The sequence below is a fragment of the Clytia hemisphaerica genome, unplaced genomic scaffold (genome assembly GCF_902728285.1).
Source record: "Clytia hemisphaerica strain Z4C2 unplaced genomic scaffold, Clytia hemisphaerica genome assembly, whole genome shotgun sequence".
Taxonomy (NCBI): Eukaryota; Metazoa; Cnidaria; class Hydrozoa; order Leptothecata; family Clytiidae; genus Clytia; species Clytia hemisphaerica.
Window position 1 is genome coordinate 180,582 of NW_027103646.1, and position 71,095 is coordinate 251,676.

Consider the following 71,095-nt stretch of genomic DNA (forward strand, 5'->3'; position numbering starts at 1 on the left):
TTGTTATAGCATGAAAAGTAACTCACCTTTCTGAGAATTTCAGATCCTTCTTGTGTTTTTTTTTTGCTGGTAATTTTGCTCAAATGGTCCTGAAAATTGAAAATATCTGCGTTGTGAAACCTATACAGTGGGTGGAGTCTCTATAATTCGAACCAGCACGGGGAACATTAATTTGTTCGAGTTGAAAACATTTCGAGTTGTAGAGACTCTACTGTATAAACAAATTCGAATGGTAAAAATATTCAAAATACTTTTTTATTGTTACACATCAACACACATCCAAACCATTTATTCTCAGTCTGCAATATAATTCTATGAATTGAATATCTAACGAAGCACTCTTCTGAAATGTCAAGATGTCACTTTCTCCATTTAATACTCTAATAGGCCATTTCACAGTCGCAAAGCGTAATGGGTAATCAGGACCACTGCGCGCTAATGACGACTTACTATTGGACCAGAGCTTTGAAATTTTTTGAAGATTATTGCGTCTAGCCAACAGAAAGCCGTAATGGAGGCGCAGTCAGTCCTGATTACCCATTATCCATTTCGACTGTGAAATAGCCTATTCTAACTTACACTGTACCTGTAGTTGATCAACGCCCAAGTTTGTGTTTACAAAATCATTCAAAGCTTTTGACATGTCAGTCACTTGGTCTTCTAAGGTTGAAGTGACTGTCCCTTCTGTTTCATGAATTGCCATAACAAACAAAATGTTAACCAGAAACAATGTAAACTCCATCTTGCTATAAATTATCACTTATTTTCTTTACAAGGAATATATATTTTAACTAATGTCTTGTAATGTTATAGTATCTCACTCACTCTAGCTTCTAATAAAATTTATGCTGTATAATGCATTTTTTTCTTTTTATGTTATTAAGTCTAAAAAAACTTTGCAGATTGCTTTTTCAGAGAACAGTTTAGAATGTAGAGATAATAAGTAAATTGTTTTGTGATCATGTAAACTTGTCATGAATTAAGGTCGATGACGTCATACAAATCCAATTAAATAGTATGCACATTCAAGTTGTGCCAGAGAGCTTTATAAATTCTTTTCTCAACTTTGCGATGTATATGTGATACAATTATCTGATACCCCCTTTCTTTTAAATGAGAAATGTTGCACCATGGATTTATCATAGAACTCTGGATAAACATCAAATAAAACGGTGGAGAGCGAACCATTGTCTTTCCCTTGTTATTAGAAAACAATTGAGGATCTAGCTTTGTCCGCAAAGGACAACTGTCATGGCGGCTCGAAGGTCTCTGATTTTGAAAAATGATTAATAATCCCATTTTTAAAAAGTCCTGTAACTTCTTGTTTCTGCATATTTACTGGATTAAATTTTGAAAATGAAAGCAAGAAAGCTTAACGAATACATTATGAAATCAAATGTGACAAAAACATCATCAAACAAGAAAAATAAAGTTAAAAGCCTAGAATGACGTTGGCAATAACTTTCCAATTTTTTCCTGGGAAGAGCTAGGATTGACATATGTTAGACTGGAGTATCTTGGCTTCATAGTGATATGAAAATCTTTTGGAGGCATGCAGTGGCACGGTGGTTTTGGCGAGTTGGAAGTTTGAAATTTTCTGGTGTCAACATTCAATTTCTTATACATAGCATGTTTGTCGCATCTTTCTCATAGCTTAAAACCGTCAAAACGACATATTATTAGCAATTAATTTGATGCATTTGACTCTCTTGAGAGAAGTCTCATTTGGGAATTGTATAGCTGTGTTTTGATGAAAAATGCAATAAAAAAATTTACGAAACAATGATTAGTGAATGGTGGAGGGTGAACAATAATGTCATTACTGCGGACAAGGCTAAAACATGAGAAATCGATGAAAAACCAGCTCGTTGTGTATCCAGAGTTCTATGATAAATCCATGGCTGCACCAACGATTAGAATTGTGTCGATCAACCATTTACCATTCGGGCTGTATTTGTCACAATAGCGAGTTTATGTATGTCTGTTTTTCTGGGACGGAGACGATAAGATTCTCACTTGTAAACATCCTGATTGGCCGAGGTCGACGGTAAATCAGACACTTTTACCGTCCTCGATTTTGCGGGTCAAACTGCGGGTTATTCAAAATCGCTACAGTCACTTTAACGCCCTCAAAAATGCAAATACATAATCTCGCTAATGCTTGAGGGAGAGTGCATCCTCGCATGGTCAAATCTTATAACTATTCGTCGTCATCACACCACACATTTACAAGGCTTTAATGGCAAAAATGTTAGAAATAATTTAATAAACAGGCTTTGGGGACTTTAAACTACCCAATTTCTTGGGAAAATGAATAAAAATGCTCAAAAATTGGTGAAAGTAAGAACATGTTAAGAACATTTTCAGGCTTACAACTAAAGATATTAGGAACGATGGAAGGCTTCAAAAATTTTGGATGTTCTTATAATAGAACGTGTATGATTGTACATCGATGGTAATGAAAATGACTCAAAAGTAAAGTATGTCTCAATATAATCTGCAGCGGAGACAAAAAAGGCTGTAACATTTGATATAACTCGAAGGAAATGCATATTAGTCCGGGGGGGGGGGTACTAGGGTTGGTGAATGAGGGGTATGTGCAGACGGGACCTCCGAAAACCGACCCTTAGAGAGACCAAATTTTAGTGAAAAAGTGACCCTTAGAGAGACTTTTTCGAAAAATTTTCTCTGATTTTCAAAAATTTCCTACCCTTAGTGAGACTTTTTTGTAATTTTTTCTCTCAAAATCAAAATTTTTTTCGGGATATTAGTAGAGGGCCAAACCTTAGGATCCGCGACAACTTTTTTAGGGCGCAACCACATGAATTCCATTCGAAAGTTGGATGTATTTGAAGACATTTTCGCGAGGGGGGTCCACTGCTAAGGCCTGGTAAATTTTTTTAGGGCCCAAATTGGGAAATTTGCCCCGTAAAAAATTGACGTTAAGGGCGATGAAAAAAACGGCTTATGATATATCATTGGAAAGGGAATCTTTCGCTGATCAAGAATCAATTCACAACTATGGCCTGAAAATGAACGTATCTCGAGCTATGACTCTATTTGTGAGGATAGGTAAATTATCTGCTTGAACAGAATTGACGTCAAAAAATACTCTAAGAACTTTTCTCATCTTTAAACCACCCAATTATATTTTCTTCAACTTCAAAGAAAAAATAACAAAACTCGTTAGCAATTTATAAATTGAACTTGTAAATTTTAATTTTCAGCATCAGAATGGTCATCGCCCGACTCAGATTCATTTTCTTCGTCAAAATAATCATCCTCTTCTTCATCACTACTTTCTTGTTCTTCTTTTTCTTCGACCACTTTGCTTTTTTCCTTATCAGGCACAGACATTCGCTTCGTTGGAAGAGCAGGCTCGTGACTTGTTTTTGGATGACATACGCCGTTTATTATAGTGTAGCCGTTATCCAGAGGGTTTCCCGTTTCTGAAGGGTTTGCAAATGATTCTAGGTTTTTTATTTGATACAAGACTCTTGTCGTTCGAAGGTCATTCGAGGATTTTTCAGGTCCGATTCTCGCAAGTGTTTTTTTGTTCTTAAGTTTTGTTTTCCACCAAATGTTCTTTCTCATTTCCTTTAAAGTGTTGCTTTTCTTGTCATTGTATATAAACTTGATGACAAATTTTTCAAGTGAATCAGGTGTTGCTTTTTGCAAGTGGTTTATTGCTTCGATACATCCATCGACTCTTTTCCAAACTGCTTTTTTCCCTACAAAAAATAAATTATTACAAAAATCGAAATTTCTATGCACTATTCAACCTATTACCTTTTACTCGCAATTTCGGCTTTGAAACTTATTTTAACCATGCCTATCATAATCGACAAAACATTCTATACCTACCTTTTCCGAAAAAGCTCGAAATTGAATCACAACCAGTCATCACATGAAATCGAATTATCACTTTTGATATTTCAGGAGTAGCTAAGCATTTTGCATCGAAGATTGCTTTCTTCCGTTTGATTCCAAGGGTACCTGGCAAGATGCTCGATACATAAGGTGGTTGCGTCCTAAAAAAATTGTCGCAGATCCTAAGGTTTAGCCCTCTACTAATGTTCAAGTGTTATCAGCAGGAATGATATTATATTTCACCCTATTTTCATTATTATTTCTCGTACAGTAGCACTTCAACCCAGGGCCAGGGGGATACTTGGGCAATATGGGTGCCGGATGTTCTTAAATTCCGTCAAACAGTTTAAACGAGCACAAAAATTCTCAAAATTCTTTTCTAAAGGAATTCCGAAACTGCAACCACAAATGGTTATTTGGCATAAAACACTTTTAATTTTTGAACTTCCAAAAACTGAAAATGGGTGAACCTCAGTTGTTGGATGCACCAGAGAGCTCTGAAAAGTAATTCATTACTGAACGAACTTTCTCATACATGGTCTTCTTGAAAAAAGTAGAAAGGGAAAACTCATTATGAACCATCAATCGAAAGTATAGGAAAAGTCTACAACTTTTTGTCTACATGTTTTTTCTTATAAGAACAACATATATAAAGACATGAGGCTTCGATGGCAAAAATGTTAGGAACAATTTAAGAACATTTAGGGCTTTGGGGACTGTAAATTAGCCAATTTCTTTGTAAAATGGACAAAAAAGCTCAAAAAATGGTGAAAACAAAACATGTTAATAACATTTTTAGGCTTAAAACTAAAAATATTAGGAACAATTGAAGGCTTCAAAAATTTCGGATGTTCTTATAAAAAAACGTGTACATCGATTGATGGTATGAAAATGACTCAAAAGTAAAGTATGTCTCAATATAATCTGCAGCGGAGACAAAAACGGCTGTAACTTTAGATATAATTCGAAGGAAATGCATATGGCAGTTTCGCGGTTGTCAAAAAGATGATAAAAAATGGGATATTTTTAAAATAGAAAAGATAGAGAAACTCCTTGCAGGATTCTCCAACAATTATTTTTTTCATACAGCATTAACAAATGTTCGATCTTAGGGTTATCACTGTGAAAAAAAATTCAAAAAATAATCATGCAGTCAAAAAATATAGGCTATATAATATAGTTTAAAACTACTGCCTGCTTCGCTAAACAATGGGCCGCTTTTTGATCATATTTTAAGTCAATCAGTTGGCGGCTATATCTTTTGATCGAATTTAATATTTTTGAGCATTTTTTTCACAAAGATGATATTTTAACTTTAAATAAAAATGTGAAGACGAAAAATATAAATTTTTTGACGTTTCGATGACATTTTCCACAAAGTTGAAACTAGCACAAATTTATGATACATCACAGCAATAATTATAGCTAATTAAATACTTCGAATAGAACAAAACAAAACAAAAAAAACTAGAAAAGTTCAAGGGGATTTGACGCAACTTTTTCATTCAAGTCAAGCCGTAAAATTTTAATTATTAACGATTCTTTAATCAAAAGTTCTTTGTCAAACTTTCCACTGAAGTAAATTTTCAAATCATCAGAGGCATCATGTCCAGTTAACAATAGATGCTCCACAACAGCTGACTGTTTACGAGGATCACGGTGTTCATTGAACCTCGTTTTAACGTATCTTTTGGTCTTTCCCACATAAAAAGAATAGCAATTTGTGCAGTGCACTTCGTACACCACATGAAATTTTAACCTTACGAAGGTATTTTATCTTTAAACATAAACTAATTTGCAATTCGAAAACTGGTGAAGAAGATGACTTTCCTTGAAGATAGCAGTTACTGAATAGTGGCAACAGTCGCTTTTGAAGGATGTCTGACTGCTTACCATAAAACGGTAAAATCGATTTTATTTCCTTCTTTGGAACATCATAAAGGATGGTATTAACGTGCGCAGATTTTTTTTCTCTTTGAAATTCTTAGCAATAGCATTCTAGATTCCTTCTGGATATCAATTTTTCATTAAGTTGGACTTTATAACTTTCCAATCGGCAGCAAACAGAATTTCATCAGAGGAGATATTCAACGCCCTGTTATTAGTAGACCTTTGACACGGTTAATCATGTATTTGCAGAGTGCAAAACTATTCCAAGTCATGTAAACTCCTGTATGAGTCGGCTTGTAGAATGTATTGGTTAGGAATTTCCCGTCTCTCTTGACAATTTTGACATCAAGGAACGAAAGCGAATTTTCATCCGGCGATTCCTCCTCTTTGGTGAATTTGACATTGCCATGCAAGCCATTAAGATATTGGAAATGTGGGTTGTGTACCTTGGTAATCTCCTAAAGCTTTTTCTTCAAAATATCGTATAAAGATGTTGGCGAGTATCTTCTTACTATACTAAAAGAGTTTATGAAAAATGTGTGTAACGCCCGGGGGGGGGGGGGGGTACTTAGGCAAATGGAGGGCAAGGTATGTGCCGCCCTTAAGGGTACCTTTTTTGGACTTCCAAAGTCCTGCTAAGGGTCGGAAAAATCAGAAAATCAAATTTCAGTCCCACTATGGGTCGGAAATATAGAAAAATTTCAACTTTTTACCCCCTGAAAGATCAAAATTTGGTCAAATTTGTCCCGCTAAGGGTCGTAAAATTCCCAAATTTTCCTCTTTTTTTTCCTTTTTAGTCCCGGTAAGGGTTCAAAGTTCGAAAGTCGGGCGGCACCCCCCCCGTCAGCTCGCAACCCTGGTACCCGCGGGGTGTAACGCAAGATAGTCGCTGAGCTGTTATTCTCAAATTTTGCCAGGGGGTGGTCGAGTATAAAAGAGAGATTTCGTGCAGTTTTGAGACAAAAAAATCTTATTGTCTTTCGAAAAAAGCAGTTGATGATACGTCGTGGTTTTAATTTTATGTTTAAAATTTCATTTTCATCAATGATTGAGCTCGAAAATTAGCACTACCTTCCGATAAAACCCCGTTAAAAACGGATTTGACGTTCGAATCGAAGAAGCCCCTACAGTGACTTTTTGACGGAAGTATTTCTGAAATCGATTATTCAAAACAGCATGTGACGTAAATTTTCGAACTTTAGAAGGCGTGGCACTTTCTATGAAAAAGTTAGTAAAATCATAGTCTTTAAATAGTCAATGCGTAGGCCGTCGATCTCAAATTCGTAAATACAGCAACATTTTTTATATCTTTTCCATTCTTATACACTGATGATATAACGACGCTCTCAATTTGAAGTTTCAAACCCCCCTTAAAGATAAAGTTAGAGATCCACAATACCATCTTTGTCATATAATTATTGCTGTGATTTATCATAAATTTACTGCAGTGTTGAATATAATGAAATCTCGATAGACTTTTTGCTGGACAGCTAGACCACAATACCGTCAAGTGCTCTAACTTAGGACGATTGGTCGAAATATGGGACTGTTGATTATCTGGCCTGTATTTTCACTTACTGTTAAAACTCTTTGACACCAAAGTTGTTTTGATAACTCCACCGAGTTTATCAATCACGCTTTCTGTCATAACATGTCACGATAACATGCACTGAAAGCGTGCACTTTTTAACTTTTTCTTTTTATTCAAAATGACTGGACGCCGATTGGAAAATTAGAGAACGCCCGCCGCCTAACCGCCTATCACCCGACGGGATTAACAAATAATGAGTGTGTAACTTGCCGTGCGATTGACGTCAAATGCTCCATCGTTTTGCCACTAATATGGTCTTCTTCGTTCCAGACATTTGCGTGTGTTCCACTGCGGAACTTTTTCATATTTCGATTTAAAAGCTTACTCGGTGCGAAAGAGAAATTGTCTATTTTTTAATTCGCTGTTCATTAACTCAAATCAAATGACTTCGGATGTTCGGTTAAATGGTGGCCGAATTGCCGTCCCATGTTTTGTCAGATAATCCCAAGTTAGAGCAGTTGACGGTATGTCATATTGGGAATCAAAAACTGCATAAGTTACAGGTAGGAAAACTGTTACTGTTGTCGTTTCCCTCGCACCCATTAAAACATGGAGTCATCTTGATTTATGCTGGAGTTTCTAACTATCCAAAATGAATATGCATCCAGCCAAAGGTTGAACACAATCGAATCTAAAATCGTATACAAACAATCGATTGGAAACTCAATCAAATGTCAGAATTGCAGTAATGTATTTATAATCCTTAACAATCCAAAAGTTTGCACAAAAATCAAATGAAAACCTTACTGAAAATTAAAATTTCTGAATAATATAAGAGACAAATCAAGCTAAAATAGCTAATAAAGTGGAAGCCTGGCTTTGCCTTTTATTCTTTTTAACTAAACTATCAGAATTTTTGTCATTTTGGCGCGTTTGATTGCTGAGCAAACATTTGGATTGTTATGGGTAAGTATGGTATTAGTACTAGTAATCTCATGGCTGCGAGGGAAATTCGGGATAAATTTCCCGAGGTCAATTATGAAATTTTTGAAATTTCCCAAGTGCAACGAGGGAAATTTAAAACATTTCGGAATTTGACCGAGGGTAATTTATCCAGAATTTCATGAAAACAAGCATGGGATTCCTGGTTAATCTCATTGTTTGGATTGAAATTCTAACAATTCTGAAAGACGTCAATTCAACACTGGAAATCAATCTGAAACTTTAAAAAGTCGAGGTCTCAAAAAAGTCATAGAAACGCAAATCGAGTTTTAATAGGATAGTATTCCATTTACTTAAGCCTTTGAAGTTAGTAAGAACTTCGAAAAAAGTGATGAGTTTCCAAACGATGGAAATTTCACTTTTGCGGGAAATTACAAAATCTAGAAGGGAAATTACAAAAGCTAGGAGGGAAATTACAAGTTTTCGGGAAAATACAAATTAACTCCCTGGTAAAAATTCTTGATAAGATCTGAAAAGATCGTTAAAGATCTTTAAAGATCTTTAACAAGTAAGAATCTTAAGAGATCTTTGTAAGATCTTACAAAGATTCTTATGCAATCTTGAAAATTTCTTATTACAAAAAGATCTTTAAAGATCGTGTCAAGAAATTGTTAAGAATTGTCAAGATTCTTCGCACACATTCATAGTAAGAAAATTTAGGTTTCTTATTAAGTTCTTAAGAAGAATTTTATGAAATCTTATGAAATCTTGCAACCATAAAATAGTTTAAGATTCTTAGCGTTTCTTATCAAGTTCTTATAAAGAGACTTTCCAAATCTTAATTGATAAATATGCAAAGAAACTTTAAGATTCTTAGCGTTTCTTATAAAGTTCGGGTTAAGAATCTTGTTGAATAAACACAATAACACGTAAATTTGTGGTTATGATAAAATCTTCGATTTTGACTTTTTTTTAAAGAATTTAAATATCAAATTTACATACAACCATACAAATAGGGTATATAGGGTAGAATTATTATTCTACAAAATATGTAGATTTCATATTTCTACAGACATCTGTAGAATTACGGCAAATTAGTAGATTGCTACACAACAGAGTCTATATTGTATACACCACAATGAGTAATTTAGCGCTGACAAGTAAGGGCGAAGAATACAATGGGGTGGAGTATAATACCGGATGAATAGCGATCTAGACAGTTAGTCTAACTCGTCAGTTAGACTGTTTACTCGTCACTACAAAAGTTCTTGGGTCAGGGGTTTGGAGCTCACCGAGGCTAGTCACCTAGTCACCAAGGATAGTTGTCCTAAGATTCGGTAAGAATCTTGAATCGATGTAACGCTGATCAAAACTATCTCGCGTGGTTAAGTTAAAGATTTCATCCAAGGATAGTTGTTCTAAGATTCGGTAAGAATCTTGAATCGCTGTAACAGACAAGAATCTTATTAGCATCTTACAAAAGAATCTTATCAGATCTTTAAAGATCTTAAAGGATCTTGGCACGTTCGTAGTAAGAAACTGAACAAGAACTTGCAAAGTTTCTTGATAAGATCTTATCAAGAACTTATCAAGAATTTTTACCAGGGACGTAAGCAAAAACGTCAATCGAATTTCAATCAACCATGAGATTACACTGGTGAAAATACTTTTCTTAGTGGAGAAAGGTTTTCTTGTTAGAGATATCATTTCTCTCCTAAAGAAAAACATTCTTATTGATCTATGGGAAAAACTTTGTACGAGTAAATTAATCTTAGCATATTATTGAAATTTTTCAGATCGAAACTCAAAGAAAAGATTTCTTTATGAGAAGAAAACTTGAGTTCTCTAAAGAAATTTTTTCTTGGAATTTTTCTCAAGAAAAAAGTTCTTCTGAAAAGTTATCGAAAGTAATTTTTTCTTTAGAATATTACTGAGGCCTTCACAATGGAATTAAAACATATTTTTATTTCTATTGTGGCTTTTGAACAAAAGCTCTATTTATCTGAATTGAATTAGCCAAGCGTGGCTCCAGCAAATGTGAATTTACAAAAAGTGTAATACGAGCGTAATATCTCTCTCTTAAAAATTTATATGTGGTGTGATTGGAAGACTTTTGAAAATGGTAAGAATATTTTTTTTTAGTTTTCCTTTATGATTTCAAAATTAGTATACATATTAGGGACCAAATCTTAAATCTGTTCCCCTAGAGCCCTAGAGGTAATTCTAGTTAAGCAGTTTCATTATTTTATTCTTGATTAATAAGTGTTATTGATTGTTTGCCAACCTACTGGCGGGTGATTATTTTGTTGTGCTTGTGTCTCATTGATTAACCTTTCATTCCAATGCCCCAAAATCTCTAAAACCTTTACCATTAAGATCATGAAATTTTATCCATTTGAGTAAATGTAATTCAGTGCTTGCTAGCCTTATGGCGGGTGCTAATTTTGTTGTGCTTGTCAGCCTTCTGGCGGGTTAACCTTTTACTCGAATGACCTAAAACTTATACAAATAAAATCATCCAATTTTTCCATTTGAGTAAATGTAATTCAGTGCTTGCTAGCCTTATGGCGGGTGCTAATTTTGTTGTGCTTGTCAGCCTTCTGGCGGGTTAATCTTTTACTCGAATGACCTAAAACTTATACAAATAAAATCATCCAATTTTTTCCATTTGAGTAAAGGTAATTCAGTGCTTGCTAGCCTTATGGCGGGTGCTAATTTTGTTGTGCTTGTCAGCCTTCTGGCGGGTTAACCTTTTACTCGAATGACCTAAAACTTATACAAATAAAATCATCCAATTTTTTCCATTTGAGTAAATATAATTCAGTGCTTGCTAGCCTTATGGCGGGTGCTAATTTTGTTGTGCTTGCCAGCCTTCTGGCGGGTTAACCTTTTACTCGAATGACCTAAAACTTATACAAATAAAATCATCAATTTTTTTCCATTTGAGTAAATGAAATTCAGTGCTTGCTAGCCTTATGGCGGGTGCTAATTTTGTTGTGCTTGTCAGCCTTCTGGCGGGTTAACCTTTTACTCAAATGACCTAAAACTTATACAAATAAAATAATCATCAATTTTTTTCAATTTGAGTAAATGTAATTCAGTGCTTGCTATCCTTATGGCGGGTGCTAATTTTGTTGTGCTTTGTCAGCCTTCTGGCGGGTTATCCTTTTACTCGAATGACTTAAAACATCATATTTCATCAGATTTGTTTGTTGTTTGTAAAATACGTAAGACATATTTGTATATTTTTTGTCCTTGCTTCAATTAAGATCAGGGTTACAAAAATCGAAGTTTCTTTGTCGTTCTCTCATTTCCTTTTTTCAGGACAACCGATGGTAACTGGACGCAGCTGACAGAAAACAACGTGACGATCATAGAACAGATAACGCCAAAAAAGCATCCAAGCTACCACAAGTTACCCACATTCAAAGCAGGTAAAAACTACTTTTGCCATGCACTTTCGAATCTTTGGTGTATTTTTATCTGATTAATTTTACTTTGTTTGATAGAATTCTTGCTTATATCTATCGTATTAGCTTTAGTGGCTCTCGTTTCTACTCATAGGTCAATCCAGGTCCCAAAACAAGTAAATTTTAATATGCTCATTTTGATTGTTTTTCAGATTGACGAGGCTAAAGAGATGAAAGCTTTTTGCAACTATCAATTGACCGATTTTAACAATTACTGTTGATGACGTGGAGTAGAGCTGCCAAATATTAAATCAATTTATACTAAAATCATGTAGTATTTCAGTCAGTTACATTAAAATTAAAGTGAAAGATACAAATACAGAATACAACAGAAATTCATAATATTAATTGAATTGACCTGGAACTAAAATGAGCAGCTACTGTTGTTTCGACAACAATAAGACAAATAAGCATTGTAGAAAAGAATTTTTTACCGAAGAAAATTTCGAAAAGAAAAATGCACTAAATATTCAAGAAAAAATTACTCGCTTGAAGAAAAGCCTTCTTATATTCTTGCTGGGCAGAAGAGAAAAATTCTCTTGAGAGAAGTATACAATTCTTCTTAGAAGAAAATTATTTTCACCAGTTAAGAAAATGATTCTTAATTTGAGTTTATTTTTCTTATGATTTAAGAGTTTTTTCTTAAGATTTTTTTTCTTGTTTTCTTGATCAATAATATTTTTCTTGCTCCGCGGAAGAGAAATATATTCTTCTCTGAGGTTTTTTTTACTTGATAGAAGAAAATTATTTTCACCAGTGTGTTAACGACCGATCATGTACGATAACCCTCGATTTCTCTTTGTATCAAGGGTGATTTAGGTTCCATCTTATGCTATTCTCAGTGCCCTGAATTGATGAGACGACGCTTAAAGGTCGCTTTAACAATGAAGAATTCAGCAAGAAGCAATAGCTATTTTAGGGTTAATCAATCAACCCTAAAGTGGCTATTATCCTGGTAAGTTAGAAATAATAGCTACTTTAGGGTTCAGTGGTTAACCCTAAAATAGCTATTACTTCTATATCATCAGAATAATAGCTACTTTAGGGTTTTTATTTCTTCCAAAACAAGTAGTTTTTATCTCCTTTGAATAGGGTTGTCAAATATTTCATGAGTGACAGATCTTTTTACCGTTATAGAGCACCGAGAGAACAATAAGACTACCCGATTCATCATTGATGCGGTAGATACTAATGCTTTATTATTAAAAGCCGTTAAAGAACAATCACTGGCGGGAAACTGCAATAAGTACCAAAATTTTTGGAAAAATATACAAATAGAGAATTTGTATTTCGGTTCTAAACGGTTTGAGTCGTCTACTTTTCATGTCTAATTTTTTCACTTAATTAATTGGTTGGCTTGGGATTAAGTCTTACCAAAGTTTAATTTAACAGAATCTTTTTGTCTTTCGTAACAAGTGCTTTATCTTTACAGAAGAAGTCTCTATATCAAGAGTCAAAAGAAAAAAAAAATAATGAACATTAAAAAATAAATAATAAGAAAATCTTACAAAATAAAACTGTTCATATGCTATATAAGACTCTTAAAACTTTTTCGAGATTTTAAACTTCATAACATTTTAGTTAGCAACCACGTAGCTCCATCAATTAAAATTATAAAAATTCGTTGAAACGCACACCCACTCTCTTGTTATAAATGCTCTTTAAAATAATAAAACAACAATAATAAAACATGTTTTGGAACAAGGATACATACCGCTTCTGATTTAAAACAAATTATTCTCCGTGAAGTAGGTCTGATAATGCCAAATTTATGTAAGAAGACTCTTAGAAAATCAAGGTAGGGATGCAGACCATTGATTGAGAAAAGACTTGCGTGTAAGGATAAGCTTAAGGTACAAGTTCAGAAGAATGGAAGTTCTTCAGCTATAAACCATCAAATCTTTCCAAAATAGAAAAAAAACATGTTAACTGTTGGAATAAATGTAAAATATTAGGAGAGTCTATACAATAACAACTAAAAACAACTACATATCGTATAACATCACCAGGTCACAATGTTATTGTGGAGTGATTCACATTTCCGATGGTATTCTCGAGCCACGTTTAGTGACTTATTGAACTTTTTAAATCGATTGGACTCGTCTTTATTATAGTTTTTAATCATGTTGATAACTATGTCTTTTATTGTTTGATTGTTTACTTGTACCTCATAGATGTGCGAGTAGTAGGATTTCACATCATTCCATTTTTTCGATTCAAACTTTCGATTCTGTATCATGTTACGGGCCATGAAAAGGATCTTTAATACAAAAGATCTCGAGTATTTCGTGCTTTTATAAAAATCGTGCTTATTTGACGCATCGTCAATCTTCTTCGTTATTTCTTGAAGCTTTTGTTCTGAAAATTGAAAATCAAATCCACTTAGATGCATAGGTGTAACAGGAATAATCAAGAAGAAAATCAATATGATATGATTAATTACTGGCCTCTGCCTCTAATGAAGTTTATTTTAAAGTTAACCTACATTTTGAAATTAGTAGGTTTAATATTACTTGTTGATGCAAAGGAAAGCTTAAAAACATACTTGCTACTTTTCTTATGGCAGCATTTGCTTCCTTGTCCCACGGTTTAGGATGTTCTGTAATTTCAAAAATAAAGTATTGCAAGTGAATAAATATCACATTTTTAAATCAAATGCATTTTAAGTGAGAAAAATGTCCAGTTAAATAAGGTTAAAAAGAAACAATTGCAGATTAGGTTTTGAGATGTACATGAGATGGGGTGTATGAATTTGTATTCTAACCAACAACTTCAAACCATGAACTTGCTACAAAAATGTCGTTAAAAAGCACTTTTCCATCACTATATGAACTGTAAACTCAACATTACGTAGTTTTCAGGGATCTTTAGGCGTTTACTTTCTTGTCTCTGGTTAGGGTTAGGGTTAGACAAAGACACAAACACAGGAAGAAAAAGAAAAGCAAGCAAGAAAAAGAAAATGAAAAAAAAAAAAAAGAAAAAAAAAAAGTCGGCCAAGAACCAGATACGGAACCCAATATGCGAGCGGTCGTACTTTCCGAAAGACAAAGAAGAATGATCCGTAAATTCAAAGACACAAAAATATATACAAACACAGAAATAAAATCTCAAATACGAGGCTAAAAATCAACTGAAAAAACCAAAATGAACTGCTTAATCCTAAAATACTTGGGTACTCTGCATTCATGTGTGATCAAATCAAAATCGAATGTTTCCATTTTGTTTTCCCCAGATTCTTTTAGGCAATCCCCATTACACTAATTTCCGACCGGAACATTACGATAACAGCCCCGGCAAATAATTTTGGAAGAAATTTTCAATTACATAGCTATTTCAGATCTTCCATTCTTTAGAGGCTGGAGGGCACAGTGCAAATTCAGAAACGTTATATATTTTATGTTAAACTCACCATGTCTTATTGGAGTTTCACACTCATCATCGCTTTTGTCATCTAATGTTTCTAAAAATCATCAAAATACAATACAACTACTTAAGGGTTGATTGTTGGATCAACTATTAAAAACAATCATTTCTTCCATATCAGAATAATAGCCACTTTAGGGTTATTCAATCATCCACATAGTAGCTTTCATCCCCCTAAAATAGGGTTAAATTTGGATGGATAAAATATCCTCATCATACGAATGCTTAAGTGCCAAACAGTTTCCTTTACGAACAGTTTTGTTAGAAAATTGACTACATCTGATGTGCGGCCTTTCCTTGACTGACGGTGGGTTGCGAAATGCTAACTTCAAATGCAGTAAAGTGGGACCAAATTTGGTGTTTTTTAGTTTATGTGTTGATGAACTATGATTACAAAGTTTGAAACTTTATCCTGCTAGACCATGAAGTGGAAACCAACCCTTTGTTAGCTCATTTAAGATTTATAATGGCCTTACGTAAAAGATTATCCTACCTCGACGCACAGTTATTGCATTTTCTAAAAAATACATCGCGTCCAAGTGGCTGACCAAACAGATCGATTGCACGAGCCATATCAGAACTATGGGTGTATATGCACCTAATACGATATTTGTCTTCCCCATCTTCTTCTTTCCTCCACCAACCAATTCTGTCAAATTGTCGACGATTGCGTCGAACGAATCATCGCTAAAGTTTCCTGAAAATTAACAATGAAGAATTATTGGCAAATTGAGTAGCTTTAGTTGTCTCATTTAAAATGCTAGATACTAGCAAGTTCAATAACATAGTTAACTTTTGGAAAAGTGAAACCTGCTTGAATAAACATAATATTATTCTACATCATCATAATTAGAGAGCAGTTTACCTTTAAATAGAAATAAACACTTCAACACAAACTAAGAAAAAATTTTAATGTATACCTGTACCAATGTGGCCGAGGCCAAAAGCCCGAGTTATCATGGAAGATGTTATTATCTGGTCCTCGTTGTCTACTTTATTGTCGTCGTCGTTCTCGTTCGCTGCTCCCTCGTCGCTTTCGTTGTCGTCTTTCGTTTCTACTTCTCGTGTCCGTTTTGTTTTATATATTGCTCTTCCTGAAAAGTATGAAGCATATAAGGCTCTTTAGTAAATAGTACCAAGACGAATGATTAACACGCTAAGAAATAAAAAACGACACAATTAAATTAGCCATGCTTCGCCAAACAAAAACTATTTTAAAACATAACGAATAAAACAAGAGAGAACATACCAGTGATTATGTCCAGTCGCATTGATGCACATTTGTTTGTTAACAGTGCGCTGGTCCATTTGTCTTTGGCAACGAACCATTCGTTGACGGTGTCCCTATCGATCGTGTTAACTATCTCAAACATCCGTCTCATCTCAAGATTAGGTACTGCAATACAAAGAATCTTCTTATAATCTCAAATCTTATTACAAACAATCATAAAACAATTTTTGATATTACATTTTTTGCTCGAAATATTAACTTTCTTCTGCCTTACTTCAAAATAAAAGTGCTAAGAAACAACAAGAACACATTAGTTTTAAGTACCTTTTGGGAGTGCTGGAACCTCTGTGCCATCTTCTTTCAAAAGACCTGAAGTAGATAAACATTGAAAAAAATTAAAGGGTAATATAGAATCATTTCACATAACGTTTTGGAATTCATTCATTATAAAAAAAATAATTAAAAGAATTACCTGGGATAATGTCCATTAGTTCGATATTGTTGTGATACAACTGTTCAACTAAAAGAAAGGAGATAAGCGTTAATTATGACGTTAATATACGGTGGTACGACATATTTATAATGTAAATGAAATACTTAAGTGCTATAAAAATATTGTCCCGTCAGTTCAGTGGGTAGTATAAAATTTTAGATTTTAAAATCGCGAGTTGTAAAACTCTCTTCAATTGCTAATATGACCCATTGAAGTCAGTTTACCTTGTTGGTCAGTTTCTCAGTCAGCGTGTTTCTGTCAAGTTGTCTGTCAGTTATGTATGTATTATGTCTAGGTAATTATAAAAATAAATCTCTTTCTTGAAAGAAATATGACTGGATCTTACTTCCGCTGTCTAAAAGCCGTGTAATTAATTTTAGTCTCCGTCAATAAAAATCAAAGTCTTGTTAAATCCTATGGAACACTTTGGTAAGTCAGGATTACGACGATAAAAAGGAAATTACTTTTCCCTCCTTACCTTTCACACGAAAATAATAAGACTATCATAGGTAAAAGCTCACCTTCAGCGGAGACATTATCTGTGGGGCATGTGGATTCAATGCTTCCAGGTTTGGATTTAATGGTTTCGGAACCTAGGGAAAATACAATACATTAGTAGGTTCCTTTTCAAAGCACAACACGAAGGTATGTAATCACAGAATAAAAAACCATCTCATTTAAACACAAAAATTTGAAGTTTCTAAAAAATAATGCAGATAATTCAAGTATTTTTCCTTTAAAAATCTATCATATGAAAATATTAAAATGTCATGATAAAAGCTCACCATTAGCACCGATATTATCTTCATTGGAACCGACATCTTCATTAGCACCGACATTGACTTCAAGCTTTTCAGATGCTAGGGAAAACAAAATTAATATTTAATTTTAAATACATATTTATTTTTTAATCACATCACAAAGTATGAAAACACAAAATGGATACAAAATCTAAAACCATATCATAAAATCCCAATAATTTAAAATTTTCTTAAGGGATAATACAACTTAAAGAATTACTTACAACCATCACAATCTTTAACACCAGAGTCCTTTTCATTGTCATTGTGATCGTCTCCATTTTCAACTGCTTTGGATGCTGAGAAAGGTAAATTTTCAAAGATTTATTCATAAATGACAGAGCGAACAGGAGGAGTCCATTTCTTCAGATTATGAGACGCCGAGATGATTTTAATAACAATAAATTGGAAAGTAACTTCACCTTTTGAAGAGCTTGACATGTTGAAGTCGATATTCGAATCGGAGTGTTTAACTGGCGGTCCTTCAGTTGCTAGACATAAAACAAAAAAGGTCCATTAAAACTCATTCTACTACACTACAAAGGACATCAGTGAGGCTCAAAGTAGCTAGAAATGGAGATCCTTGGTCAAATTACCTTTTTATTCTCCATGGTGTCCTGTAGCTTTTTGCCCTTCCCCCTTAATTAGGACTAACATCCAACAACTGGCCTTTCCCCAACCCTAACAGTGCTCACCCACTTAGGGAAGTCCCCCCCTGAAAGGTCGTAGAGGACAGGATATACCCTCATTCGCCTTTCTCCCCCTACCAAGCTTGTAATTTTAACCCCCCAAACACCAAAATTTGATTCCACCCATCTTCCAGGGAAGGATCCAATGTTCTCACTGTATTTCTTCAAAAATAGCAAAATATATTACCTGTTGTAGCGCTTTCATCAAGTGCAGCTTCAAATACTTGTTCTATGTCCTCTAAAAGATTTAATATAACTTATAAGTCGTTGTTCCTGTTTTCAGAGCGTGTGTCACTTTGCCATTTAAATAATTTCTATAACCCTAAAAAATCTAAATAGTTGCTATTAAATACATCCACTTTTAATTGAACAGAGAGCGGACATCATAACGAATTATTGACCTGATTCAATTTTTCTTTAATTAACGACAGTGTAGAAAGAGATCCTGAAACGTTTGTTCTTCCTTAAAAATGACAACTGCATAGGGAGTCTTTCATTTCTAAACATAGAATAAAGATATTTCTTTCTTACCAGGTTCACTTGTGATTGATTTTAATAGCTCTATATCCTCCACGTCGTTATGGAATTTCGCTTTGATTTTGGCTTGTGTCCTCTTTAACCATTTAAGCTCCTCGTCTTTGGTCACCTCCTTCGGCCTTGGGACATTTTCAGGCTTGAAATTGGAACCCCTCGTTTTCTCGTACATTTTCATAGACAACCTCACGCTTTCTCTTTGGTTGTAATTCACAATGTAAAATTTTTGAGTCGTTTCGGTTCTATTTTTCATGAACATTTTGGCAACAACTTCTGCTTTTTCACCATCATGGCCTGCTAGTTCTGTGGCCGCTGCATGTCTGATGCGAGTTGGCGAGCATCGACTAAAAGAAAATACCAGTTACACAGAGTAAAGCATGTTAAAATTCCTTTTTCTTCAAAAGGGACAGATTTAACTATATCACGAAAATAGGAAAAAGAAACAGTGAGGGATCATTTCCACAGGGTTGCCAGTACAAATTCGACGATTGTGAAACGCATTATACATCAAAGAAGAAAAAATTGCATCAGAGATGTTTCGTTAGTTTGTTTTTCTGTTACTGTAAATAGTTACTTTTCGGTTTGATAGAACGATAAATTAAAACATACGTTAGTTCACCACCAATTCCACTTTTCTCATAAACCTTTGAGCAGGCGCTTGCAACATTTGATGTCGTCATTTTGCCAGAGTCCCCTTTTTTTATTCTGGACGACGTAAACAGATATCTCTCATTGTCAGGCTTTTCGTCATCGTTGATTAAGGTCGGTCGAAAGTATTTAACATAGTTTTGAATTTGTCTGAACACGTCTTTAGGCAAAAGCAAAAGTTTCTCTCCATAGATATGAGATGTTTTGTACAAATCTGACCGAACCACCATACCGGGGAGATTTGAGATATATTCGTCAGATTCAACTGCGTTGTTTAGCTGCTCCAGAGTCATTTCGCTGATGTTCGAGCTTCTGGCCGCGTTAATCATTACAATGAGGAATATAAGTAGATTTCTGAGATCGGTCACACTGATACTCTTGCACACTTCCCCGGGATTATCGAGCAGATTTCCGACTGCAACTGCATGTTTCGAGTTTCCTATGTCGATAAAATCGTCCATTGACAAAAGATGCTTCTGCTTCCATCGATCTATAGGTAAAATTTTGATCATTTCGATAATATTATTTAAACATTTAAGACTAAGCCACAATTAGTAAAGATACTTTTACGTTAGAAATTCTCCCAAACTTAAAATGATTTTAAATGTTTCATGAATATGAGGAACATTCCAATACGAGGTTTCGAAAGGAGTTTGCTTGTATAATTCAATTTAATCTAGTTTCATTAAAACTGCTTCAAGCGTAAAATACTTTACGTAAAAACGTGTCAAAAGTTTATTTTACTTACATACAGCTTTTTGCCGTATCAATACATACGGTTGTAGTCTGCCCAACAATTCTTTTTGTTTTAACCGGGTTCTTTCAATTTGATGTAGTGAAAGATCTAAATAACAGTAAGGGCATTTCGGGTAATCATCGACGTAATGATAATTACTGAAAAACTATTTACAAAATTGAAAGCCTATTTCTCTTTTCGTGTTTTCCAGACACAAGTTCATAAGAATACTTTTGTTAGCTGTTAAATTTATAAAAGAATTATTTCTTTTTGACAATAGAATAGCAAACTTGAGAAACTTTAACCATAAGTTTAAGGGCACTTACCAACATAGATATCTCTTAGAATAAGAAAGTTGAAGAATTGCCCAACAGCTAGCAATCTTGCCCCGACTGTGGTGGCTTGTTCATGTGTTCTTTCCTTGGTAACTGCCTTATTTGAATTCAACAAGATTTGATTAAACAGAGCCAAAAAGTAACCGTCTTCCAATTCTTCCTTTTTCTTAAAAACATTGTTAGATATAGAATATGTTGGGTCCATAGTTTCCCACACATATTGAACACGATTGGCAATTTGTATTGCGGTCGCATGCGTCTTGCCTTGGGTTATGAGATATCGGGCAAAATCTTTCAATAGTTCAATGCCACAAGTATAGGTAAACTTGAAATCGATTGAGATAGATTTTTGCCGCCTTTCTCTAGAGGTAATTCTTCTTGCATAGACAAGTGGCTTTTTAAACGGGTCTGGAAGAGCTTCCTGCAATAAGAAAAGAGATACGAAATTTAAATGGTTAAAACTCAAGTAGAAACTGGATTGATACGAATCATTTAACACCAAAAGATTACTACTCGATATTCCAAAAGAAATTGGAACATCTTTGAATGACCATGATAAAATCTTGAAATACTGTAAGGTAAACTTTTCAATATAGGAATAAAGGAAGGATAACTTGTGAAACAGCATATGTAAATTTGTGTTTGAAGCTAACAAGTTATTAACAAAAACCAAAATTTACATGAGATACCTCGCCAAAATGTTTTGGGAATTCATTATCTTCAGATGAATCGTACTCTTCTAATGTGGGCCCAGTGTCCCTTGGAACAAACGTAATCTTCGGGTCAAGATCGGTATTTGCTTTATTGTTACCTTCATGAAACATTTTTGCGTGCATGTCCATTCGGTTGAGACACACTCCGTGCACTGTGCAAACCTTTGGACGATACACGCCAGAATAACCTGGTTTGCTAAGCCATCTATGAAAAAGAGTATCAATTATATATAGGAGAAAAAGCTTATTAAATTAAGAATGACTGGAGTAAAGGTTTTTAGTTTTAAATTTTTACATGCACTGATTTATTTAAAGACTTAGGGAAATATAAAGATTTTAAAGCTTACTTGTACATAGAAATTCGGATGGACTGTTCCAATCCAGCTTTCTTAGCATCCCATAATGGGTAGTCTTTGTGTTCAACAGTCATTAGATGACATTTAAGGTCTTGAATTTCTGACTTGCATTCTTCGAATACACATTTAAAACGATACACGCCAGGTTTTCCTGTGAAATCAAAGTTTGAGATGTCTAATATCTGAAAAAGCTAATTAAAGTCCAGAAAACAAAAAAATGGCTCACCAAAATTCTGAGTACAAATTATCAAAAAAGGTAGGAACCATCTCTTCAGTCAAAGACAAAAAAATATTGCTTTAACCCAAATAGATGAATGATAAAATGATGTTACTTTAATTTTCCTTGATGTTTTTAAAATATTTAACAAACTCATTTATAAATGACATTTTAATAATAATTTAAGTGTTATTAATTACCTAGAGGGACAACAGCATTTTTCGTCTGGAAGTATTTTTCGAGTTTTTCTAAAAAAGGAATAAATACTATGTAGTGAACCAGTACAAAAACAGACAAAGCAACCCAAATTTTAGTTTTATTGCTTTAACCCAAAATAGATGAATGATACAATGGTGTACCTTCGGTCGTTTCTTTTGTTTCAGAAACTGAGGGCGAAGAATTTTCCTTTTTTTGAATCTTTCCTTTGTCTCCTCCTGGGTAAAAAAGAAACATTTTGACTAATTAATTTCTTTTTAGTTGAGCTCAGACGTTTAAAAGACGGTAGAGTAACTAGTAAAAATAGTGATAAAGATCAAATATTTCTTAATTATGAATTCCATGTTTCTTTTGTTATTCTCAGCTATCCATGACGCTAAAAGGTCTCTTAAAATGGTAGATTTTGTCAACCCTATTTCATGGAGATTAAAACTACGATGTTGTCAGTGAATCAAAAACCCTAAAGTGGCTATTATCCTGATAAGGTAGGAGCAATAGCTATTTTAGGGTTAATCATTCAACCCTAAAGTAGCTATAACTTCTCGTTATAAGAATAGTGATTATCTCTAAAACAGGTATTATTTATTGCCGAAATCTTCTATGTCCAAGACACCTTATAGCGTCTCTTCATCGATTTCGTGCAGTGAGAATACCATAAGACTGATTCCCAATCATCATGAATACGACATAGATATGGACGCCGCCATAGTTCCCTCTCACCCCTTTCTGCTTTTTTGCCAAAAATTTTCTAAAAGAGGGGGGCATGAAGTTTTGAAAATTAGAAAGAAGCAAAAAAATCTAAAAAAATTATATCAGTATTTTATTATCGGTTGCGAAAAATTCAAACGTAAACAAAAATTATATCAGTTTTTCACTATCGGTTGCGAAAAATTCAAACGTAAACAAAAATTATCAGTTTTTAGTATCGGTTGGGAAAAATTCAAACGTAAACAAAAATTATATCAGTCTTTCACTGTCGGTTGCGAAAAATTCAAACGTAAACCAAAATTATATCACATAAGAACTACAAAAAAAAAATACATAAAAAACTTTTTATCTTTCATTCTACCCTACAGGAAATGATTTTATTCAATTTCAACCCTAAAGAAGCCTTATAATAGCTACTTGTGAGAGTGAGTAACCCTAAAATAGCTATTGTTTCCACTTTATGAGAAGAATAGCTACTTTAGGGTTTTTAATTCTTTTGTAATATCGTAGCTTTGATCTCCATAGAACAGGGTTGTCAAGTTGTTCCATGTTTAAATAATCTTTTAGTGTCTCGTGGAACTGGGAATACCACACGACGGGTACCATTTAGCATGGATGCAGGAGATATCGACATTCTACTATTAAGAGCCGGTAATAGACGACCACCGGCGGGAACCGGTGGACTACCAAAATATGATTCAAGATTCGAAAAAAGAATTTAAAGTCAAAACCCACTGCCGTAACTGGTACTACACGACACTAGTTAAAAATAAAAATCATGTACCTGATGTGCTAGTTTTTTCTTTAGAAGTTGAGGCGTTTTTCATCTTTGCTGACGGTCCTGGAAAATGAGATTGAAAAGACATTGTTCATGTATTTTGGCTGAATAAAGTATTGCCTTTCACTTTTAAGCAAACTGCAGTGATAGACGACCACCGGTGGGAACAGGTGGACTACCAAAATATGATTCCAGATTCGAACAAAGAATTTAAAGTCAAAATCCAACTGGTACTACATGACGCTAGTTAAAAATCTAAATCATGTACCTGATGTGCTATTCTTCTCTTCAGAAGTTGACACAACTTTTTGCATCTTTGCTGACGGTTCTGGATAATAAAATTGAAAAGAAATTTTTCATATATTTTGGCTCTTTCACTTTGAATCAAACTGCAGTGCAGATGAAGCTAACAATTAGTAAAGTGAGATTTTGTGTCTTCAAATCTACCTACAATTTCAACATATTACACAGCTTTTTGGTTGATCATTAACAAAAATTCCAGCTCTCTGATAATATCAGGACACAAAAAATTTTCCACCCTAGAGCTAATAACAGCGATAAAAGTACAAAAAGTAAAAAGACATGTAAGAAAAGACATTTTCCAAAAAGCATAAGTGGCTACTAGTATCAGTACCTTGGGTCTCATTTTGCACTGTACCTTTCGTCAAAACAATGCTCCTTAAGCGTTCCAATAGGTTGGCCGCACAACACCTCAATTCTTCATTATCCTCTTTCTTAAGCTATAAAGAAAAATATTGAAATCGCATTCAAAATTTTTTTTCTAAATTAGTTGCAATAAAACATGCTGGAATGTCGTTTTGTTTCGTCACCATAATAAAGGTTTGTCAAATAATTGCAGAAATGACTAAAAATGAACTAGAAGATTGTTTTTGATACATAATGATAACGTCAGTGTTTATGCTGGACTGAACCTACTAACCTGCTTAATGTGTTGCACAAGCTTTTTACCATGTTTGGTCGTGCTAAGCATGGCTTTAGAAAATTTCAAATGCGAAAATTCTTCTATGATGACAATAGCTTCTTCATGTTGGTCCTTCTGAAAAGAAAATAAGCAAGATTTTGAACAAAAAAAATAATCAAAAACAGTTAAAATAAAACGTCCGAAATGCAAATCAATTTATTAACATTTGATTAAAGTCTTACCTGTAATGAAAACAACTTCGATGAAAGATCGTCGATGGCTTGGACGGTTTTTTCGAAGGTCTTTTCTTCAATCTTCTTTTTCATTTCTGAAAAAAATGTACAAAATTTTAAAATTAAATTTATGTAGCTCAAAAGTAAAAACTTCAGAAGAAAATTAATTATTTAATTTCTTAACCATACCACATGTTTATAAATACAATTATAATATGTTAAGTAATGATATACAGAATAAGAGAAGGTAAAAGAGGTAAGTACAACAAAGCTCCACCTGGTGCAAACGCTTTCTCTTTTCTTTTACGCTTTCTTCCGTCTAAATTAGAGATAGAGAATATTTTGAAATTTCTGGATTGCTCTTACTAATGCTTTGATGAGAAAATCCAATTACTTTTCACGTTTTTATGACATTGTTATCACATTCATAACACTGGAGTATGGACAGGGATTATTTTTCTTGATTTAAAGGATGTTACTCATTTATTACCTGAAATTGAAGGGGTTTCATAGTCAGATTCGTCACTCTCTGATACATCTGTAGGTGGAATATAATCTATGTCCGAATCGGAGCACTCGACATCTGAAATTTTAAGTAGCACAATTCAATTTTTTTGGATTTGGTGATAGTATGTAAGAAAAAGTAAAGGTCTGGTAAGTTCAGCATATAGGAATTCCGTATGAAAAGAACAAAAATAACTCTTATTATCTAATATCAGAAATGTGCAAACATCAATAAGGCCTATGAAAGAAAATCCTATCATTTACCTTTATCGAACTTTGCCAAACCATCCAAAATAAAATCTAAAAAAGAGGAAAGATATTTCATTCGATATGAGTTTTAAAACACTTAAAGACAAATAATAATTTCAAAAAACAAAGCTGTTTGTGAAAATTATAAAACTAACGAAGGGACACTGTCAAAAAATCGAGAAAAAAAAAGATTGTTATGGATTTGAACATTCACCTTCTTTTGAATTAACCAATTTCTCATTGAAACTATGTAACTCCTCTGCCATCATGGCCGAGTTGAAAGATTTCCTTTGGCACTCTTCACGCCATCGCTTTTTCATAAGGTTCGCATGATTTTGCCATAGGCAATTTTCGCATGACTCCAATTCAGAACCCATCATGCGCCATGAGGCTTTTTCACATCTCTCACAATCAAATTTTTCTGTCATATTTATTTTGATTCATAATATCTAAAATGAAATAAACCATTTTATCGATACTAATACATTCAATAATATCGAAGCATCAAATCTCAGCCGGCTGTTAAAAATAATCTATGCATAATTTCTGTGTGAATTTCAAACCCCCCAAAAAATGAAATAATATCTACTTAATATGAGTTTTTTTAAATAAAACACAACAACATTTCTTTAGAGAATCAATGAGTGATTATTGTTACGATTTTTTAGGGTTGAATATTTTTTTATGTTACAGAGCCTTGAAAATGTGTGCCTTAACCCAAGATTTCAAATAATATATGTCAAGAAGTGTTTAAAGTTTCAGAGTCTTAAATTCATTAAAGTTCACAACAAATATTTTTTGACCGGCCAATTTTACTTTGAATCAACAAATACTCAGTGACTTTACAACCAAAGATATAGAGCAATTGCACTTCTTGACATTGAGTTTATAATTGCATACATATTTGACTGCTTCTTTTTCAATCATTACTCCCCATAAATCATGACCACCAAATATAATCTACCTATATTCAATTTAAAAAAATTCTACGCCGTCATAAAAATTTCAAACTTATCGGCCTGCTGCGCAAAGAATATTGCTCCGCTCAATTTCTTCTTTTACATACACTTTAGTACCATGAAAATGAAGCTCCATGTCAAAATTTACATTGTAATAATCAAGAGAACAAAAGTTATTTAAAATGAAAAAAAAATTCTACGGCCGTCATAAAAATTTCAAACTTATCAGTCCGCTGCGCAAAGAATATGGCTCCGCTCAATTTCATCTTTTACATACACTTTAGTACCATGAAAATGAAGCTCCATGTCAAAATTTACATTGTAATAATCAAGAGAACAAAAGTTATTTAAAATGAAAAAAAATTATACGGCCGTCATAAAAATTTCAAACTTATCAGTCCGCTGCGCAAAGAATATTGCTCCGCTCAATTTCATCTTTTACATACACTTTAGTACCATGAAAATGAAGCTCCATGTCAAAATTTACATTGTAATAATCAATAGAACAAAAGTTATTTATAATGAAAAAAAAATTATAGGCCGTCATAAAAATTTCAAACTTATCGGCCTGCTGCGCAAAGAATATTGCTCCGCTCAATTTCACCTTTTACATACACTTTAGTACCATGAAAATGAAGCTCCATGTCAAAATTTACATTGTAATAATCAAGAGAACAAAAGTTATTTAAAATGAAAAAAAAATTCTACGGCCGTCATAAAAATTTCAAACTTATCAGTCCGCTGCGCAAAGAATATGGCTACGCCGTCAAAAAATTTCAAACTTATCTTTTACATACATACTTTAGTACTATGAAAATGAAGCTCCATGTCAAAATTTACATTGTAATAATCAATAGAACAACAGATATTTAAAATGAAAAAAAAATTCTACGGTAAGAAGACAAAAATTATAAAGTTTTTCGGCCGCAGTGTAAAAAATACTTCTACGTTCTATTCCAAACTTCAAATGCTGTTAATACATATTAAAATTAAGGTCAATATAAAGTTTCATGAACTGAATGCAAGTATAAGAAAAGTTACGGGTCACAGAAAAAAAATTTCCGATAAGACAAAAATTATAAAGTTTTCCGGCCGCAGTGTAAAAAATACTTCTACATTCTATTCCAAACTTCAAATGCTGTTAATACATATTAAAATGAAGGTCAATATAAAGTTTCATGAACTGAATGCAAGTATAAGAAAAGTTACGGGTTACAGAAAAAAAACCAAATTCTCTCAACTATTCAGCCACATCATTAAAGCTTTTTGTATGGTCTTTGTTTGCAAAAAGTAGAACATTTGGTACTCAAACAGAAGCCTACTTTCCAAAAAAAGGCTATCACATAAAAATAAAGTATTGTACTTTCTTTCTGACTAAGAAAATCCAGTTTCCTTCGACCAAATCAAAGCATAGCAAGCACATCGACATCTTCGATTCTTTCCACGTTTATGTCGCTGTAAACGTCTACCATTTTTACCGCATTTTACCAGTCGTGCTCAGCATGCTATGTATATTTTGCTTACGGAAAATTAGTTCAACCCGACTGAATTTATTCTAGCCTAGTATTGAGCACTAACCTAGATACTTTTCACAAGATAAATGTCCGCGGCTACATCGCAGAGCCAGAGTAGCCGGACGGTCTATCGACCGTAGTTCACCAACCACTAGTCCGTTATGCTTCATATTTGGACCACACCTTCCTTGGGTGTGGCCCGACCCCTTTCGGGTGTTCCGGACTTTTCAGACCCCTCCGGAACTCCCTGGCAAGCCTCCGGAACTCGCGACTTTCTGCAAGCTTTGGGGGCTCCTGCAAGGCCCCCAAGGCTTGTTATAATGATCTCGAAAAGTGAAAAAGATGTCCGGGCATAAAGACCGGCGATTTGGGTCGTTTGGGGCATTATACCGGCTTTTCCCGGCTCAGGAAAGTCCGGAAATGCCCTTTTTAAGAGTACCGTAACCATAGCTCGGTCTGGAGGCCCCCAAAAGTCCTGTAAGCCTTCCTTAACGTTGAAAACGGTCTGAGAGCAAAGCAGAAGGGTGCCTTCGACCATTCCAGCCAATCTGGGCCTTCCGAAGGCCCGGCAAAAGTCCGGAACGAATCCGGAAAACCGTTAATGTCAACTTTCTAAATCTCCGGTTTTAAAGGCACGCCTGAAGTTGGAAGTCCTTCCTTAATGTTCTGATGGGCTGGGGTGGACGCAGGGCATCAGTCTATACCCGTACAACCCCCAGTGGCCCGGTCCTGACCCGGACAGGGCCGTCCAGCGGGTCAAAATGGCGATTTTTGGGCATGAGGAAATCCCTTTATAGCGAGACCCCCGGGACCTCCCAGACATCCAAACCGGTCGATATGCAAAGCATGTGTGCCACCCTTTTCGGCCCAGGTCCGGGGGACCGTTCGGGGACTCCCGTTCGGTGTACGGGAGGCCCCGAAATCGGTCCACGGAGCGAGCCAGAACGATTTTTGCCGGCTTTTGACGATACTTTGAGGAACTTCGAAGGACCCCCAATGGTGCAGGTGTGTACCCTCACATCCCTTCTGACCGGTGGGCACCAGCCGGACTCCCCGGACACCTGGCCGGGACCCCCAGGGGCCGTGCACGGCGATACCGTTTTTATCCAATTTTGACAAATTTTCGCAAATATTCAAGCCTTTTGAGGCCTTTTGAAGGCTTCGGATGACTGATGGAGATTGCTGGCCACGAGGGAGAGCAAGGCAGAGGGCATCCGAAGTGATGCGAAGGGCTGTGATAAGCTGTGGAGGCCTGTAGAGGCCAAACTTGGTCTAACCGGGGTGGGTACCCGAAGGAGGTCATTTTGAATCATTTTTACCGGGTTCTCACGACACTTTGAGAAACTTTGAAGCGCCCTTTCCGGTTCAGGTGACTACCTTCACATCCCCGCTAGCCGGTTGACATCAATGGAACTCCCCGAACACGCGGCTTGGACCCCCAGGGCCGGTACACGGTGGTACGGGAAGGAGGTCATTTTTTCCGATTTTGACCAATTTTCGCCATTTTTCCAATTTTTGCCGGCCTTTGACGGACCGGGTTCTAGGTCGAATGCCGTGTGCACGGGTATAATTGAGAAGATTTTTAAAAGCCAGCCGAAAGACCATAGAGTTATGTAGACTAAGCACATGTAGACTAAGCGGCTTTTCTCTACGGCCGCTCGGATATGGCATGCCGCACCGGGTTCTAGGTTGAATGCCGTGTCCACGGGCATAATTGGAAAGATTTTTAAAAGCCATCCGAAAGACCATAGAATTATGTAGCCTAAGCGGCTTTTCTCTACAGCCTCTCGGATACGGGATGTAAAATGTAAATTCTTTGTAAAAACTTAGAATCATATTTCGGTAGCACGTGTGTTCCCGCCTGTGATCGTCTATTACCAGCTTCTAATAGAAAAGCATTGATATCTCCTGCATCCATGATAAATGAGGTCAGCCTCTTGGTTTTGTCAGTGTTCTAAGACGCTAAAAGGTGTTTTAAAGATGGAAAAATCTTGAAAACACTATTTGATGGAAATGAAAGCTACTTTATTATAATAGGGTTGGGGTAGCATCGGTCTATATTTTTGACCTAAAAAGGCATTGAACGTCAAAAAAGCAATTTAAAATGATGGGACTTGGTGGAACTTATAGTAAAACTTCCGTAGATTACGATTCTATAAGTTTCAAGTTGTTAAACGGACTTAAATCTTTAAAAAATTTCAAGTCTTAAATTTTCATAGAAATAGATGCTACTTAGGGTTGGACAAAAATAGCTATATCCCGGGGATCTTTAGACAAAGGGTTTGACCGCTACATTTGACTACAGTCTTAGAAATTTCAGATTCTGGGTCACTTTTGATTGGGCTTTCTTGCCATATCAATGTTTTTGGCTGGGGCGGTTAGGGTTAGGGTAATCTCCGATTTTGGCTGAATCCAAGTAAGATGTAGATCTGATGAGTGCTGGACCCGATCCTCAATCGAAGATGTTTTTTTTATTTCTCAGCCAATAAGTTATCGAAAGTTGCGATTTTCACAGGATAGGTTAAGTAGCCTTCGTAGAATACAGTCCAATTTTCGAATTTCGCAAATGACGTCATGTTCAATTTTTATTGACAAAACCCTAGTAGTAGCTATTATTTCTTGAACTTTAGAGGCGATTGTTTTTGTCAAAATCGGTATTCCCGATATCTTTGAGGGCGGCATTTGGTCAAATTGACATGGAGATCATCACTATATGTTTCTTTTTGCTTTATTTCATCAGGAAAACAAAGAACCCTAAATAGCTATTATACCGATTTTTGTGACACTTTTCAAACTACATTTTTATAGGCTAGAATGTATCTTTTGAGCTATAACTTCCCTGGACTGAAGATTTTTGTGTATATTCATATTTCTTGAGGTTCAATTTTTGTTAAGTCATTTCTTAATTGAAAATTTCAATTTTTTTTCATTTCTTTGCAGGCATGAAACTTATTGGATTCCATCTCATAGTATATGACGGTCTAATCTTCGTAGAATACAGTCCAACTTTCGAAATTCTCAAATTACGTTTTCTTCGATTTTTATCGATAAAAAAAAAATAATAGCTATTTTAGGGTTGGGTGAATAACCCTAAAATAGCCATTATTTCTTGTGGATTTATTCAGTGTTGCTGAAGGAACGTTTGAGCGTCTTTTTATTGATTTAGAGCATTGAGAATACCATAAGACGGGTGCCCAATTACAATGGCTTCATATGATCTAGGTCTGGAAAAACCTACGTCGGAAAAAAACAAAAACCCTCCCTCTACAGGTCTCGACCTTCTCGATTTTTTACAAAACGAAAAAATTAGACATGAAAAATAGACGACTTAAACCTTGTAGAACCGAAGTACAGGGTCTCTATTTGTACTTTTTTTCCAAAAATTTCACCCCATCATGTGACACTTTGGACTTGTGATTTGGGGTCCATCTTATGCTATTCTCAGTGCCCTGAATTGATGAGACGACGCTAAAAGGTCGCTTTAACAATGAAGAATTCAGCAAGAAGCAATAGCTATTTTAGGGTTAATCAATCAACCCTAAAGTGGCTATTATCCTGGTAAGTTAGAAATAATAGCTACTTTAGGGTTCATTGGTTAACCCTAAAATAGCTATTACCTCTATATCATCAGAATAATAGCCACTTTAGGGTTGGTTGATTAACCCTAAAATAGCTATTATTTCTTTCTGATTTTTCAATGTTGTTCAAGGAACCGTTTAGCGTCTTTTTATCGATTTAGAGCATTGAGAATACCGTAAGACGGATGACCAATTACTATGGCTTCATAGGACTATTGAGCATCATCATCTTCATCATCATCCTTTGATCTAGGGCTGGAAAGTCCTAGGTCGGAAACAAACAATAACCCTCCCTCTACAGCTCGCGTTATGACGAGTGTCGTAGTATCGATGAGAAATATCGTCAGATTTCATTTGGGCTACGGTAAATAGTTTAATATCTGTGCTAAACTTACTAGATTTTATTTACGATATCACAGCAAAGATCAAAACTTTACAAACATATTGCGGCATCCGCAGATTTCCGCCGCTGATGGTATTACACGATCACCGAGTTCTTGCCAAAATGATCCATGTTAAATACATTTTTTAGCGTCTTATTATCGATTTAACCCACTTAGAATACCATAAGACAGATCCCTGCTCTACTGTTAACGACCGATCATGTACGATAACCCTCGATTTTTCTTTGTATCAAGGGTGATTTGGGTTCCATCTTATGCTATTCTCAGTGCCCTGAGTTGATGAGACAACGCTAAAAGGTCGCTTTAACAATGAAGAATTCAGCAAGAAGCAATAGCTATTTTAGGGTTAATCAATCAACCCTAAAGTGGCTATTATCCTGGTAAGTTAGAAAAAATAGCTACTTTAGGGTTCAGTGGTTAACCCTAAAATAGCTATTACCTCTATATCATCAGAATAATAGCTACTTTAGGGTTTTTATTTCTTCCAAAACAAGTAGTTTTTATCTCCTTTGAATAGGGTTGTCAAATATTTCATGAGTGACAGATCTTTTTACCGTTATAGAGCACCGAGAGAACAATAAGACTACCCGATTCATCATTGATGCGGTAGATACTAATGCTCTATTATTAAAAGCCGTTAAAGAACAATCACTGGCGGGAAACCACAAAGTACCAAAATTTTTGATAAAATGTACAAATAGGGAACTTGTATTTCGGTTCTAAACTGTGTCTGTCGTCTACTTTTCATGTCTAATTCTTTGACTTTGACTTTGTAAAAAATGTCCAAGTCTATTATTCTAATAATAGAGGTCAAAATTCCCACCACAACCGCTGGTATTTGACGATCACCGGTGGGACCCGCGGATTGCCACATAATAATTCAAACCAAAATCCTAAATCTTGAATTCGAAACCCGACGGTGTCAGCCACGGCTTTTATTTCTATAAGGATTCTTTTATATAATCAGACAAATTTTTGCTTCTTTTAATCGATTCAGAGCATTGAGAATACTAAAAGGTGGAACTCCAATGACCACGGATGCAAAGAAATATCGACGGACAATTTTTGGATAAAAGATAATCACTGACAGGAACTTGAGGACTACCAAAACATATTTCTAGGCTTAAACAAAGAGTTTAAATTCAAAACCCAGTGTTTGCAGCGGCAGCGATAATTTATGTCATGAAAAAATGTAATTTAGCCGTAGACTAGAATTTACTTTTCGTGTTTTAATAGTAGATCATCGATATCTGTCTCCGTCCATGTTAATTAGGGTACATCTTATGGTATTTTCAGTGCTCTAAAGCGATGAAAGAAAGCTAAAAAGTAGTTTAAACATGGAAGAATTCTGCAAGAAATAATAAATACAAGTTCTCTATTTGCACAATATTGCCCTTTCAGTTGACACTTGGACTGAGAAATTTTAAATTTCTTGATTTTTTACAAAGTGTTTCAAGTTGTTAAACGGACTTAAATCTTTAAAAAATTACCTAATCGGAGTAATAGCCACTTTAGGGTTTTAATTTTCTCATAATAAAGTAGCTTTCATTTCCATCAAATAGTGTTTTCAAGATTTTTCCATCTTTAAAACTCCTTTTAGCGTCTTAGAACGCTGACAAAACCAAAAGACTGACCTCATTTATCATGGATGCAGGAGATATCAATGCTTTTCTATTAAAAGCTGGTAATAGACGATCACAGGCGGGAACACACGTGCTACTGAAATATGATTCTAAGTTTTAACAAAGAATTTACATTTTACATCCCGTATCCGAGAGGCTGTAGAGAAAAGCCGCTTAGGCTACATAATTCTATGGTCTTTCGGATGGCATTTAAAAATCTTTCCAATTATGCCCGTGGACACGGCATTCGACCTAGAACCCGGTGCGGCATGCCATATCCGAGCGGCCGTAGAGAAAAGCCGCTTAGTCTACATGTGCTTAGTCTACATAATTCTATGGTCTTTCGGCTGGCTTTTAAAAATCTTCTCAATTATACCCGTGCACACGGCATTCGACCTAGAATCCGGTCCGGAATCCCGTATCCGAGTGGCCGTAGAGAAAAGCCGCTTAGTCTACATGTTTTTTTTTATTTATGTCTCTTTTAAAACCAAATAGATCTGGTATATATAATAAACGATAATAGACGGTAATAGGCGGGAACACACGCGCTACTGAAATATGATTCTAAGTTTTAACAAAGAATTTACATTTTACATCCCGTATCCGAGAGGCTGTAGAGAAAAGCCGCTTAGGCTACATAATTCTATGGTCTTTCGGCTGGCTTTTAGAAACCTTTTCAATTATGCCCGTGGACACGGCATTCGACCTAGAACCACTCAGTCTACATGATTCTATTGACTTTTAAAAATCTTGTCAAGTATGCCGAGCTTACGGCCGCGTTTTTAAACACGCAGCGGCGTTTTAAATCGTACAACCGCGTTTTAAAAGAACAACACAACTGGACTTTTAGTCATATCGGCGCCTCAAATTGATCGCGGCGCCAAAATGTTACTGGTTATTTTGGCGCTTTAAAAACATTAAAATGGCCGATGGACGTGGTTTTGGGAAGTGGTGGTGAGGTGATTTAATAAATGTGTTGTGTTTATGGACAATAACTACACGAGTTTAATGAGTTTTTGCACACTTTAAAAACGAAAATCGACAAAAAAAAAATCGAGAAGGTCCAAATTTCTAAGTCCAAGTGTCAACTGAAGGGGCAAAATTTTTGGAAAAAATGTACAAATAGAGAATTTGTTTTTCGGTTCCAAACTGAGTAAGTCGTCTACTTTTCATGTCTAATTTTTTCGTTTTGTAAAAAATCTAGAAGTTCCAAATTTCTAAGTCCAAGTGTCAACTGAAGGGGCAAAATTTTTGGAAAAAATGTACAAATAGAGAACTTGTTTTTCGGTTCTAAACTGAGTAAGTCGTCTACTTTTAATGTCTAATATTTGCACTTTGTGAAAAATCGAGATGGTCAAAATTTGTAAGTCCAAGTGTATAAGTAAGTCTACTTGTATCCGTTCTAAATGGTTTGACTCGTCTACTTTTCATGTCTAGTTTTAGTACCGAAAAAAGACCAAATAATGACGTCATCATCAAAATTGACAAAACTTATTTGGTCAGGTATTGTTGTCAACGTGCTGCATATCAAATTTGAGTGGAACGGACAAAGAAATCATGACTTATAGGCATTTTAGATCCAGTACCAAAAAGGGACCAAATGATGAAGTCATCATCAAAATTGACAAAACATCTTTGGTCATCTTTCAGGTATTGTTGTCAAGATACTACAAACAAAATTTGAAAGGAATTAGACGAGCCAGTCGAAAGATATAGAGGTTACTAATGCTCAACCCTAAACTTAATTTTCAGTAGCTTCGATTCCTTTCTGACTTTTCTTGATTTCAGCGAATAATTGCTACTTTCTGGAAACCGATACTACTTTTCGAGATTATAGCTACTACGGAGTAGCTATTATCAGATTGAGTAGCTATTATTCTGTCGAAAATTTTTGCACAGATTATAGCTACTCTCAGGAGATAATAGCTACTGAGATAGAGATAATTGCTACTATCAATCGGGATCGAAGCTACTTTTTCGAATGAGAATCCTCACCCTAACCCTAACCCTAACCCTAACCCTAACCCTAACCCTAACCCTAACCCTAACCCTAACCCTAACCCTAACCCTAACCCTAACCCTAACCCTAACCCTAACCCTAACCCTAACCCTAACCCTAACCCTAACCCTAACCCTAACCCTAACAGAGGGTTAGGGTTAGGGTTAGGGTTAGGGTTAGGGTTAGGGTTAGGGTTAGGGTTAGGGTTAGGGTTAGGGTTTAGGGTTAGGGTTAGGGTTAGGGTTAGGGTTAGGGTTAGGGTTAGGGTTAGGGTTAGGGTTAGGGTTAGGGTTAGGGTTAGGGTTAGGGTTAGGGTTAGGGTTAGGGTTAGGGTTAGGGTTAGGGTTAGGGTTAGGGTTGGGGTTAGGGTTAGGGTTAGGGTTAGGGTTAGGGTTATTATCCTGAAAAAAAAAATTGTCACAAGAACACATTCAAATGTTCATCTAACATGTTTTTTTGTCAGGCAACCATATTTTGCAAAATTTACGAATTTTTGCATGTCACATGAACAGAAATATGTTCCAGACACAACTTTATGTTCGTATGACACGTTTTTGTGTTCCTCTGACAAACAATTTGTTAGATGAACATATTTTCGAATTTTCATTTGTCAGGCAGACATAAATTTTTGTTACAGGAACACAAAACAGTTGTTTTGCTTTTTTTAATTTTGATTTATTTTTTATACGCTTAACAAGGTTTAGGGTTAGGTTGGTTTTTGCTTTAATTATTATTATTTTTGTTATTATTTTTTATTACTATGAAATTCAACAGATTCGAAAACAGATTTAACCCTACTTGGGCAATTTTTGCCCCCTTTGCAAAGTAGGGTTAATATATTACACGGCGATCTTTAGCTGCAAGTATGAAAAATCGGGGAAACTTTAAGCCATTTAGGCTTAAAAAATGACTTTTGATTGTAAAATGTTCATGAAATTTTCACAGAATCCTGAAATTAACGTATAAAATCCACTAGAAGCATTACATCTCAAATACTCGGTATTCCTTTTTCTAACGAGATTACTTTCGTTTTCTCATATCCCTCGAAGTCCCCTGAAATCTCCTCCTATATCCCGAAAATCGGAATCCCCTAATTCCTATTGTAGTTGGGTTATGGCCATGAAACTTTGTCCTAAACTCCGTATCATAGATACAAAGAGGATAGATAAAACAAAAGAAGCAAGCAGAGCCGTTCCAGTCATGGTGAGATCCAGTAATAGTCTCTACAGTAGCCTAAACAAGCTATTCTTGTAGAAATTAATTGTAACCAATTTTTGAAGCCTTGAAATTAATAAAATAAATTTCTAGTTGGTCCAGAGGCGAAAAAGAGTATATTTATGTCTTACCTTGTTTCTTTGAGCCTTTCGAGAGTCCCCATAATCCTCGAAAACGAGAATGTGTAAACTATGTCTATTAATTGTTTCAACCCGACTTCATTCCTAGCATACAACTTTAAATCACTCATAAAAATGAGTTGGTTGATGAAATGTCCAATACTAAAAGCGACATTGTTCTTTTTGCCAATGAAAACAGTATAGGGGGAAGAGAGTCCTCTTAAAAAATTCTGCGTTTATTCGTCACATTACTAAATCGCTAATTTTTCACCATTACATAAAAGTGTAGTTTCCAAATGCTTGGCAGAGTTAAAAATTAAAGAAGAAATAATATCAGTTACTTTACATACTTGAATCATTTTCAAGGACGTTGAATCATATCATGAGCTTTCTGATAATCGATCCAAACCATAGAAATAAACGATGTTTTATCTTCGCCTCGCGTAGGACAATTTTGTCAATGAGAAGTTGGTCTATTTTTTCTCTTGATCCTTTCCTACATATCTTTTGTTCATCGGGAAGGAAGCCATTAGCATTCAGGTGGTTGTAGATTTAACTACGTAGAGTCCCACATGAACGATATACATGCTATCGGTATCTTTTGAGTTTTTTGATCCGCTCTTATGCATGCAAATGTTCACAAATCTAGGGTCTAGGTAAACATCGGTCATAATATTTAAGATAAAAAGGGAAATTCCCAGCAAAATTTCATAACCATTAAGAACTTTAAAGCGCTATAGCTTAGGGCCAAACTGTAGAGTTTCAATTCTGAGTTTTCGCATTGGACATAGAAATTAGGAACTTAGGACCTGAATATCCAAAAATTCTGAAGTGCTTTGAAATGGCTGAAAATATAGCGTAGAAGTCAATAAACTGCTCCGAAATTGGAATAACACGGCGATCTTTATCGGATTCACAGATTCAAGGTTATTTGCTATTTCTTTGAATATATTGATGTTCGATTAGAATCTTTTGTTTTATCTATCCTCTTTGTATCTATGATACGGAGTTTAGGACAAAGTTTCATGGCCATAACCCAACTACAATAGGAATTAGGGGATTCCGATTTTCGGGATATAGGAGGAGATTTCAGGGGACTTCGAGGGATATGAGAAAACGAAAGTAATCTCGTTAGAAAAAGGAATACCGAGTATTTGAGATGTAATGCTTCTAGTGGATTTTATACGTTAATTTCAGGATTCTGTGAAAATTTCATGAACATTTTACAATCAAAAGTCATTTTTTAAGCCTAAATGGCTTAAAGTTTCCCCGATTTTTCATACTTGCAGCTAAAGATCGCCGTGTAATATATTAACCCTACTTTGCAAAGGGGGCAAAAATTGCCCAAGTAGGGTTAAATCTGTTTTCGAATCTGTTGAATTTCATAGTAATAAAAAATAATAACAAAAATAATAATAATTAAAGCAAAAACCAACCTAACCCTAAACCTTGTTAAGCGTATAAAAAATAAATCAAAATTAAAAAAAGCAAAACAAAACTGTTGTGTGTTCCTGTAACAAAAATTTATGTCTGCCGACAAATGAAAATTCGAAAAATAGGTTCATCTAACAAATGGTTTGTCAGAGGAACACAAAAAACGTGTCATACGAACATAAAGTTGTGTCTGGAACATATTCTGTTCATGGGACATGCAAAAATTCGTAATTTTGCAAAATATGGTTGCCTGACAAAAAAACATGTTAGATGAACATTTGAATGTGTTCTTGTGACAATTTTTTTTTTCAGGATAATAACCCTAACCCTAACCCTAACCCTAACCCTAACCCTAACCCTAACCCTAACCCTAACCCTAACCCTAACCCTAACCCTAACCCTAACCCTAACCCTAACCCTAACCCTAACCCTAACCCTAACCCCTAACCCTAACCTAACCCTAACCCTAACCCTAACCCTAACCCTAACCCTAACCCTAACCCTAACCCTAACCCTAACCCTAACCCTAACCCTAACCCTAACCCTAACCCTAACCCTAACCCTAACCCTAACCCTAACCCTAACCCTAAGTAAAACAAGAACCCTTAATTTCTTGTTCTTATAAAAAAAATTGTCACCACAAGTAGATATATCACCGTAGAGATGGCTTCAAAAAGTTTTAACAGACTCAGTTACATATGCACATACCTCAGTTAGGGGGGGGATTTGCGCCGCGATAAATGGCTCTCTGTCTCTCTGCACTGATATGCTTTCATCTTTGGTGAAACTTAACTCGAATTTTTTTGGACGATCATTTGGAATGGTCAAATAAATAATAATTGAAATTCTTTACGCTACTTGAGGTTTATTATAACAAACCAATATTTCCTGTTAAAAATATAAAACAACGAGTAAGATATGCTTTATTTTTCATCTGCATGTTATATGGCTATTAAGTCTGTTAAAGCGTTTTTTGCGTGGGTTGTTAAATATATTTAATAACACTTCTATTGAAAAATTCCGGAATGGGTCGGTACAAAAAGAGAATTTGTAAATAATTCAGTCATATTTTTAACACCGTTATATTTTCAACATAATCTCAGTCTTTCAGTCAATTTTTTTTTTAAGGTTTCCAAGGAGCTCACTTTTACCAAGTCGGAGTTGGCCCAGTGGTATAAGGCGCTGGTTCACGCACTAAGGGTAGCCAGTTCGAATCGGGTCGGGGTCACTTGGAAATTTTTGACCAGGTTTCGATATTTTATGTTTTTTTGGGTGTAGATTCCAAAAAAAGTGGTCCGAAGTCAAGTGGCACTCAGTCTTTCAGTCAATTTTTTTTGAAGGTTTCCAAGGAGCTCACTTTTACCAAGTCGGAGTTGGCCCAGTGGTATAAGGCGCTGGTTCACGCACTAAGGGTAGCCAGTTCGAATCGGGTCGGGGTCACTTGGAAATTTTTGACCAGGTTTCGATATTTTATGTTTTTTTGGGTGTAGACTCCAAAAAAAGTGGTCCGAAGTCATGAAAAGCTCACAGAAAGGCTCTAAGGGGTGTTTGGAACTCGCACCAGACCAGCTTGGAGACCCCGGTGGGACGGAAATCCGTGAGACGATTCTACAACTCGTGAACCACTTGGCAGTGACGTACACATTCAGCCAAGTCCAAAAAATACTTTGAGGGGTCCCTAATGAGCTCTGGGCCTATTCAAGCTTAAGAAGGATTGACATCCCTTAGAGAATTGGCCAAACTTGGCCCAGTGACTTAATTTATAATTTCTAAGTAAAACAAGAACCCTTAATTTCTTGTTCTTATAAATAAAAATTGTCACCACAAGTAGATATATCACCGTAGAGATGGCTTCAAAAAGTTTTAACAGACTCAGTTACATATGCACATACCTCAGTTAGGGGGGGATTCGCGCCGCGATAAATGGCTCTCTGTCTCTCTGCACTGATATGCTTTCATCTTTTTGGTGGAACTTAACTCTTCGAAATTTTTGGACGATCATTTGGAATGCACTGGGCGAAATAATGTCTTTCAAATCGTCGGAAAGATGTAGGAAGGTCACATTTCCACACCTTTCGACAGAGTTGAAAGTTGGTCTTTCAACAAAAATTGGAAAGATGTGCACCTTACCTTTCAACATCTTTCGACCAGATCATCTTCCCATCTTTCCAAAAAAGTTGAAAGACGACCTTCTCAAACTTTCAAACAGGCTGGGAAAATGAAATTCCCAACTTCCTAATATGTTGAAATTTCATATTCTGACATCTTTCGACAGGTTTTAAAGTTGGTCTTTCAACAAGGATTGGGAAGTTGTGCACCTTACCTTCCAACATCTTTCGACCAGATCGTCTTCCCAACTTTCCAAAAAAGTTGAAAGACCACATTCTCAAACTTTCAAACAGGCTTGAAAAATTAAATTCCTAACTTCCTAATATGTTGAAATTTCATATTCCGAAACTTTCTAAATACTTTGGAAGATGATTTTTGCTTTTTTCGAAATCTTTCATTAACAAGTCTTCAAAAGTAAATGAGAGATCTTTTAAATAATTTGTGTTTATGTGCGGATAAATTTTTTCTGTGACATTAAAACGAACAATTCATATATTTACAAAGCATAGAAAACAGAAAATATGAAACAAAATAGTACGGTGATGACTTTTTGCTAAAAAATTAAGTAGTCTAAATAAAATAATTCTGAATGACAAATTACACGTTTTGTATAAGAACAATTTTATTAGAACACGAGGCTGAAATTTGGCCAAAACCTAAGAACAATTAAGAATAATCTGAGCCTCAGGTTTCAGAAATTATCAAGAAAAAACTTATTTTAATAGATTTTTAAGTAAAGAAACTAAGCGGCTAAGAACATCATAAGAACATTTAAGCCTGGAAAATTGCAAACATTAAGAACAGCCCAGCCTGAGCAAGAATTTACTGGTTCTTATAAAAAATGCGTGTAATTTCTATAATTTAACTTCATTTTCAATAATAAAATAACTAATCTAAATTATAAGTTTTTAGGATCTTCGTCCCTAACAAGGAATAGATTGGCCATAGGGCTTCAAAGGACATTAAAGGATACATTGAAATTTCTATTCCCGTAAGTGCGAAATCCTCGTTAAATACTTTGGGAATGCTTTCTACAATGGAGATCAATTCTACTAAATTATAGACATTTTATAAGCATACTGCTAACAAGCATATCCAGACTGATCTCTTGGAAAAATTAAACATTGCCTATAAAGCATATGCTGAGCCTCAGTTAACAAAGTTTCAAATAATTTAATCTCCTAAATCACAAAAAAACAAGCATAATGTGTAAATTGCACTATTTAAAATACCCTTATACATAAGTATAAAAAATTGTGTGATCCCTTTGCGAGTTTGAGAGAGAGAGAGAGAGAGAGAGAGAGAGAGAGAGAGAGAGAGAGAGAGAGAGAGAGAGTAAACTTTCAATGTTTGGGAAACTGGAATTGATTCCTCACATCGTCGTCAAAAAGGTTCAACTTATATACCGGGTGTTTCAAAACTATTTCTAATATTTTTTTGATAATTAAAACAAGACTCTCGAATCCGAGTGGTAAGTCAAACTTCCTAGAAAAAAGTCAAAAAGTTTCTTGAATGGGCGGATGGTGGAAGAAAATTATGGGCGGTGGGGTTTTAGGGAAGATTTGGGCGCCTGAGGGTATTAGCCGGTATTATAAATATAAAAACTAATGAAGTAAAAAATATGAAAAATATAAAAATTATGCAAATCACTCTAAAATGATGACACTATGAATAATGAAAGCTATGCCAAATAAACTCTTTTGTGCTCAATTAGGGGAGGGTAGAAAAACCATAAAGTACAAGTCATTAAAAAAACTGTATATTAAGATGATTTTCCAAAATGCCCTAGTCTGAATAAACGTCCCACCTACTTTGTAATTTTTAAAAAAAAATTGTGGACTCCGACATTTTGACAAAATTAATTTCAGGGGTAAACTAAAAGTCTCTCCATTTTCTCAATTTAACATATTCTGGGATATTTTTGAATGCTTTTGAGAATATTCAAACCTTAAAACACAGTATCCAACGAAAAATCTACACAGTAAAAGAAGCATAAATCTGAACCAGACCGAAAATTTTTAAACTCCACCTTGTTATTCAGACCCCCACTTTTATTAGATTTTGCAATATTTTATCATAATTTATAATATACTTGGGACCTAGAGTACTTTAGGCGTACAAACTTTCGCGAGGACGAAAAATCGCGAAATTCACGACATTTACTTTCGCGAATTTAACGGAAAAATATTTTTCGCGAGCATGAACGAAATATTTTAAACCAGTATGTTTTTATTCTGAGCATGAACTTTCGCGAATCAAGACGTAAAATTGAGAATTTCACATGAAAAATGGCTTAGAGGGACAAGTACTTCTGGATTAGCTTGAAACATTTGTCCTTTGACTAGTAGTCTTTTAGCAGGCTAAAAAGTGCCATAAAAGTTACATTTTATCAAAGTTGGAAGTTTTTACAGATTTTTATTTGTCAAGAATTTTTCGCGAGCATTAAACTTTCAAATTCAGCATTGCGGACGAAGTAAAACTCAGAATAAAAACATACTGGTTTAAAATATTTCGCTCTCTCTTAGAGCCATCTTCAGTTTTTTTGAATAACAAAGACGTTTAACAATTATATTTAACGACGCTAGAACGGCATTACAATGACTTCTTCAGTTTTTGACGTCACGGAACATCTGGTACACTTCTTTCGCGTATCCGTGGCAGTCTTTGTTGAGACCTGATGGAGCCAGAGTTTGGAGTCTGCACATCCATTTATCTTCGGCTCGTTCTCTTTCTGCGGAGGATGAAAAGTCACTTTCTAGGATCATCACCTCAAGGTCAGCAAAGGAGTGGTCGCGATGGAAATGTTCTGCCAACTCTGAATTTTTCGGTCTCTTTCCAATGTCGTAGCGGTGCTTTGAAAAACGCGTTGACAAGGCTTCTCCTGTGTGACCAACGTACAACTTGTCATGGATCTTGCATCTGGCTGCATACACAACGTTCTTCGTTTTGCAGCTACCACCATTGGTTACACGTTTAGTGATACCATTGTGAGTGATTTCTGACTGGGTGACAATGTTTGGGCATAGCTTGCATTTACCACACGGTTTCGTGGTGTTTTGACGTGGTGGTCTTTCCAAGATATCATTTCGCACGATTTTGTTGGCGATTGTTTTTCGGCGGCGGAAGGCGACTGTTGGAGTTGAAGGGAAGACGGTCGATAAGGTGATGTCGTTTTTGACGATGTTGAAGTTTTGACGAAGAAGTGATGATAGGTGTCTGAGAGCTGGATGCCATGTGCAGACGAAGATGGATTGTTGATCTTGTTTATCTTTTTCTTTTGAACGAAAGAGAGATTCCCGGCTGCTCTTCAGGACGTCTTTGTACGCGTTTTCAACAACATCGTGTCTGTACCCTCTTTTCAGAAAGTACTGAAGGAGTTGTTTGCCATGGTTGATGTAGTCAGCTACGTTCGTACAAATTCGACGGATTCTGATGAATTGTCCCTTCGGGATGTTTCTGATGACATGGTTTGGATGNACAGACCAGAATTAAATAACCGAAATTTGTGGAGGAAAGTCATCTGCTAAACCAGGAGTTATGGTGTGAATCTAAAAAATATTTCAATTACTATTGCATGATGCAAAAGATATTCAGATCAAAGATACATGTTACCATGTGGTCAAAGCACATGGTGTATGAAATAGAGCTTTGTAAAAATTTGTAAAAAAGGTAACCTGCGCGCGCTATTTTGGTGTTACTGCGCTATTGTTGATTGTCTCAAGGCGAATAAATTACGGCTTATACTAACCCACAAACAAAACACTCCACACGATACTAAATCTGGCTGCATCGTATGATTACAAACATCAACGCTCCATTTTTCATCAAACCCAAACATCTTGGAGCCTCGTTGACTGAAAAAAGAGCATTCTAGCAATGAGTTTCCAAATACCTTAAACCGCCTAAGTAGGTGTTTGATAAAAGAATAACATCACGTGTGTTGTGTTATTGCTTTTTTATACGAATATCTATGTTGAAATTGTCCGCAAAAAAACGCTTAAGGATATCACCATCATGGAATTCGGCAACAGAACCTAAGAATGCCATTTTTAGAGCATTCTTAACTGTAGATTGTCCCCCAGTAACAATTTCACGAATGCCATTTTATGTTTTTTTGTGTGTACCTTATTGGTATTATATTTCGCGTGTATTAAATTTGGCGGGTACTTAATTTCGCGATTTTTTAAGCCAAATTTCGCGAAATTTAATACCGTTTAAATTTTTCAAAAATACAAAATCGCGAAATTAAATACACGCGAAAATTTTTCAAAGTAGGTCGAAAATCGAAAATACTTATTTGTTTACCCTTAATTACAATTTTTGTCACTATATTTGGTATGTCTGCACCCAATATGTTGTTTTTCATACAAAATCAGTCATTTTCTTGCTTTGTTTCCACTTTTTGAAGATGCATAATTTAATGAATCGCGAAATTTAATACACGCGAAAACTTCCAGAAACTGCCAATCGCGAAATTTAGTACACGCGAAAAACGTTTCCTCGAAAAAAATTCGCGATTTTAATACACGCGAAATATAATACCAATAAGGTATTACATGTTAAATTTAGGATGAATTTTGATCCTAACCTAAGAATAATGTAAGAATATTTTAGGACGATTCTCCCTATTTTGCACATGAGAGAAAAAGGTTACACGAAAAAAATATCTATCTAAATTTATCTAGCTAATCAATTTTGTGGAATGTAACATCCTAAGAAATGTCGAATCTCTTATGAAAGGGAGATCAAAGCTTGGCATAATACTGTAAGGTACAAAGACTACAGACACCTCTGTACTATTTTGGAAATGCTTACTACTAAAGCTTATTCATTTTACAAGTTGATGAAGCTGTTTTATAACCTAGCTCAATTTTCTTGTTCCTTATAATCATTTCTGCTTTCAAGTACACACATGTTTTTTTATAAGCATAACGCTTATAAGCATATGAAGGCTCGGATTTGCAGAATTCCTATAAGCATAACATAAGCATATATGTCAGCCAGAAATATTTTCTAAGTTGTCATTTTATATTTGTTTATAAGGTTTGGTAGAGTTCAAGTAAAAAAAGACATTCCACAGATAGCTACATTCCACTGCTCCCAAAATCTGAACAAATTTTCACATATTTTCTGAAAATTAACTAAAAACATATAATAAGCATAAGCTATGTCTGGATGCTTTGATAACTTAAGCATACACGAGCCTGACAAAGGGCGTACACTTTCTTATAAAAAACATGCACTATAATAAACTTACTTCCAAATATTAAGAATAGACGAAGATTCCAACGTGCTGTTTGAGACTGATAGTGGGTCTATAACTGTCAATTTCCTCACTTTAGGGTGAAACAACTGAGAAAAAGAAAGGTATTAGACTATAAATGCTTTTAAAATCTTAACTAGACTAAATCAGGCTAGGAATAACGGGAAATCTCCAACCGGTAAAAACAGATAACACCAATTTGATCGGTTGTTTTACGGGCCCGACTGACCCTGAAATTCCAAAAAATCGAAATAAAAATAAAATTGATTTTGTTACATTTTTATTTTCATTGCTTTACAGACTGCCAAATTTTCAAATTTTGGTAGTTTTTCCAAAGTCCTGAAAATTTTATATTCAATTTTTCATTTTATCCATGAAATCGAGCTTTTTGTGTCTTTTTATTTTCTATTTCGCATTTTTGTCAAGATGTAGTAGTTTTTGCTGCCTTTTTAGGAGATTTTATAGGTGAAATTCTACTTTTATTTTTATTTTTTCGCCGACCGACCGACCCTCTTTTTTGAGTAGCCTAGCCCGTAAAACAACAAATTAAGTTGGCCTCACCTAAGATATTTATCAAATTTTACAAATCAAGTGTCTTGAATGTAATTATTAAAAACATCTCGAACTTAAGGCTCAACGGGAAAAAATATTATTGAATTCAAAGCACAATGAAAATAAAAAATCCTTCACATGATACCTGTACATTCAAACTAGATCTAGATGGATAAGAAGTCTATGAAGAAGTGCAGGAAGTGCACCAACTTCTAAGTTGCTTACAATCAAAATCCAATGATTCTGGTTTCTATTGTAGAATCCAACTGACAAATCACTTTCAATAAAATTGGTCTAGAAATACAAAAATAATACAATCCATGAATTTATTGAATATGTGTTATCATTCCTCGTCCTTAAACAATAAATAGGCCCTTTCATAAATTATTTAGAGTGCGACTCGACTCCTGCCTCGTCTGGAAACCATTACCAAGGTGATTAAATCCCTTGAGTCTTCAAAGTGTTACTTTTATAAATAGAGTTAACTTCTTATGAACTCCTCTGGGAATCAATCACGTAAAAGTGTGAATACCATATTCAAGCTTCGTTGTTAATTAGAATTAGTTGTTTAACATTCTTTCCTTTTTGAGACTCCCTTATAAAACCGTTCGCTGCGCGTTTTTAAATATTTTTTTACCTTGATTATTTTGGCTAGTTTACCAACATTGCTTTCAAAGATCTTTTTGAGTAGGGTGCACTCTAATACGTTGATATCTCTATCCTTGAAAATAAGAGGTGGGCACAAAACCTTTTACAAATGTTACAAAAGAAAATCGTACTGGGATGTACGTTTATATTATTTGGGTGTGATAATTTATATAGATATTTTTCGAATTATTCTAGGATAATGGAGTGTAAATTTCCACTCGGGTGGCAGGGGGTGGAGGGTTATAAATACAGTTTCCTGACAATAAAAAAAATATTGATCGACTTACTTTTGTAACAAATTTGATGTACGAGTCCATGACTCCATCAGTTAGCTGCCCATCATTGACAATATCTCGTATATGTCTGTTGAAAAGGGTATGACCCTGGATGTGTATCCGCACTATTTCATGCTCAGAGGTCTTTATTCTCCTCAAAACTAAAAAAAAAACACGTTAAAAATCACGATCAGAAGAGTTTAAAAAAATAAAATTATAGATGATTATTTATTTTTCCGTTCGGCTAATGTTTTTGTACTGTGAGCATCACATTTCAGCTTGCTTTGAAATTTAACCTGTATATGGCGTAATTTCTATAATTACCTTCACTCATCGGCAAAAGAGTAAAACAGCTGTTGTTTTCAAATTCTGAAAAAGAGGAAGATTAAAAGAGAATCAAAGTCTTGCATCTGATCTCTGAACGTTCACCTTGGTTGTAGTTCGTCAAGTTTCATGATGGGTGATGATGGTTAAGTATTTATTTTCATTGTTTTTGAAAGCAAATAGAAAAAGTTCAGAGTATTGTAAATCTATAAGTTTTAATTGACTCATTTGAAATTTTACAGTATAATGGCATAGTTTTAAGAAAATGCTTTTTACGGTTTTAGCAATCTAAAACTCTAGATATTCCCTCTTTGGGTCTGAACTCCAAATTGTTAAATATTTCTTACCGGGTAAACTTTCATCTCTTAAATTTGACTCCACTTCCTTGATTGTCTGTAAGGAAATGTGAAACACAATTTAAATCTCCGCAAAACTTTGTATTTTGTAATGAAAAGGATTAAGCAGTCTGTCCAAAAAAATGGCTTTTATCTGAAACTTCGAAGAGGTTTTGACCAGTGCCTGGGCCAGAATATCTCACCGGAGAGTTGGATTCTAGGAATGTGAAAGAATTAAGCGCAAACGGTTTTTTCCGGTAGTCTGTACATTTTCAAGCTCGTTGGATTCTTGGTGGTCTTCTTCTTGTCTTTTGGTCTCAGCCACTTTCTCATTGATCAGCTTGTCTAAAAGTGAGGTAAATGATCTTTTGAACTATAGAGTATTGTAAATCTATAAGTTTTAATTGACTCGTTTGAAATTTTACAGTATACTGTAATGGCATAGTTTTAAGAAAAGGCTTTTCTCAATTTTAGCAATCTAAAACTCTAGATAGTCCCTCTTTGGGTCTGAACTACAAGAGTGTTAAATATTTACCGGGTAAACTTTCATCTCTTAAATTTGACTCGTTGGATTCTTGAGTCGTTTCGGGTGATAATTCCTTTCTGAAAGTTAAAAAACATCAATTGTCAAATACGGATAAAATGAGTTGTGAATAACGTAACATATTTTTAGGGGATTACACACAATGATTGTACATAGGTACAAGAATCTTCGAGTTATGTTTTTTTTATTTTCATTTTTGGAAAATACGTGCTTGAAAATATATTTTTAAGAACTATGCAATATTTCAGATCAAAAAACCTGCAAGTTTTGCAGACCAATACTGGTATACAATAATGATATATTTGTCGTAAATACGTACAACCAAGCTTCGTATTCTTCTTCTTTTTTCTTGGTCTCAGCCACTTTCTCATTGATCAGCTTGTCTAAAAGTGAGGTAAATCGTTGGTTAGCCGTTTAAACGGACCTTAGTAAATAGTAAATATTGTATATCCCTTAAATAATCTAATTGTTCTTACCAAACACACTCAATACGATGTGAATCTCCACATAGTCTCTCCTATTGACGATCCCATTCAAGTCATTGGTGTCGGAGAACTTAGGGATAAGGGTCTTTGAGAAACCTATTACTCCAAGATCATCCAAGTACTTTAGGGCCTCGTAGAAAAAAGGTTCATTTTCCCCAAGAGCACCAAATGACCCAAGTGATGATTTCCCGATTAATGGGTTGAAGGTCGGTGACCCGGATCTTTCAACGAGTTCCTTCAATCTCCCATTAGCGTGCATCTGTTTCATACTGTCTATTAGTTTTTGTCGAGCTGTAAGTTAAAAAATGAACTGGAATCAGGCCGAACAGTTTATACACAGGCTTTTCAAATTCAACTTACAATTTAACCTAAAGGTCAAAACTAAAACCCCAAAAATTCGGACAATATTTGTTATAATTATAGTGTATTAAATTAAGACTCCATTTGCTTTGATTGTGTACTTTTTTTGTATCAGATTTTAACGATTACTGACCGATCATGTATTTAGATTTTGATCCGTCTCTTAGCTAAAAAAGAAGAGATTCTTGCCTAGCTTAACTTTTGCGCACTATTTTACTAAGAGGTCGAAGATTGCCCCCTTTCCTCCATTTTCAAGTCCCTTTGTACAAACCTTTGTCTTTCTCCTGCTGAGTTATCCCATTGTCACGCATCATTGATTGGAAATCTGAGTATAAAACATATTTACTACTGAAATTAAAGTATTAATTCACTGAAATTAAAGTATTAATTCACTGAAATTAAAGTATTAATTCACTGAAATTAAAGTATTAATTTCACACGACCCCCTGCTTACAATGGTTAGAAAATTTAGCATAAAGATGGGAAATCAGTCCTACTACTTCCTCATGATCTGGTTAAAGTTGTTGATTTTGTAAAATTGACCTCGTCCAATATTAGTCAAGATAATTGACCTGCTCCAGCAATTATGGTTTCAGATGGCGAAAGAAAGAAAAAATTACATTTTACTCACTCTTTTTACTTGACGGTTTATCTGCCACCTTCGGAGAAGATTTTCCTATGAAGAAAGAGTTCTCTGAATAAAGCAATCAATCTTTTATCGATATTTTCTTAGTATGGTTGGACACAAAAACATCCAAATTTCAGACCAACAGAAAGTCAAGGCGTGGTGATCCTGATTACCCATGGTTCCTTTCAACTGTGAAGTGTCATTAGTATAGTCAGATGTCCGAAGTCTAATTTGTTTTTATTAAACGATCTACGTGAACTCCGTCTCTAATCTAGTATGTTCAAGTTATCCACCTACTTGTAACATCAAGCAACTTTACAACATCCGAATGTTTGTCATTTTTCGTACCTACAATTTAAAAATGTTGTCATACAGCGACAAAAAGCCACTCACCCTATGGGCACGCAACGTCTTATGAACATCCCATGGACGGCTTTAAGACCTTTGGACGTCCTAGAAACGTACATTAGACGTCCAAAAGACGTTTGTGCCCATTGGGCAAGGTTACATGTAAAAGTAATTTGATAACCAGTGCTAAATTTTGACGAATCTCTCAGTAGGAATAGATTTAAGTTATTGAAATACTTACGTTTTTCGTTTTTTCTTGTTGGTGAGTCTGTTGCTTTACGTTTTGTTGAATCGTTTTGTGGAATAAAACCTAAATCAAAATTGTAAAAAGTTGCTTATCCATCGATGTCAAATGATATAGGAGTTATAAGCTGCACCTTAAGTATATATGATTGTAATTTGTAATATAATGGAATGTGAAAAACAACCTTACATTTGCTACCCTTGCTTGTTTTATCTTGAAGCACGTTTTCTAAAACTAGAAAAAATACATAGAAGATTTGATCATCAGTATTTTAAAATGAAGCAATTGAAATAATTGTATGTTTTAACACCAATAAAAGCTTTTATATTTACCGTCTAAGGTTCAAGATTTGCTATACTCAGTAGTAAAAGGACCATAAAGAGAGAACAGAATTTTACTTCGTTTGACTAGTAGTGGTGAATTTTGACAAAAATCAATCATTAGCTAGAGGCTTAGCATGGTAGAGGCTTAGATGAAATACTTACGTTTTTCGTGTGTGGTTGGTAAGTCTCTTGATTTACGTTGTATACCTATAAATCAAAATTGCAAAAAGTTGCTGATCCATCTATCTCACGAATGCCTGAAGACAAGCGAAATGACTTCCTTCTTGCTGGTGTGAATTTGAGGCTGAACGCACGAAAGTGTATAAAATGGAGTAGTAGAATAGAACGTTAAAGATGAAAAAGTAAAATAACCTTACCCTTGCTTAACGGATTCTGCACTCTAGATGTAGATGTAGACGTAGACGTAGACGTAGACGTAGACGAGGACGTAGAAGAGGAAGTGGAAGTGAACGGCGAAGATAGCATGTTCTCTAAAACTAAAGAATATAATATTTGATGTAAAAACATTACATTGCTTCTTGAAGCAATTAAAATAATCTTAAGTTTTATAACTTATGTATTGAGTGTTCACCATTTTTCGTACCTGGAATTTAAAAATGTTGCTATATTTTATTAGTAAAAGGACCATAAAGAGAGAACAGAATTTTACTTCGTTTGACTAGTAGTGTTTTGAATTTTGATAAAAATCGATTATTAGCTAGAGGCTTAGATGAAATACTTACGTTTTTCGTGTGTGGTTGGTAAGTCTCTTGATTTACGTTGTATACCTATAAATCAAAATTGCAAAAAGTTGCTGATCCATCTATCTCGCGAATGCCTGAAGACAAGCGAAATGACTTCCTTCTTGCTGGTGTGAATTTGAGGCTGAACGCACGAAAGTGTATAAAATGGAGTAGTAGAATAGAACGTTAAAAACAAAGATGAAAAAGTAAAACAACCTTACCCTTGCTTAACGGATTCTGCACTCTAGATGTAGATGTAGACGTAGACGTAGACGTAGACGTAGACGTAGACGTAGACGTAGACGAGGACGTAGACGAGGAAGTGGAAGTGAACGGCGAAGATAGCATGTTCTCTAAAATTAAAGAATATAATATTTGATGTAAAAACATTACATTGCTTCTTGAAGCAATTAAAATAATCTTAAGTTTTATAACTTACGTATTGAGTGTTCACCATTTTTCGTACCTGGAATTTAAAAATGTTGCTATATTTTATTAGTAAAAGGACCATAAAGAGAGAACAGAATTTTACTTCGTTTGACTAGTAGTGTTTTGAATTTTGATAAAAATCGATTATTAGCTAGAGGCTTAGATGAAATACTTACGTTTTTCGTGTGTGGTTGGTAAGTCTCTTGATTTACGTTGTATACCTATAAATCAAAATTGCAAAAAGTTGCTGATCCATCTATCTCACGAATGCCTGAAGACAAGCGAAATGACTTCCTTCTTGCTGGTGTGAATTTGAGGCTGAACGCACGAAAGTGTATAAAATGGAGTAGTAGAATAGAACGTTAAAGATGAAAAAGTAAAACAACCTTACCCTTGCTTAACGGATTCTGCACTCTAGATGTAGATGTAGACGTAGACGTAGACGTAGACGTAGACGTAGACGTAGACGAGGACGTAGACGAGAACGTAGAAGAGGAAGTGGAAGTGAACGGCGAAGATAGCATGTTCTCTAAAACTAAAGAATATAATATTTGATGTAAAAACCTTACATTGCTTCTTGAAGCAATTAAAATAATCTTAAGTTTTACCACCGTTTGAAAGCTTGGCCGACCTTTTAATTAGTTTTATGGCGTGAGATGCTAGGCAATTCGATCTGCCTAGCCAGGGTGCAGTATGCAATGCTGCTCTGCCACCCTAATCTCCTGAAAGAAGATAGTTGAATAGAAATTCTTTGAATTTCTTCATATATATACAAATGTAGGGAGCCAAGATATGGTCAAAAATTGCCTTTTATATTTGCCATCTAAGGTTCAACGTTGACTTTGTTTCTGCCATTTTACCGGGAGGAGAAGACGATAACCCTCAAAATACGAATCCGAAACTTACTGTATACACAAGTTTGAATTTTATTGTCTTTGATGTTCTTCTCGAGTGCTGGCGACAATAAGTTTGCTGTTAGCCCATTATATAAAAACCAACCATTTTTGGTATTTATATTTGCTACATAATGATTATTTCTGTGCATCGTGATAGCTTGTAGTGAAAATCTATAAGGTCGAAGAAATTTTTTGTTCATGTCATAGGCGTTTCAGAAGCATCCACCGAGTCAAAAACATAAATTAGCTGTGTTATTTAGCCAGAAAATGGTTCACGGCTTTCGACGTTTTTTGTCATTTATCATTAAAAACACGCACTTTCTTCAAACTAACTGAGTTGTCTCGCAATAAAAAAATAACTGGTAAAACTATAACGAGAAAATTATCAATCAATTATCGTCATCAGTATTTTTGGAACGGCACATAAAAAAGCCGTTGTATTTTAAGAACAGTCAGTAGAAGGAGCCACGGTATTTTAGGCACGGACAAACAAAAAGACGCAGGCGTTAAAGCGTTAACATAGATAGCATAAATGGGCTTTTCCAGAAATAGTCCGTGCCCCCCGTGAGGATATCGGATATCCAGGGGGTCAACGATTTTTGTTCAAAAGTGGATAAAATGCATTTTAAATTACTTACTCAAATATTTCGTCAGATATTGCCACTTTTAATCGAGGAGGAATAACTCCAAATGGCGACTTTGATGTCGTCATGAAAAACACCGGGAATAAATACGGTCGGTTCTGCAGCTGTCTTTCTTGTGACTTCCTTATTCCCTGACATAACGATCTGTCAGCATATAAATAAAAGAAAAGGTTGTTACATGCAATTTAAAAGATTCTCCTCCAGATTTTTCTTCGGGTTTTTAGAAACTCAATGAAATGATACTATTAGCTTAGAACATATTCATTTTTCACGGTTATAACTGTTAGAGAGATTCACTGGTGTTAAAATCTTTATCATAAGACTATTCTACAAGTTGATTTTTCTCTTAAACTGTTAAAATGATTTTTATTGCACTATGTTCTTAAGTCTATTCCCTGCTCAAAAATATGGAAATTCTAACCATACAGAGGTGAAACTAGCGAGGTTCAAAGGTTTAAGAAAATGTTAACTGTCAAGGTTTTTTTGGTTCAGTAGATAGAAGCATTGTTAATTTTTTCTTCCTCATTTTCGAAATTTTTGAAAGAATTTCCAAGCTGTAAGATCATCCACTCAAAATTATCTTTCCAAAGAGGTATTACTCTAAATGATATATTTTTACATCAAGATGTATAGAAAAAGAAAAAGTGCGAACTGTCTATTATTTTGGAACAGACTTTACAGGTAGTTGCTTTTTATCTTCACTTCCCACTTTTCTTGGATTTTTTCCTGCTAGTTGTTCATAAGTATTTTTTCATTTACCTATAACTTTTGATTCTTCAATCTTTATAAATTTGCATTTGCACCAAGCACAAAATGAAGTGAATCTGATTATCAACGTCATCAAAAAATTTCTCAAAAGTCAAAAGATATCAAACAAAGTTATAAGCTGATTGACTTAAAACGCTGTTGTGTCAATCACTGCATAACTTTATCTTGATTTTCACTGAGGATCAGACTTTTGAAAGTATAGCACTTCTCACAAGATCTCATTTTTTCTTCTTCATTTTCAACGGATACCAATTTATAAAGATTTAAGAATTCTAAAAATAGGTAAAAGAAAAAAGAGTGCACACTAAACTTTTTATTATTCCACTTATAAATCTTTGCACCAAGCACAAATACTGCTATCAAAAGTTAAAGCACTTCTTTGTGTCCACTGCAGATTTTCTGAGGCAGACTTTTTATATCCACCTCGGGATACTAAAAAAATACATAACTTTTTTTCAGATATAATTTATTACCCTCCGCTAGCAGCAAGTGGTTGTAAACATTTGGAAGACGATGTTTCTTTATAGTACTTTTGCACTTGGTCTGCAAAATCTGCTGATGTCTTTGCGTTATTTACAGTAGCAAAAGACATAACGTTATTGGTAATCATTCTGCATGATGTGTTAGTACAGGTGGATACCATGTTACACGACATGTAATCGCACAGATAGGGTCGGTAAACGATTTCCACCTCACTGAAAAAGAAGGATATTGTCTTTCCTGGGTTTGCTTGTAAATTCATATCTTTGGAAACGTTGAGCTTTGCGCCAGTAAATTCACCAACAGTAATATACGACCAAAGTCGTTGGAATTCTTTTGACTTTGGTATATCGTCGATGAATCCTGGGTGTGTCGAGTTAATATATATCAAAATACTGAACCATGTATCAAGAGGGCACGTGTTTATCAGCGTGAAATTGTGTATTACTCCACCATAACGTGGGAGAAGGAGACCGCTGTTCATTTCGGGACGTTTCCTGTGGGGGACGGGGTCTTGGTATCGGTATGAATGAATCTTTTATCAATTCAGATGAATCTAAAAAAAGTAAATTTGAAATTATTTGAAATGAAAAGCAAAATTTTGATTTTTGACGACTGGTAAGACTATGAACTCGATTGGAGACCTCCCCCCCAAATAGTTGGAAAAATGCACACACGTTCGACTTTTTCTTCTTTTTGATAAAATTATTAAAAACTTTGCAAGTTGGGTGCTATTCTTTTTAAAACAAAGATTTGACAAGATTCGTTTTCTCCCGGCAAGTCCTTGTCGACGTGCAAGTTAAAGAAAACACTCGAGAAATAAGCTTGTTTCATTACTTGTATCTTGTGTCTCTATCTTTACTTGTTTTCTTTCTTTCTGTTCTTTCATTTGACTATCTGAAAGAACGCCTAAATTGAAAATAGGTATATTTGTTTGAGAGGGTGTAATAGACACACACTGAAATTTATTTTTTTACACCATTAAGTAGAAAATTTTATCAGGTACCACGAGTATCCCATCTTGGGCGTTATTTGAAATATCACTGCAATGTTTGACTTTTTTAAATTCCTTACACGCTGTTTTTCTTTATAACGAGAAACACCTTTATAACACGGAATTCCGTGCTCACAAGTATCTTTTCAATGCGCATAAATTTGCTATCTAGCTGAAAGTATATCAAAAGTTATGAGCATTTCAAATTTTACTGACAGCTAATTTGAAATATACTTTAATTTCTGAGAAAAGTAATTCAAAAAATCCTTTGGTGCTAGAAACTTCATGAACTTTTCGCGAAAAATAATTGTACCTTACTGTAAGAGGATTAAGGGCTCTGACCATAGTCAGAAAATCGGTTATGTCTGATTTGAAGATAAAACTTTTGTTTCAGGTTCCTTGACATTTTTAACATAAAACTACCTTCGCAAATTGTTTGCTAATTTACTATGTGAAGAGTAATTACGAATTTAATTACAAAAATGACGTTATGAACTTTAAAAAGACGTTAATAAAACGTCATAATACCCTCTTTTACAAAAGATTCTAAGTTTTAATGAGTAATTAGCCTTTTTGTTTCGATTTTTTCAGATTTTCCGCAAAGAATTGAACCAGGGATTGAACTGTTTGAAAGTTTGCGGAAAAATGTTCTTAAACCTATTAGCCCCAAGTTTTTTTGATTTTTGTATCCCCAGGGAGGGGTAGAATCTACCACCCTCGGTTATTATTGATCTAGGAAAGTTATGACATAAATTTCCAGGAAGATGTCTATTATAGTCGAACCAATAAAGATATTTAGATTCTGATTAAAGATTCTGAAGATAAAAGGTTGCCCTTTAACATAATTGCCGGTTTTGCATTTTTCATGAAGATTCTTTCTTAAAATATGTGATGAAGATGAGTAAAACTTTCAAAATTTGATGACGTCATATATGATGACGTCATCATTTTGATTTTTTTGATTTTTAATTTTTTAAACTTATATTGTCAATGTTTGACAATGATTAAATAAATAGTTCAGAAGTTATCAGCACTTTAAGATTTTGAGTTTTAAAAGCGATGTTAGCTGGGTTTTAAGTCATGTTTCACAATAAAGTCATAAAACCTGATCTGGACCATCTATGAACTTAAAATTTTGCACAAGTACGCTTAATAAGATTTTCTTAAAAGTCAAAAAGTTTCAAGTCGTTTAAAAAATTTTTTTCCGAGATATACACAAAAGAACTCCAGCGTGGTAGATTCTACCCCCCCCCCCCGGGGTTAATAGGGTTTATTGACGTAAGATATGAGTGTATTTGTATGAAATATTGGGAAGAAAAATCCAAAACCACTATTTTTAAGATTTTGGTACAAAGATGCTTTTAAAAAAATTTCCGCAAATCTACAACCACCTAGGCCAAATATTTTTCCAAAAGATTTTTTCTTCGCCAAAACTAAGGTCCTTAAAGTTGAAATACTCTTCTTCGCAAAAGTCCTCATATTCTTCTTCGTGATTTTTTCTTAGTTCACTTTTGAAATTTTCAGATTCAAGAATAGTTGCTGAAGTTGAGAATAATGTATAACATGTCATAGTTTTGTTGGCTACTTAATTTACGCGAGAATTATATTACCCCTGCCAGTATTTCGAAGATTAACGAATTATTTAATGCTCGCGAAAATTTTAAAACCAGGATTATCAGGAGGCTTCATAAGTACTTATGCACCAAAAATTAAGTTTCTAGCACCAAAGGATAAAAATTTCTTTTTTTTTTCTTCATTTTTCATCTTCATTTTCATTTTTTTTTAATAATTTTTCTCGGAAATTATAGTGCTCTGAATTATCTTTTCAACGAGATGTAAGAATCATTAGTTGCTACAAGGAAAGGGAAAAAATAAGATTGTCATTAAACTAACCTTGACTAAGGTCGTGATTCGTAACAATAACAATGCCTTGGTAGCGTTTCCCGTCTTTTGCTAAATTTCTCAAGTCTTGAGGGGTTTTGATCTGGAGGGGCACATATTTTCCATGGTTGCCGATTTTAAAAAAATATATCGGTGACCGCCTCAAATTTGGAAAGTTTTGTACGAAAAATTCATTAAGCTCCTCTTCAGTTTGATTGATCTGTATTGACGCCGCCTTTATCTTTCCTTTGTCGTCAATACAGATCTTCGGATAACCTGAGATTAAAGCAATTTATAACAGGTAAAGAACATCATCTATGTATAAGCTACAGAAACGCAAGGGTGAATCAGGAGACGAGAACACTACCTTATCGAGGAAAAAAAAGCCGGTATTTTTTTGAGTCGGGGAAAATTTTAATTTTAATTAGTTACTTAATTAGTTAATTAGATAATTAGTCACTTATCCCCGAGTTTCTTCCCCCCGATAAGGTATATCACAAAATTTAGTAAAATAGATGACGTCATCAAGTGACGATGAAGTTTTTTATACCTTATCGGCCAAAACTTACTCGGCTCTAAGTGACTAAATTTTGGCTCGGTAACTAAAATTAGGGCCGACTAAAATTTTGGGGCGACTAAAATTGAGGCCGACTAATTTTGGCCGATAAGGTAATACAGAGATTTTTACCAATTATGTCAATCCATATTTGGTGCATACTGACAAACTTGTCAATTGGATAAATATTTCAAAAGTTATTAAAAAAGTTTTTCGTTTTAAGTGCTTGACGAGATGCTTGAAGGATTAAGAGTGTTGTTGAAAATAATTTTTTAGAAATCGTCAAAAATGCAGACCTGTATAGCTTTGGGAGCTAAATCTATATTTTGCTTTCTGGCAAAAGTAAAAAGATTGTCAAATTGGTTTGGGTAAATCAATAGAAAGATTTTTTAACGTTTGACCAAGATTCTTGTTTTTTTTGACACTATTGTATCTAAAAGTAATAAGATTGAATACCGTAGCCTTTTGACATGTGCCTTTTTACTACTGCACAATCGAGATTTTTGAATTTTGGCCTCTCCGACGCTTCAGGGAGATGATAAAACTTTATGGAAGCTCTTGATACACCAGGGCCCCGTGTTTTCTTTGTACCGGTGTTTCGTCTATTATCTATAATAGAAATTTAATTACCCAATTTCATTTAACTCAAACAAGTTTGACTCCATCTTCGAGTTCAGATTAGTGAGAGTACTTTTAGCGTAAGTACTTTCAAAGGTTGATTCTTCGGAATTGTGTAGAGCTCCTTTGTTAATTATAAGTTATACTCGTCTTTCTCTTTTTCTCGATTATGCCTTACGTAATCTTAATACTTTTTGCCTTGAACTTAAAGCTCGGAATATCCATAATTGTATCGTTTAAGAAACGTTAATAATGTACAGCCCGTGGCCCACAGCAGAGCGTTACTTACCATCCTTTCTGGCAAAAGAAAAGGTCCTTGCCAACTGTACATCTGCAAAGGTGTTCTCAACTTTTTCTTCAAACCCATCACCTAATAACAACGGGATATCCGCGAATGGCAAGTCATTCTCTTTCCATTCCATTTCTCTGCTGAAAAATAAATACACGCTTTTTTTATAAGAATATCTTCTATGAGAGTATCAGGGTGAAAATTGGCCAAATCGTAAGAATACCCTCTAGGATGAGAAAAACTGCTTCCTTTGTTAGAGCATAGTCCGTATAAAAAACCCTGGTCTGGAAGCCTTTTGTTTCTTTCCATTGTTACTTACTTGAACTTGTGTTGAGAAATTAGTTTGTTTTGCTCACTTTTTGATCACGTGATTAAATCTTAAACCAATCCCAAGAGGAGTATTTGGTAACGTGATCAAATACTGAGCTAGTCGATTTCTATCTTTTGATATTAACAAAGGAAAAAGCTAACAAAAAGTTAAAACAATAAGCTTCCAGACCAGGGTTTTTTATACGGACTCTGGTTAGAAATAAATTGAACCTTGAGGAAGCAATTTAATTTTAACCCAAATGTTCACTCAAAAGTCCAAAACTCTCAGATTGATTATTTCTCATGTTTGTAAAGAAGTCAAGTCTAAAAACGTAAGAATAAGTTAAGAATATTTCACCCTCAATTTTAGCAATTTCTTAAGAATACTTGACCCTCATCCAAAGTACACTATTCTTATTAAAAAAAGCGTTGTATGACTCTGGAATTTTTTATTGCAAGTAAAATATTCAGAATAAATATTAAATAATATTAACAATTTAAATCTTTAAAAGCCACAAAATAACACACCAGGTCCACCAGTGATGCCTGAATCCTTTTTTAAAGCCCGGGAGATAGCTAGGCAAGTGTATTGTACGGAGTGTATGGGTATGAACCGCCCTTAGGGGTGCCATTTTGGAATCTGAAAGTCTCTGCAAGGGTTGGGAAAATAGGAAAATTTCAACTTTTTACTTATTAAAGGAACCCATTAGTCAAATTAGCCACAATAACGCTATAAATAACTTTTATCCCTCCTTTAAAATCATATTGACGACATTCATATATAGTATATAGGTATCTTCTTTTTTCCAACTTTCTTGAATCGAAGCAGATCGGTAAAGAAGATGACATACCCTAGTGGTGTAGTATCAATCGTTTCACAATATTGTTCGCTGTTCTGTACTTCGTTTCTTTTCCTGAAATTAAGGTTTATCACCTACAGAATATGATGCGACTCGCACAGTACTTTGATATTTTTCTAGGGGAGAATCGATGAAGGAATACAATGACATTAGCACGATTTCTTTTAATTCCATCACGATTCCTTTGTAAGTCATAATTGATTTTCAATAAACTTTCTGTAGGGTTCAATGATGGAAGGAGGGTGAACAACAGGGGCGCTTGATTGCAGTATTCCTTAGAGTTCAATTCTTCTGTTCTATTGTTCGGTTTCCCGGGATTTGCCAAATGCCTAATGACGCTAGGATATTGGTACTTGAAATGTCAATTTGAGAGAGGGAGTCCCCATTGTCAGTCATTTCAAATCAAACAAAGGAGCCAGAAAAAAGGGAAAAATAACATTTGTGACTTTTTACCGCAGCAGCTTTCAAATTTTTAGGATTTTGAACTGTTAGGGGGCTTTTGAACTGTTAGGTAAATACGGCGTTGATATAGGGATTCCTTTCTGTTTATTTTTTTTGTCTACATCGATCGACCACCTCAGGGGTCAATGCCCTTCACACTTCGAGCTTAATTTCTCGCACATTTAGTCTAGTGAAATTGAATTTTTAGTTTGAAATTCTTGGTGGAAGTATGTTCCCTAGAAACACCGGAAAAACCCGCAATTGATTCGAAAAGTTTAATTCAGTGAAGACCTTACCTATTTTGATCTTGATAAAATAACTCCAATTCTTCGTTAGAAACTTCATTGAGTAGCACACGGTGGAACATTCCTTGTCCCTCAGGAGTGCTGCTATCAATGTACATTTCTTTTGGGAAGGACGACGATACGAAGTTTGCCATAATGAACTGTGATTTTATTATTTATATTTTATATCTTTAATAAAGGTTCGAAACTTTTCAAATCAAAATCACTTCTAACCTTCTAAGGGTCTTCTAAGCACTTACCTTTGTGAAAATAGACATTCGCCAAATTCACGGAAATATTTGATCAACTTAGTAGTAAATTTCATCAATTTTTAAAAGAAATTAAATACAATAGATTTTGGAATCAAATCATTTTAAGGAGAATAGCGCTGAAAAGGAAAAATTGTGTTTTATTAGGGTGGTCTCATTGTCAAAATGTTCCAAAAAACCTAGTTCGTGTACCCAAAATACCACTTTCCAAATTTGGGTTGGTGGAATGGTGGAATGACAAAGATTTATTCATCTCCACCTGATCATAAAGTGGACTAAAAGATTAACTAATATGATACGTTAAAACCTTTAAGTTTTTACATTAGTAGTTCTACACTCACCCACCCATAAGAAATATGGTGATAACAATCCCCATCGAGTTTCAATCCATTATTTTTACCCCCCCCACTGGCTGAAAAAATCCTGCCGGGTTTGTGAGGTGTGGTTGTATAAAAAGGAAAATTAAAAACCCATTGCCCCAAAAAAAGATTTAAACGTCTTCCCTAACTGATTTTCCAGGCACGTCAGACAACTTCGCCTACATTTTTCTAACTAAACATCTAACTTTTCTAACTAAACTTCTGTTTAAACAGTTTTGAAATCTTAGAAAAATCTCGGGAAAATCTCTAAGTTTTGTTTTGAATGGAAATTTCCCTTTGTTACAAAGTGTGTCAGCTTTTCATATTATAAAGGGTCTTGATTGTTATAACAAAGTGCGTCAAGTTGTAAAAAATACAAAGGGTGGCATTATTTCAAAATGCGTTAGTACAGCCCCCCTCTATCTGATTCGCACGCCAGGGGCCATGTCTTTAAGAAATTCCCTGCTCCAGAATCCCAATCTCTAAAGCAAAAAATCTAAGGGGTACTTTGGAAAACAGAAGAGCATTTAAGGGGGATAAGGAAATAAGGGCACAGTACAAATGGAATTCCAAATTGAGGGGGGAGAAATGGATAAGAGGTAATTTGCTGTTCAAGGGGGGACTGGAAAACATGGATGAAGCCATGACATTAAAGGAAGAAACTAGAAATATGTCGTTCTTGGATAGTTAGAGTTAGGGTTGAAGTTTGTTGTTCTTTTTGTCGTGTTTTAATACTGTAGTTATTTGTCGTACTTTGGTCTTTAAAACATTAGATGAACAGTCTCGTTTTAGCGAAAGAAAATGTCATTGAAAAAAATTCTTGAAAGGGCCATTCGTGAAAGCTAATGCTCGCGAAAGGTTCTTGACAAAATAGAAAATTTGTGATACTTCTAACTTAAAATTTACTTTAAGGAAAGAAATTTTCGCGGGAATTTAATTTCGCGGTTGGTCAAATCATTTTTTTTCGCGGGAATTTAATTTCGCTTTTCATCGATTTTCGAAAAATTCACGGGAATTTAATTTCGCGGTTGCAGGATATTTATGACCAAAAGCGTTATTAAATAAGCAAAAAACCTGTTTTAAGTCTTGAAATAGTACGAATTTGGGGGAATGCGTGAAATAAATTAAATTTCGCGGGAATTTAATTACGCGGAATGACGATTTTGTACAATTTCGCGGGAACTTAATTTCGCCGTTTTTAGGCAAAATCCGCGAAAACCGCGAAATTTTGTTCCCGCGAAAATTCCTTCCCTTAATAATGTAAGATTTATGGCATTAGAATGTTTAAGCCTCATATATGTCGTAAGACAAATGTTTAGGTATTTGTCCCTCTGAGCCACTTTTTCGTGTGAAAATATCTTCTTTTTTTCATTTCTGATTTTGCTCGCGAAAAAATATTCTCGAATTCGCGAAAGTAAATATCGTAAATTTCGCGATTGTTTTTTAACTATATAACTATTTCTAACCTGCCTATTATCTCCAATAAGGATGATAGGATTAGAGGCAGTTGTTCTTTAAAGAAACATTCCTGGGGTATTTCCATGTTGCATTTTTAAGGTGATTATGTCAATCAAAGTCGTGCGTTTTTTTGTTGCATTGTTCCTTGTGATCTGTAAATAATCAAGTTTTAATTACTGTTTGCATTTAAAAAAGAAAATTTGTCTAATACACAGAATCTTTGCTACTTGTAAAAGTAGTTTCACATTTTTTCTGGACAGCCTGTATATGATATACTAAAGGGTTTTCGAAAATCTTATGGTGATATCACCAGAGAAGTGGTATTTCAGTACCCATATACGGGCCCATATACCAAAATTTGTGGGGCCATTTTGACAGAGACCACTCCTGTCCTTTCAGGACAAGATTTTAAGCTCAGACATTTTGCTTCTCTATCTACTACTTCAGATTTACTATGCTCTATTTTTCCCATCTTAATTATGTTTACCAGATCTGGGGTCAAAAACGTAACATAAAAATTCTTGGGTAAATTTTAGCCAAAAAAACGGCTAAAAAAAGTGTTTTTTGGACTTTGAAATTGTTTATCATTAAATTTTTCCTGATTTTTTGCATGAAAGTAGGGTTAGAGATGGTTCAAGCAGATTTTTTTTTGTCTCAAAAATTGAATGTTTTTATCCATAAAAAGCACTATTTGTAAGCCTGAATCAATGTTCTTATCCAAATTGCTCAATTCTTTGATGGGATAGATATTCTTTTCCTTTCAATCTCCTTCCTTAAAACCATCCCAATGGGCACAGGGGACAATCAATGATGAAAACAAACAACAAATTTTAATAAAATCGCCACTATTTGTGTTTCAAATGATTGTTTTAGCGGTCACACTCAAGTAGATATCAATTATATGTGTCAAATGCATAACCAGGTAGATCATAAAAGTATCACTAGTTTTGTTTTTATTTGATCTTTTTCATTTGTATATCTTCTCTATTTTTAGATAATTTTTAATTTAACTTTTTGCTTTTTGTTTTCCTCCCTCACTTTTATTAGTCTGTTTTAAGACTTTTAGTGTTTAGTAGTGTAATAAGAAATTCTTCCTACGGCGAAAATTAAAAAAAATGTAGTGTTCCGGAATGTGCATAGTGTCCTCCCCCCCCCCTTTATAAAGGGGGGGGGGACCAATTTTCCAATTTTGAATGGGTGAGGTTGGAAATGAAAATTTAAATAGTTAAGGGGGGGGGAGAGGGGGGGAAACATCGACAGTTGGAAAATTTGGTGGGGGGTGTGAAATCACTTCAATCTTATCTCAGCAACCAAGGTCAGTCCACATGATATCATGTGATTAGATCATGATTGAAAAATTAACCAATTTTCGTTTTATTTTGTCTAGTATTCCTTTGGCAGCAAAATTTTACGTTTGTGTCAGGTTGAAATTTGAGAAATTTATACGGGTATATGGGGGGAAAATGATTTTTCAGAATTTTCTGGGGGGAAAGCAAAACAGAGGGGGGGGGGACTAAAAAACTGAAAAGTCATAGGGGGGGGGAAAGAGGGGGAGATTTAAAAAAATCAAGAATTTGGTGAGGGGAACAAACCCTGGAGGACACTATGTATGCGGGTGGAGAAAAAAAGGATTCATATGCTCATAATCCAGAAAAATTTTTAGAATATTTTTAATAAAGATCATTGAAATAGAACTTAAAGATAACTTATATGTACAAACAGTATGAAGTAAGCCCTGAAGACTAATGTATTAACTAACTAACAAAAGTCTGCGTCAGGGTCAGAAAAATTTTATTTTTCACCCGGCCAGTTTCCAGAAGCACTACATTTTTTTATTTTCCCCTACTATAATTATTCTAGTATTCCTTTGGATTACAAAATGGTGGCCTGCTAATATGAGTTCTCCATTCTAGCATTGCTTAGTTTATTACATCATTGAACATAAAGCTATCATTTTACTATTACAATCATAAAAAACAAATACTACTACTGTTACTGCTACTACTTTAATAGTTGTTTTGGGGAACGCAACAGCCTATTGAATAAATAATTACTCCACAACAGTTAGAGATAATTATCAAGTTTTTATTGGCTGAGGAGGGAAAGTAATGTATATGGAGTAACTTGTTATTCAATAGGCTGTCCCGTTCTCCAAAAGAACTATTATTCAAAATGACATTGTCATCTAAGCAAAAAAAGGTAAATGTCTACCGTTTAAGTTGGTCTAATATGTCGACATCCCTCATCTTATTCCGACACCATTCTTGTAGATAGCATTAAATGGTAGGTTGGAATCAGATTTAAAATATATTTTTTCTATCTGACTGCCAATTACTCTCAGGTACCTCAGCCAGGGGGGGGGTGGAACAAAACTTAATAAGGGGCAACAAACTGATTCCAAATTTCCACCTTCCTACTATTCCCAGCCAGCTCTTAAGCAAAGAGAAGGGTGTCAAAATTAGACGTGGGATTTCGACATAGTACATAGCCATCTCCTAAGGGACCGTCCACATGTACGTATGCACTATCTAAAATATTGAAAATTGAATACCCCCTCCCCCTGTACGCAAGCGTACACAAATGGTTATAACCCCCCCCCCTCAGTTGAAGAAAATTTCGAATTAAAATCGTTTGGTTTAAGCAAAAAAGGGCTATGAAAAGATTTTGTCTGCGTAAGGTACATTTTCCTTTGGCCTCTCCCCTCCCCCTGTACACAAGCATGCGCTCTTAGTGCGTACGTACTTTGTGCACAGCCCCTAAAGGGCTAATAGATCAGCTTACAGAGTATATTATTATTAATTACAACAAACTCCAGCATCAAAACAATGTCAATGATAAGAAAATATTCAGTCAGTATTACAAAAAAACAATACCTTTCTTTGTAATTCAATCCCAAACTTCTTTATTGAAAGAAAATTCTTCAAAATTGACTTTATCCATATAACACGTGCTCATGGTTTACTTGAGGAAACAAAGTTTCCCTTTTTAAGATTTTAAGAGAAACAATGTTTCTTCTTCAAACCCAGTTTTGTCTTTTTGTTGTTTACATTTTATACCGTAAACGAAAGTGAAAGTGAAATCGGATCTAAAAATCGGGCAAATAAAATCGGTTTTTTTGAGAAACCATGTTTCTCTAAAGTGAAAACAGGTTACGGGACATAATTCGGGCATATCGTACGAGAAACAACGTTTCGCACGCCGTGAAACCTAGTTTTCCTGAGGGAATCAAGATTCTGGAGAAGAAACATCGTTTCCGTCAATTTTTGTGCACATCGTACGCCATACCACACACACCCAAATCCACATCAAGCCCAGGCAAGCTTTCATTTTTCATTTTTAGAAGGTAAGCAAGTAAGTATCATATACTTTGACACCTATTTAGCCAGGAAACTTTGGCTCGAATTCCCCTATTGTACAAAATAATGAGGGAAATGTATTTAAACATCAGAAGAAGTCCAGCATCAGTTATGTCCAGTTTCAGTCTAAACTAAAAGCAGTCAGCAGTCTGTAGCCAAGGTTCTAAGCTAATAATATAATCTTGGCTTTAAAAAGATGTATATACTATTAGCTTAGTTTCAAACAAACTCAGTAAAAAATGCTTGCCTTTGTCGCTGAAGTAAGACTTTTCGTATTCCAAAAAGGCAATAAAACCAGACGTTAGACTAATCAATAAAATCGTTTATCGATTAAAATTGATAGCTAATCGATAATTAATCAATTGATATCAATATAATCGCTATCTCGACCCTATCGATTTTTAATCGATAATATCGATGAAACTTGGATCGATAGGTATCTAACTGATAGACCTTTTTTCAAAGAGGCCACCCTGTTGAATAATTATGTAGTCCAGCAGAAAAACAATGATAAAACCATGCATAATTATTAGAATATGCATGATACAGTAATTATGCATGGCTCTATCATTGTTTTTATGGCTGGACTACATAATTTTTCAACAGGACATTCTCTTTGAAAAAAGGTCTATATAATCGCAGGGATTGAATTAACGGTTTAAAAGTGCATCGGCAGTTACATCAAAATGCCTCAAAAATGTCAATATGAAAATTGCTTAATCAGAGAACGTATGTCTCGCTCATTACAAAAAGGCTGAGACAAACTTTCAATAATTGGATTGTAACATCGAGTTAAGTCTCTTTTGTTAAGTCACCAGGGGGTAAATAAAACAGACCTTGATACATTTATCGTTCGTTTCAACTTGACAATTCATTTAAAACTCAGCCTCCTAAATATTTGGGGTAGGTAAAATATGTACAAAGAAATTCATACTTTTCCAACCCGGCGAATCTTTAAAAAAGAAGCGAACAATAAAATATAATTACCCTTTCCAAATAAACCTCTTCGGTGGCGAGCGTAGTCTACTCTGACGTAATTGTAAAATTTATGTGATGGGAGTTTGACATAGTTAATGTAATGTTGTTTGGGGAATTATGAAGTTCTCTGGAATTTCGATTGCATTTATTCAGGTTGATTTTTTATGACTTCTAATGGTACTTTTTCTAACGAGTTTGATTACTCTGTTCTCACACTTATGTCTTTTTTTTTCGCGTCCTTTTCCGTGATTACTTTTATTTATATTTTAAAAGACAGGTAAGAAGGCATATTGATGTAACTGATCGGACTTTTGTGCGAACGAAGTGAGCAAATTTTGCCAGCCGCAGGTGCAAAATTTTTTAGGTTTCACAATGCGATTTTATCAATATAACGATGCATTCTCCACTCTAAAGACCAATTTACAAGTCAAATAACCATCGTATTTGCTTGGAGGCTCAAAATGCTGTAAAATTCTTGATATGTTCATTCTTGATATCACGATTTTGTTGAATTTCTGAATTTTGCTTCGTACATTTCACGTTAATTCGAACCCTGAATCAATACTCACAATTTTTTAGGCGCCGATTATAGTCAATCACATTTTGTTATTCTTTTACTGGTCACACTTTCTTAGAGAAAGCGCAACTTCCGAAATTTGGTTTTTATTTTAGTAAAATAAATATTTCTGCAATGATATCAAAGATTGATAGTATTACTGATTGTACACCTGACACATACATCCTTGGGGATTGTCTTCTTTACTCTTTTAATCAATTATGCACATAAAAGAAGATTAACTTTAACCAAATATGAACTTCTTATTAGCGCGGAGTAAGAAAATATAAAACACTATCCTAACTAAGATAAGATAAAATAGCTTAATTAGGAGGAATAGTACATAATATTTTATGAGTTACGCGCTTTTCCCGTCATAAAATAATAAAAACTTTAAAACAAGTTTGAGTGAATGAAAGTGTCAGAAGTGTTCATTCTCCTTGAAATAAATGTAATTAGAGTGCTGTGTTATATCTTTTTTTGTTTTTAAATCTATGTCTCTATTTGAAGATTTTCTTCAAAAAGCAATCATCATAAGCAAAGTTATCACCAAGAAAGTTTAATGCTTAACACTTGGAGTTTGTAAAGTACTTCTCGAAAATTGAATAACTTCTGAACGTACGCTGACTGGGAGATGAGACTTCACAAGCATACTTTGCTGGTTTTAAATTACTCAAATTCATGCAAATCTTGACGCGGATCTCAAAGTTTATTCAATAAATCAAATTTTTCTTCCTTTTATCCTATAGGATATAGATTTTATCCTAGTTAGGATGATTTATCCTATTTAGGCAAAATACTTGCATTTATCCTAATTTGCAGTAGTCCTTGACTGTCACAGGTCATACCCGTCCTGTATACATCAGATTATAAAAATACAGGACGGATCTCCTGTCTATCTGTCAGTTAGCGGAATTTAGTTCAATTTTAGCTACGCCGCTCAGGTGGAACAATCCTTTTCTTCAATGGCTTTTGAAGTGGAATGCTGTTCAGTTTGAGGTGATAACATCCCATTGCAGAATATGTGAGAAACCATTGAGATCTCCAGGGCAGACAGTGCTCTAATTTCAATCTCTGAGGGGCAGAAAAGTTCAAAACTTTCAAAATTTTATAATATTTTCAATGTATTTTGAGCAAGTTTGGCAATTTCAGGGCCAGGGTTTTCGATTTTCCAAAATTCCTAGGAGCAGCCATGACATTCTGAAAACTGGATAACGACGATGTATTTCTTGACGAATACATTGTATTGGGTTAGAGTCAAAAGTTTTTCAAATATATTGATTGGCCCAATCTATATCATCCAAATTCTTATTGATTTCTTCCCAATCTATTTTTTCACTGTAAAAGTTGAATTTGTCAACAAAGTCATTGTTAAATTTTTTTTTTTGAATCAGTACTTGTAGTTTTGTTAAAAAGATAAATGTGTTACAACCTCAATGTTGAAGTGATCTGAATATATGGTAGGTGTGGTTTGGTAGTTAGAAATCATGTCTGTAAATATTGTCCCCAGTGGTGGAAAGTTATACTCTAACTGTTGTCCCCGCTGAAAATAACCAGATAAGCCAATCTTCACTGCAAAATATTGTGCTTTTTTCTATCCCCACTGAATTTTCTGACTCGAGAACAATGGGTTGGAATATAAATCCCAGGCATAAAAAACATGGGAACATCAATCCCCATAAAGTCCATTATTTTTACCCCCACTGGCTGAGAAAACCAGGCACCAGGTCTGTGAGAAGGGGGTGTTTTACTAGTTAAAGATTAGACTAAAAACCCCTAAATATCAGGATCAGATTATTGAAATCAAATCTCCATCATTATTAGCATTGAGATTGTTGCATTGATGTTGTCATACAATCAAAAAGTAGATACACTGATAAAAAGGATGCCTTACCTTGAGTTACCTTGAGCTTGTTTCTTAATATCTTTACGCATCCATCCTGTGAGGACCGATGTAAATTTTCATATTGATGATGCTGTTTGTTTCAGCTCGTCTCATCATAGTGTAGCCAGTCACGAGTGGCTCGTCGGGAACTGTAAAAAGATATTTATCCAGCTCAGTTTTGAATTTCAATTTCTTGCACCCAGTGAGATCCCTCAGACGTTTTGGCAGCGAGTTGAAAAGCCTTGGTCCTTGGACTTTAAAACTTGAGTATATGACTTTTTGCCAGGGCCCCCTTTTCACTAGTGGTATGTGACATTTTCTTCCTTGTCTGGGATCGGCATAGAACGTGATTGTCCCAGGATTTGGGACAAGCTTCTCAATAATACACCAAGTGTATATGATAATATATCTTTTCACGCCTTCTCTGCAGTGAAAACAGTTTTAATGTTTGTAGTCTTTCCCGATAGTTTTGGTTGTGTAGGTTTTTAATCCTCCTTGTGAATGATTTTTGGAGATCTTCGATCTGCTGGATCAGATTAACTTCATTGGGTGACCATAGTTGAGAACAGTTGTCGATGTGTGGTATGACTAAAGACTTCCAAAGAGTGAGCATGACATCATGTTCTCTTGAGCTGAATGTTCTCAGAATCCAACCAATGAGTATCTGTACTTTTTCTACAATGGTTAGAATATGTTGGTTGAATTTCGCATCGTCTGACATGGTAACACCAAGATCCCTTGTTGAAGATTTGGTTTGGATTATCTTTCCTTCACCTGTGAAATAACTGGTGGCTGGTCCGTTTCCATAATGGAGATGCTCGAACTTTTTTCCATTTAACATCATTTTGTTTATGGTCGACCATTGATAAACATTGTTAAGGTCGTTTTGGATTCCTTTCTTTACTCGTGTGTCATCAGCAAAACTTGCAAGTTCTGCTTTGGTTGTCCCTTCATCAATGTCTGATATCATGATGATGAAGAATAATGGCCCAAGAACCGATCCTTGAGGTACTCCTGATTGAATTTTTTGCCTGGTACGACTTGTGACCGTCTACAAATACTACTTGGTTTCTGTCTTGAAGAAATGACTTAATCCATTTAAGTAGTTTGTCTGTTATTCCAATAGATTTCAGTTTTGATAGCAGTATCCTGTGGTCGACTTTATCAAATGCTTTTGAAAAATCGAGATATACAACATCTACATCCAATCCTTCTTCTAGTTTTGATAGGATACTGTCATAGTGGCTGAGTAATTGACTAAGGCATGATCGC

At 34.8% G+C, this 71,095-nt stretch overlaps 4 protein-coding genes and 1 long non-coding RNA gene across 11 annotated transcripts in view; 1 reads left to right on the forward strand and 4 right to left on the reverse strand.

The window, feature by feature from the left end:
- The window catches only part of LOC136802947 (uncharacterized), a 7,252-nt gene extending 6,510 nt beyond the window's left edge, over window positions 1-742 (reverse strand). Inside the window, exons 1-2 of the mRNA XM_067059676.1 lie at window positions 587-742; window positions 27-89 (exon numbers count right to left, since the gene is read on the reverse strand). Coding sequence (XP_066915777.1) covers window positions 27-89; window positions 587-742 — 219 coding nt within the window. The remainder of the gene's footprint in view (window positions 1-26; window positions 90-586) is intronic.
- A 10,634-nt stretch (window positions 743-11,376) lies between these two features.
- On the forward strand, window positions 11,377-12,038 carry LOC136802956 (uncharacterized). The gene is made up of 2 exons (XR_010846081.1): window positions 11,377-11,667; window positions 11,856-12,038. It is a non-coding gene; the product is annotated as an uncharacterized lncRNA (long non-coding RNA).
- A 1,152-nt stretch (window positions 12,039-13,190) lies between these two features.
- LOC136802957 (uncharacterized) lies at window positions 13,191-25,939 on the reverse strand. 4 transcript variants are annotated; one of them, XM_067059685.1, is made up of 30 exons: window positions 25,703-25,939; window positions 25,504-25,539; window positions 25,226-25,318; window positions 25,013-25,054; window positions 24,745-24,830; window positions 24,521-24,637; window positions 24,239-24,320; window positions 23,849-23,908; window positions 23,587-23,643; window positions 22,238-22,312; window positions 22,079-22,126; window positions 21,653-21,812; window positions 21,282-21,510; window positions 20,584-21,013; window positions 20,270-20,365; window positions 19,483-20,011; window positions 18,871-19,217; window positions 18,527-18,577; window positions 18,073-18,141; window positions 17,875-17,949; window positions 17,636-17,710; window positions 17,372-17,443; window positions 16,830-16,877; window positions 16,682-16,726; window positions 16,376-16,522; window positions 16,047-16,220; window positions 15,620-15,823; window positions 15,113-15,163; window positions 14,249-14,302; window positions 13,191-14,061 (listed from the first exon to the last, which is right to left on the reverse strand). In XM_067059685.1, exons 1-30 carry the CDS (start codon window positions 25,914-25,916, stop codon window positions 13,706-13,708), a joined length of 4,122 nt encoding a protein of 1,373 aa, XP_066915786.1. In that variant the 5' UTR covers window positions 25,917-25,939; the 3' UTR covers window positions 13,191-13,705. The 4 variants fall into 4 exon arrangements, with proteins under 4 accessions (XP_066915786.1, XP_066915784.1, XP_066915785.1 ...); XM_067059683.1 differs by having other exon boundaries at window positions 24,215-24,320; XM_067059684.1 differs by having other exon boundaries at window positions 24,215-24,320; window positions 24,521-24,634; window positions 25,703-25,933.
- Window positions 25,940-43,928: 17,989 nt separating this feature from the next.
- On the reverse strand, window positions 43,929-61,154 carry LOC136802958 (uncharacterized protein DDB_G0284459-like). 4 transcript variants are annotated; one of them, XM_067059687.1, is made up of 30 exons: window positions 60,975-61,154; window positions 60,229-60,291; window positions 59,069-59,208; window positions 58,618-58,770; window positions 57,618-57,881; window positions 54,724-55,286; window positions 53,477-53,626; window positions 52,849-53,009; window positions 52,334-52,477; window positions 52,119-52,163; window positions 51,735-51,866; window positions 51,514-51,558; window positions 51,148-51,267; window positions 50,933-50,977; window positions 50,637-50,681; window positions 50,445-50,513; window positions 50,153-50,203; window positions 49,859-49,903; window positions 49,499-49,552; window positions 48,859-49,158; window positions 48,702-48,765; window positions 48,374-48,441; window positions 48,107-48,183; window positions 47,851-47,896; window positions 47,504-47,548; window positions 47,192-47,340; window positions 46,894-46,977; window positions 46,482-46,550; window positions 45,699-45,793; window positions 43,929-44,295 (listed from the first exon to the last, which is right to left on the reverse strand). In XM_067059687.1, exons 6-30 carry the CDS (start codon window positions 55,212-55,214, stop codon window positions 44,136-44,138), a joined length of 2,754 nt encoding a protein of 917 aa, XP_066915788.1. In that variant the 5' UTR covers window positions 55,215-55,286; window positions 57,618-57,881; window positions 58,618-58,770; window positions 59,069-59,208; window positions 60,229-60,291; window positions 60,975-61,154; the 3' UTR covers window positions 43,929-44,135. The 4 variants fall into 4 exon arrangements, with proteins under 4 accessions (XP_066915788.1, XP_066915790.1, XP_066915789.1 ...); XM_067059689.1 differs by lacking the exons at window positions 54,724-55,286; window positions 57,618-57,881; window positions 58,618-58,770; ... (1 more) ...; window positions 60,229-60,291; window positions 60,975-61,154 and adding an exon at window positions 51,953-51,979 and having other exon boundaries at window positions 51,148-51,261; window positions 53,477-53,599; XM_067059688.1 differs by lacking the exons at window positions 54,724-55,286; window positions 57,618-57,881; window positions 58,618-58,770; ... (1 more) ...; window positions 60,229-60,291; window positions 60,975-61,154 and adding an exon at window positions 51,953-51,979 and having other exon boundaries at window positions 53,477-53,599.
- Window positions 61,155-70,199: 9,045 nt separating this feature from the next.
- LOC136802949 (uncharacterized) lies at window positions 70,200-70,793 on the reverse strand. Its single transcript, XM_067059677.1, has one exon. The coding sequence runs from the start codon at window positions 70,791-70,793 to the stop codon at window positions 70,200-70,202; it is 594 nt and encodes a 197-aa protein (XP_066915778.1).
- Between the last annotated feature and the right edge of the window lie 302 nt (window positions 70,794-71,095).

Bases quoted from the DNA above. Each gene is read 5' to 3' on its own strand.
- LOC136802957 (XM_067059683.1), bottom strand. From the start codon at position 25,916: ATGACAGAAAAATTTGATTGTGAGAGATGTGAAAAAGCCTCATGGCGC. The intron at 25,540-25,702 runs GTGAATGTTCAA...CCTCTTTTTTAG, and splicing joins ATTGGTTAATTCAAAAGAAG to ATTTTATTTTGGATGGTTTG. The intron at 14,303-15,112 runs GTGAGTTTAACA...TTGAAATTACAG, and splicing joins TGAAACTCCAATAAGACATG to AACATCCTAAACCGTGGGAC.
- LOC136802958 (XM_067059687.1), bottom strand. From the start codon at position 55,214: ATGAACAGCGGTCTCCTTCTCCCACGTTATGGTGGAGTAATACACAAT. The intron at 51,559-51,734 runs GTAAGGTTGTTT...TTTGATTTATAG, and splicing joins GCAGAATCCGTTAAGCAAGG to GTATACAACGTAAATCAAGA. The intron at 48,184-48,373 runs GTAAATATTTAA...CCTCACTTTTAG, and splicing joins AAGAGATGAAAGTTTACCCG to ACAAGCTGATCAATGAGAAA.
- LOC136802949 (XM_067059677.1), bottom strand. From the start codon at position 70,793: ATGATATCAGACATTGATGAAGGGACAACCAAAGCAGAACTTGCAAGT.